This window comes from Neophocaena asiaeorientalis, unplaced genomic scaffold (genome assembly GCF_003031525.2).
Source record: "Neophocaena asiaeorientalis asiaeorientalis breed wild unplaced genomic scaffold, Neophocaena_asiaeorientalis_V1.1 scaffold136, whole genome shotgun sequence".
Taxonomy (NCBI): Eukaryota; Metazoa; Chordata; class Mammalia; order Artiodactyla; family Phocoenidae; genus Neophocaena; species Neophocaena asiaeorientalis.
The window spans coordinates 2,933,800-3,005,888 of record NW_020185333.1 but is presented as its reverse complement, the minus strand read 5'-3'; the positions used below and the strand labels follow the sequence as shown (position 1 = coordinate 3,005,888).

Below are 72,089 nucleotides of genomic sequence, written 5' to 3'. Positions count from 1 at the left end.
GCAGGAGACGCCGGTTCGTGCCCCGGTCCGGGAGGATCCCACATGCCCCAGAGTGGCTGGGCCTGTGAGCCATGGCCGCTGAGCCTGCGCATCCGGAGCCTGTGCTCCGCAACAGGAGAGGCCACAACAGTGAGAGGCCCACGTACCGAAACAAACAAACAAACAAAAAAAACAGGAATTCATCCTCTAGGATCCCTAGTGACCAATTCAATCACTGGTGAATTGTCCATTCCTGAAAAGATGTTATATTAACATGCAGCTGAACTCCTTTCTCAAACTTTACCTTAGATTTGCCATAAAAGCAAGAGAGAGAGGTTGATGGATCCCCACCCAAAATGAAATAAAACTGGGAGGAAGTTCCTGGTGAGAGGTGGAAGGTGGTTAGTTTCCTGTTAGGGATTGGGAGGTGGAGGGCATGGGAAATCACCTCCACCAGCGGTGTGTGGGACTAGGTGTGAGAGAGTGCTTCCAGGCTATGCCTGTGCTATTCCCCGCATGCCCTGGCTCCACCACTGCTGTACCGGAGACACTGAGAGGCGGAAAAGCAGCCCAATCTAGAGTGGTGCAGAGCCCAGCTGAAGGGAGGAGCAGGTAACACAGCAGGTTGCCAGCACACAGGTGTTTTCTTCCAACATGATCCCACTGGCCCTGGCAGGCTCCCCCACCCCTTCAGTCCCATCTGATGCTCACAGCCTGGAGATGAGGGTGTTGAAAACTGTGAGGCCCCAGGACGGAGGTTTACCTGGAGTGCTTGGGATTGAGATAGGAAGTAACAGAGAATGAGAGAGTCCAGTTTGTAATTCCAAAAACAATCTGCCTCAGTATATTTCCAGCTCCAGATATATATTCCCAACAGAATCGATCCAAGCTAGGGACTGAGACGTTCTCCCTCTTCCCCATTTTGCATTTGCAGTCAAGGTAGCAGATAATCTCAGAGCAATGTGAGCTCACGAGCAGCAACTGGAAGACCCCTGAGGAGTGTAAGTACTGTCATCTAAAGACACACTGGAGCACTCTTTCCAGACGAAGTGGAATTTGTGGACCAGAGAGAAGAATCATTTACAATTAGTCTAATAACATACTAAAAATGATAAGGGAAAATATTGGAAACTTGAAGCTATTGCTTCCATTATGAAGAAAAAGCCAATTGGAGATATGAAACATAAAAAAATAAAATAGGGACTTCCCTGGCAGTACAGCAGTTAAGAATCTGCCTGCCAATGCAGGGGATGCGGGTTCGATCCCTGGTCCGAGAAGATCCCACATGCCGCAGAGCAACTAAGCCTGTGCGCCACAGCTACTGAGCCTGCGCTCTAGAGCCCACAAGCCACAGCAAGAGAAGCCACCGCAATGAGAAGCCCGCTTGCCGCAACTAGAGAAGGCCCGTGCGCATCAACAAAGACCCAATGCAGCCAAAAAAATCAAATAAAGTCTCTTAAAAAATAAAAATAAAATAAAACGGAATTCCCAGGCAGTCCAGTAGTTAGGACTCCGTGACTCCACTGCAAAGGGCAAGAGTTCGATCTCTGGTCAGGGAACTAAGATACCACAAGATGCGAGGTGCTGCCAATAAATAAATAAAATAAAATAAAATACAGATTGATAGTAGAATGGATAAAAAGAACAAGTTAATAAATTAGAATATTAAAACAAGACACTCTGTAAAAAGGTACAACAGATGGGAATACAAAAGAAACGTTAAGTGATATGCGCCAAAAATCATATAGCTGAAACCTCAGAAGCAAAGGAAAAAAATCAAGGTAGGGGAGGAAAAATTTGAAGAAATAATTTTGAGAATTTCCCAGAATTAGAAAAGAAAAGACCTAAGAACTCAGTTTTTTTTTTTTTTTTTTTTGCGGTATGGGGGCCTCTCACTGTTGTGGCTTCTCCCGTTGCGGAGCACAGGTTCTGGACGTGCGGGCTCAGCGGCCATGGCTCACGGGCGCAGCCGCATCACGGCATGTGGGATCTTCCTGGACCGGAGCATGAACCCGTGTCCCCTGCATCGGCAGGCGGACTCTCAACCACTGCGCCACCAGGGAAGCCCAAGAACTCAGTTTTAAAAGACTTACAATGTGCCAAAAAATAAATGATAGGAGCCCTCAGTGGGACACATTATGGTGAAATATATGACCACTGAAAATAAATAGGAAACTCTCAAAGGTTTTAAAGAATAAAAGCTCATTACATATAAGAAAAAAGAATCGGGTAGACATTGGACTTCTCGATAGTAACCCCGGATGCATAAAGTAATATTTTCAAGATGCTGAAGGGAAAAAAATACAACAGCATCGAACACCTAATTTTCTATATAGCTAACTAATTTTTTAAGCCCCAAAGTGACACAGAAATATTAACAAAGGCCATATTTGAAAGCACAATTGGATTGAATATTCCACTTAGAAAAATATATTACCAGGAAAATGCTATTTGTTGTGGGAAATAAGGATAAATTAGAAAATCTCATTCTTGTTTAAATAAGAAAGAACTAAAAAACAGAGAGAGAAAAATTATAACAATCCAAAACTAAACTTCTAGACAATACCAGTAGGGCGTGTGTGAAGAAGTGCAGAAAAAGCGATGGGTGAGACTGTGCTAAGGACAATGTTCTGTGTGGAGGAAATACAGAGATATTGATAAGTTTAAGAAATTGTTAGGGAAAGACAAACATATTGAGTCCAACTCACCTCATGAGGCTAATTTAACATTGATTCCAAAGCCCAAGAAGAATAAGAAAAGAAAATTCCCTGGTGGCGCAGTTGTTGAGAGTCCGCCTGCCGATGCAAGGGACACGGGTTCGTGCCCCGCTCTGGGAAGATCCCACGTGCCGCGGAGCGGCTGGGCCCGTGAGTCATGGCCGCTGAGCCTGCACGTCCGGAGCCTGTGCTCCGCAATGGGAGAGACCACAACAGTGAGAGGCCCGCGTACTGCAAAAAAAAAAAAAAAAAAAAAAAAAAAGAATGAAGAAAAGAAAATTAGACTGATTCCACTTGGGACCATAGATGTGAAAAATTCTAAATAAAATAATATCTAACAATGTATTTCAAAAGTGTATTAGAATGGGCCACTTTTGAGCCATTTTCTTCACTGAGAGAATTCTCTCTCTTTTTTTTTTTTAGCTGGATGGGCTCTATGGGGACCCACTCTCTTGTAGAGCTAGCCCTGAGTAAAACTTGAACTCATATTCCATTCCTTGTTTTTTCTCTTCTAAAGTCCTAGAGAAATCACCTATTCCAAGCCCTGTATTTTCTTTAGAATAATACTGGAGACTAAAGGTGAAATAACTTCTCCAACAGCATTTAGCAAATTAAGTTTTGGAGGAGGATTTAAATCTAGCTTCCTAGGGTCCCAGAGCAGCACTCATTTCTTTCTATTACATGACCTTTCTGCTAAATCTCTCTCACTAATTCTTCCTAAGGTATTACTAACTAAGGTCCTAATGTCTCATTCTATTATTTCATTTATTTATTTATTCAAAAACTGCCCTGGTAATCAGCAAAAGCCATCTATGTGCTGAATGTAGGAAAATGACTAGAAAACCATCCCTGTAATCAGTCAGTCAACAAGAGTTTACTGAGTTCCTAATATATTTAAGGAATTGTATTATGAACCAGGAGATACAACAAAATATGGACGTGGCTCTTAATTGAATGAATTTGCAGTCTAGCTGAGCAAACAATATACTGGCTAGCTCCTCGTATCATTAGTTGTTTGTTTAAGTTTAAGGGCCAAATCACAGCAGTGTTCACTCGGACCCTCTGAAGGAAGAGTTCTCTGACCTGGATGGTCAGGGAATGTTTGCTAGGGGACACTGGACACGGGAACTTCTGCTTTGTGCCATTATGAGAATGTATTGGCCTCTTTACCACTTGTCCTAACCTGCCTGGACCCAAAAGAGTTAAAACAATGAGGAAGCAGCTTGGATTTCAAGACGGATCCTTCCTGGGTGGACTTGAGCAAGGGTGATTTGAGAAATCCCTGTGGTATCCATGTCTCGGAGTCTTATTCAGTCTTAGACCTCTAGGAGACAGAGTTAGAGGTTGAGATTTTTTAAGATTATTATTATTTATGTATTTGTTTACTTCTTTGTTTATTTTGGCTGGTCTGGGACTTAGTTGTGGCACTTGGGATCTTTAGTTGCGGCACGTGGGATCTTTTTAGTTGAGGCATGTGGACTTCTTAGTTGCTTCACGCAGACTTCTTAGTTGCAGCATGCATGTGGGATCTAGTTCCCCAACCAGGGATCAAACCCGGGCCCCCTGCATTGGGAGCAGAGTCTTACCCACTGGACTACCAGGGAAGTCCCGAGATCTTAAAGAAATGCATAAGAGTTTGTTTTCAAGTTACTTTTTATTTTAAATTGGAGTATAGTTGATTAACAATGTTGTGTTAGTTTCAGGTATACAGCAAAGTGATTCAGTTATACATACACATGCATCTATTCTTTTTCAATTTCTTTTCCCATTTAGTTTATTACAGAGTAATGAGCTGAGTTCCCTGTGCTATACAGTAGGTCCTTGTTGGCTATCTATTTTAAATATAGCAGTGTGTACATGTCAAGTTACTTTTTAAAAGGCCAAATTTGGTCAGTATAGTTAGAGCTCACCTTGATGTGGAATGTGCAAAACTTTCCGTGGTGATGGTTGCAGGTCCCCGACAGGACCAAGACACCCAGCTCTCCACTTCACACATCTGTTGCCTCAACCCACGAACCTGAATCAAGGCTCCTTGTTATCACAGAAACAAAAAGATTTGCTAAAAGCTAGTGACATCTGTAGACATGCCATCAATAGGGTTGTACCCGGCTGCAGTGTGAATGCAGGTCCCATTTCTGGTTCTCTGATATGTTAAAGAACAGAAAGCTGATTTAAGAAAATGTCTGACTCCAGACAGACAAACTAGGCCACAGTTCTCTACTTTTTATATCATTCCTTCCACCAAGAGCCGTGACTAAAGCTGGGTCTTCTGGTAATGGAAACACAAAGCTCACTTTTCATAAGATCTTGTCTTTTTGTTTCCATGCAGGCTGCCATTTTAGTTAACATTTACAGAAAACTTTAATGACATAGTAGGCAGCAGCACTATTGCTGACAGTAAATTTAATTGCCATGGACACAAATTAGCTTAACTGCTGATTAGATCCTCATTGAAATTGACATAATCCTGTTGACTGTGTGTCTTTCACTGCTATGGTAACTGTAGAGCACAAAGATTAAAATGTAAATGATTGTGCTATTGGCAGAAATGAGCACATCATTCCTGCAGGTTGTTTTGTAAACCTAGTTCCCTTGAACATTTTGAAGGCTAAATTTCTCCATTTAAACAGCCCAGCTTCTTGAATGGATTCAAGGCCATCTTCCTCATGTTGTGCCAATGGTGAATAAGCATAAGGCCGCCACACGCCCTGAGCAAGGTAAGATTCTCTGTCCCCAAGTAATGTTTAAGAAATACTTCAAATGGCAGTTGCCAATCCTTGATAGTTTCTTTACCCATTTCAGCTCCACAAAATAATCTAATGGTTTGATTGGATCCAGAGTATAGTCAAGTCCATTTTTTGAAAAGAGCAACCTTTTGGGAACTTCCCCAGTGGTCCCTCTGCACTTCCACTGCAGGGGCATGGGTCCGATCCCTGGTCAGGGAACTAAGACCCCACATGCCACATGGCCAAAAAGAAAAATAAAGAGCAACTTTCTTCTCTCTCAAATGATAGATCTACTTAGAATGCTATGATTCTTTCTAATTACAAGTAGTGGTGATTTAGGCAGAATAAACTCTAAATAGTCATTATGCAAACACTGTGTCTCCTCAGGGACACCATTATGCCATCCAAACCACCGGTTAGGAGGCCAACTGAGTTGTTTCCTTCTAGGCCTCTGAGGCTTAGTTTTTCTCCATGTGATGTGACATACTGTAAATTGTAGAAATGGGAATTTCCATGTCAAATCAGTTCTTTGCCATCATGTGCACCCAACAAAGAAAAGAAAGATAATTGAATATTTTCTAACACTAATCCTTTCTGAAATATATGATTAAGTCAAAATTACCTTGTATTGCCAGTAGTTATGACATAATCCATAGTAGATGAGCCTCTGAGGCAATACTCCTTGGAAGCGCACAGTGATTCGAGATGTTGGCTTATAGTTATTATATTATCTTGTTGCTGCTTTATTAATAACACTGATCTCAATTAATGTTTAGCATATTTAATTTACTATCACTCTAGCTTCAAAGTATTTGTGCATTGGACCAGCATAATAACTTTTCCATTTTTAAATTTCAACATAAGCATTTTTCCCCTCTTGATAAAACTTTGTAAAATATCTGAACAATTCAGGGAACATGAATGACTCTCCTTAATCCCATCATCCAGGATAACCACTGCCCACAGTTTAGTGCCCATCATCATAGAATATTAAAATACATATGTAATCAGCATCACATTTTTAGAGTGTCTCCATCTTCATTATCCTTTTGCAGGAAACTAGTTCCTCTTGGATACAATCTGTTCATCATTAAAGCTTCATAGAAAGCGAAGGGCAAATATCGTCTCAAGAAACAAGAGGATGTGACTCATGAGGATGTCCCAACAAAATAGGAAGAGGAAGTAATCCCTTCTATGTTGAAAGCTCTTCTATGTGGAAACGACTGGATACTTTCCCATTGAAAATCCATTGAATGGATGTACCACATTTCACTTAATTGATCCTTTATTGTTAAATTTTAGAATGTTTCCAAATTTCACCATTAAAATTAATACTACAAAATTTTTAACAGATGTATCTTTATGATAATTTCCTTAGGATAATTTCCTAGATGCTAAATATCCATTTTTGATTAATATGGCCAAATTTTATCCAGAGTACCAGTTTACACTCACCTGTAAAAGATAAGTGAGGCCATTTCGCTACACTCCATCAGAATTATCACTTTAAAAATCTACTTGTGGGGCTTCCCTGGTGGCGCAGTGGTTGGGAGTCCTCCTGCCGATGCAGGGAACACGGGTTCGTGCCCCGGTCCGGGAAGATCCCACATGCCGCGGAGCGGCTGGGCCCGTGAGCCATGGCCGCTGAGCCTGCGCGTCCGGAGCCTGTGCTCCGCAATGGGAGAGAGGCCACAGCGGTGAGAGGCCCGCGTACCGCAAAAAAAAAACAACAACAACAAAAAACAAATCTATTTGTGAATATTCTGAAAGACAACGTCTATCTACTAGGATGTTGGTGGAACTTGATGTTCTTCCTCAGCAGCTGCAAAGGAGTTTTATGATTGTTGGGTCCTTGCTCGAAATCCCAGCATTTTTCATTTCTGCCAAAGAGCACATTAAATCCATGAGCTATTCATGCTTGTTAATGACTCTGAAGTTGACACAGTTGGTAAAAACAGAAGCATCGGCTGTAAAAAAAAAAATTACAAAATATGGGAGCAGAACAGAAATGATTATTTCCAGAATTCAACTTGAATGTCTTAGGCAAGAGAATTAAAGCAAAATGTGGTTAATTGATTTGTCATTCAGCAAAATTAAAGTTCTGATGTGGCAATGAGCCTATTATATATTCTCAGAATAAATATGTCAACTTTCATAGCCCTGAGCTGAGAATGTAAAGCCATTTTGAAGGGCAAGGATACAACTCATATGGTTCAAATGGGTTTAGGGTGAATATTACCCTACCAACCTTTATTTAATGAAACAGATATTGAAATGGCCTTCTGTCAGATAAAGTTAAAGAGCCATTCTGGTTCCACATTCTTGGAACAATAATTCTTTGGGAGAACATTGCATCGCTCTTGTGATGGGATGAGATTGACTCACATAAACTGCAAAATGAGAAACTCTGCCAAAGAAGGAACCCTGCTTCAGAACAATTGAAGGGAAAAATAATGACCCAGGGGAATTTCACTTGAATGATATTTATTGAGCACCTACTAAATACTGGGCAATCTATATAATTCATGTCCTTTAATGCATATAATGATCCTGCAAGGTGAGTATTGACATAACTTTCCAGATCAGGAAAGTGAGGATTAGACATGTCGAAGGAAGTAGAACAGTTGTAAAAGGGGGAACTAGAATTTGAACTCTGAACATTATGATTCCAAAGTTTTATGAATTCCATCAATACTGCTTTCTCCAACCTAAGCACACTGCTAGGTTCTGGGGGATACACAAGTGAAGACGTTGTCCCTGTACTCAACTAACACTTCATCTTCCCCCAGTGGGAACACACAGCGAAGAGCTCACCTGTTCGTAATTCAGGAAAGCACAGATATGGATGATTTTCTGGATCCTTCTCAATCCTGGAGCACCCTTGTGTATACAAGTAACCAACACTTAAGGTAGCTTGTTTTATGTATGAAAGTTTAACCTATGATTCTTTTTTATTTAACTCATGATTCTTGATCAGAATTATTCCTACAACGCTGTGTAAATATTATGTAAATCTTTCTTTTTCTTTGGAATCTTTCAATTAGGGTAAGGTGAAAGCGGTATTCTCTCTGGGCACAAAAATTAACTCTGAGAAGCAAACCAGTCTATAATATAATACAAAACAGTCTCTAATACTCCTGTGGTAAAAGGAATAAGGATAGAGAAACTAGGTCTTTGGCAATGTTGTATTCATTAATTCATAGTAATTAGTACATGTTGTTAATTAATAATTAATACGTTGGCCAAGATTTGCTGAGCACCAGCTATGTATCAGGCCCCATGCCACCCTCAGTGTGTTTGTAAGGAACAGAGACTTCTTCAGCTGATGTGGGTTTATCATAAGGAGAGTCCAGAAGCAGAGCCCCCTACCTGCGTAGTCCTGCCTCGTGGTTCTGGATGACTGTGGAGAATGATGACTCTCCCAGTCTGATGCCAGCCCAGTGGATAGACTCCATCCTTTGCTGGTTTGCTAAGAGACTAAGGCATTCAGTCAGTGAGGCTGAAGAGCCTGTATCTTGAGAAAGGAGATTTGGCAGCTGTGGGTAACTGTCAGGTGTTGCTCTCAAGGATTTCTAGTGACATTCAACTTGTGAAAGTACAAAAATACCATTTAAGATAAAACCCTTTCCGGCCCATTGCCTCAAATTGATGCACTGAGTGATCACTTAGCAGAGACATCCACTCATCTGCCCTTTATGCTTGATGAGAAAGTGAGAGGATGGCGGCAATCATCTCAATAAGTCAGAAGCGCTTAGCCTGTTGGGAAAGGCAATAAAATCCCACGAGAGGCTCCTGCATCCTGGTGAACACTCCCAACCGTATTGTAGCATTCTCAGATGAGATCAAAAACAACATGACAAGGCAGGAGACTTCCTGGCAAATAAACATTTACCTGATGCCCTGAGGTTTTAGGTAGGTCAGCTTAATCAAATTGAGATTAAAAAATTGAATAAAAAAATAATTTAGGAGCTAATGCTACAGAAGCCACACACTAGGTGCTGGCTGGAACAAGACCTTAACCTACAGTTTGTAATTGAAAAAGAGGAAAAAAAACACCCCAAAACCAAAACCCTTCTGCAACACTATGTAACTTCCCTCAGTCAGGGTAGAAAATCTTGGTGAGCCCAACCATTTTTTTAGGAGAAAGTGTCTAATTCAATTCAGAAATACTTCTCTCTTGAGGGTGGAAGGGTGGGAAGGGTAGGATTTTTGTTTTACCACATCACTGATGTTTTCATCTGGATTTTAGCTGTGCTCCCAATCATCTGATCTTTGACAGAAATGACAAGAACATATAATAAGGGATTTCTCATTTGACATTTGTAAATTACATCAAGGCCGTTGGGGTCTGTAATTGCAAATGATTTAGGATAATGAGCAAATAGTTGAACAATATTTATTTCAGATTTCAAAATATGTACACAGCCTACGGGGAAGTTGGAATGACAAGGGGCTAAACTCCAAAGAAGCTTGGAGCATCGAACAGCATGAGAGAGAGGAAATTGGTGAAGAAGTTAACTCTGCAGAAAGCAGTGTAGGACTTGGCTCTGCTACGAAGGGGGATGCTCTCCAGGCCAAATTATGGCATGGAATATACACTTAAAATGAATTAGTTGCTCCTGTCCCTTTGTTTTCTTCTCCTCTTGTTTTTTTTTTTTTTTTGTGGTACGCGGGCCTCTCACTGTTGTGGCCTCTCCCGTTGCGGAGCACAGGCTCCGGATGCGCAGGCTCAGCGGCCATGGCTCACGGGCCCAGCCGCTCCGCGGCATGTGGGATCTTCCCGGACCGGGGCACGAACCCGTGTCCCCTGCATCGGCAGGCAGACTCTCAACCACTGCGCCACCAGGGAAGCCTCTCCTCTTGTTTTTATTCCTCCTTTTCCTCCATGCTGCCCTATGCCGTGTCCATTTTTGATTCATCTGGTTTATTTCATTCTTTCTATCCTAACTGTTCTCATTTTCCCCATTCTGTCATTTCCCCAATCTTATCCTTTCAATCTGATTCATCTCATTTTTTTTTAAAATAGAAATTTATTTATTTATTATTGGCTGAGTTGGGTCTTCGTTGCTGCGCACCCTTTCTCTAGTTGCAGCAAGCCAGGGCTCCTCTTTGCTGCTGTGCGCAGGCTTCTCATTGCAGGGGCTTCTCTTGTTCCAGAGCACAGGCTCTAGGCGCACAGGCTTCAGTAGTTGTGGCACACGGGCTTAGTTGCTCCACGGTGTGGGGGATCTTCCCGGACCAGGGCTCGAACCCGTGTCTCCTGCATTGGCAGGCAGATTCTTAACCATTGCACCACCAGGGAAGTCCTAATTTACCTGTTTTTTTTTTTTAGATGCCATCTTTTTTTTTTTTAATTTTTTAATTTTATTTTATTTACTTTTTTAAACAGCAGCTTCTTATTAGTTATCTATTTTATACATATTAGTGCATATATGTCAATCCCAATAGCCCAATTCATCCCACCACCACCACCACCCTGCCACTTTCCCCACTTGGTGTCCATACGTTTGTTCTCTACATCTATGTCTCTATTTCTGCCCTGCAAACCGGTTCATCTGCACCAAGTTTTAGGTTCCACATGTATGTGTTAATATACGATATTTGTTTTTCTTTTTGACTTACTTCACTCTGTATGACAGTCTCTAGATCCATCTACGTCTCTACAAATGACCCAATTTTGTTCCTCATTATGGCTGAGTAATATTCCATCGTATATGTGTACCACATATTCTTTATCCATTCGGCTGTCGATGGGCATTTAGGTTTCCTCCATGACCTGGCTATTGTAAATAGTGCTGCAATGAAAATTGGGGTGCAGATGTCTTTTTAAATTATGGTTTTCTCTGGGTATATGCCCAGTAGTGGGATTGATGGATCATATGCTAATTTTATTTTTAGTTTTTTAAGGAACCTCCATAGTGTTCTCCATAGTGGCTGCATCAATTTACATTCCCACCAACAGTGCAAGAGTGTTCCCTTTTCGCCACACCCTCCCCAGCATTTGTTGTTTGTAGATTTTCTGATGATGCCCATTCTAACTGGTGTGAGGTAATACCTCATTGTAGTTTTGATTTGCATTTCTCTAATAATTAGTGATGTTGAGCAGCTTTTCATGTGCTTCTTGGCCATCTGTGTGTCTTCTTTGGAGAAATGTCTGTTTAGGTTTTCTGCCCATTTTTGGATTGGGTTGTTTGTTTTTTTAATATTGAGCTGCCTGAGCTTTTTATATATTTTGGAGATTAATCCTTTGTCCATTGATTCATTTGCAAATATTTTCTCCCATTCTGAGAGTTCTCTTTTTGTCTTGTTTGTGTTGCCTTTGCTGTGCAAAAGCTTTTAAGATTCATTAGGTCCCATTTGTTTATTTTTGTTTTTATTTCCATTTCTCTAGGAGGTGGGTCATAAAAGATCTTGCTGTGATTTATGTCGAAGAGTGTTCTTCCTATGTTTTCCTCTAAGAGTTTTATAGTGTCCAGTCTTACATTTATGTCTCTAATCCATTCTGAGTTTATTTTTGTGTATGGTGTTAGGGAGTGTTCTCATTTCATTCTTTTACTTGTAGCTGTCTAGTTTTCCCAGCACCATTTATTGAAGAGACTGTCTTTTTTCTATTGTATATCCTTCCTCCTTTCTCATAGATTAGTTGACCATAGGTGTGTGGGTTTATCTCTGGGCTTTCTATCCTGTTCCATTGATAGATATTTCTGTTTTCTTTTGGGTTTTTTTGGGGTTTTTTTGCATCTTTATTGGAGCATAATTTCTTTACAATGGTGTGTTAGTTTCTGCTTTATAACAAAGTGAATCAGTTATACATATACATATGTTCCCATATCTCTTCCCTCTTGCGTCTCCCTCCCTCCCACTCTCCCTATCCCACCCCTCCAGGCGGTCACAAAGCACCGAGCTGATCTCCCTGTGCTATGCGGCTGCTTCCCACTAGCTATCTACCTTATGTTTGGTAGTGTATATATGTCCATACCTCTTTCTCGCTTTGTCACAGCTCACCCTTCTGCCTCCCCATATCCTCAAGTCCATTCTCTAGTAGGTCTGTGTCTTTATCCCTGTCTTACCCCTAGGTTCTTCATGACACTTTTTTTCCTTAAATTCCATATGTATGTGTTAGTGTATGGTATTTATCTAGCTTTGTGGTATAGTCTGAAGTCAGGGAGTCTGATTCCTCCAGCTCTGTTTTTTCCCCTCAAGACTGCTTTGGCTATTTGGTGTCTTTTGTGTCTCCATACAAATTTTCAGATTTTTTGCTCTAGTTCTGTAAAAAATGCCACTGGTAATTTGAAAGGGATTGCACTGAATCTGTAGATTGCTTTGTGTAGTATAGCTGTTTTCACGATATTGATTCTTCCAATCCAAGAACATGGTATATCTTTCCATCTGTTTGTGTCATCTTTTATTTCTTTCATCAGTGTCTTATAGCTTTGGTTTTTATAAATATATTTTTATATAATACTTGCAAATTGTTTTTTAAATTTTATTTATTTTATTTTTCTCTGTGTTGTGTCTTCATTGCTGTGCACAGGCTTTTCTCTAGTTGCGGCGAGTGGGGGCTACTCTTTGTTGCAGTGCGCGGGCTTCTCATTGTTGGTGGCTTCTCTTGCTGCAGAGCACGGGCTGTAAGTGTGTGGGTTCAGTAGTTGTGGCTCGCGGGCTCTAGAGCACAGGATCAGTAGTTGTGGTGCACAGGCTTACATGCTCCACAGCATGTGGGATTTTCCCGGACCAGGGCTCTAACCCATGTCCCTTGCACTGGCGGGCGGATTCTTAACTGCTCTGCCACCAGGGAAGCCCCAGTGTCTTATAGTTTTTTGAGTACAGGTCTTTTACCTCCTTAGGTAGGTTTATTCCTAGGTATTTTATTCTTTTTATTGCAATGGTAAATGGGATTGTTTCCTTAATTTCTCTTTCTGATCTTTCATTGTTAGTGTATTGGAATGCAAGAGATTTCTGTGCATTAATTTTGTATCCTGCAACTTTACCAAATTCACTGATTAGCTCTAGTAGTTTTCTGGTGGCATCTTTAGGATTCTGTATGTATAGTATCATGTCATCTGCAAAAGTGACAGTTTTACTTCTTCTTTTCCAATTTGTATTCCTTTTATTTCTTTTTCTTCTCTGATTGCCATGGCTAGTTCTTCCAAAACTATGTTGAATAATAGTGGCGAGAGTGGACATCCTTGTTGCTTTGTATTTCTGCATTGTCCATTGTAACTTCTCCTTTTTCATTTCTAATTTTATGGATATGAGTCCTCTCCTTCTTTTTCTTGATGAGTCTGGCTACAGGTTTATCAATTTAGTTTACTTCTCAAAGAACCTGTTTTAGTTTTATTGATCTTTGCTATTGTTTTCTTTGTTTCTATTCCATTTATTTCTGCTCGGATCTTTATGATTTCTTTCCTTCTACTAACTTTGGGTTTTGTTTGTTCTTCTTTCTCTAGTTCCTTTAGGTGTAAGGTGAGATTGTTTATTTGAGATTTTTCTTGTTTCTTGAGGTAGGCTTGTATAGCTATAAACTTCCCTCTTAGAACTGCTTTTGCTGCAGTCCATAGGTTTTGGATCATCGTGTCTTCATTGTAATTTGTCTCTAGGTATTTTTTGAATTCCTCTTTGATGTCTTCAGTGATCTCTTGGTCCTTTAGTAACATATTGTTTAGCCTCCATATGTTTGTGTCTTTTATGCTCTTTTCCCTGTAATGGATTTCTAATCTCATAGCATTGTGGTTGGAAAAGATGTTTGATATGATTTCAATTTTCTTAAGTTTACCAAGGCTTGACTTGTGACCCAAGATGTGATCTATCCTGGAGCATGTTCCATGTGCACTTGTGAAGAAAGTGTAATCTGCTGTTTTTTGAAGGAATGTGCTATAAATATCAATTAAATCTGTCTGGTCTATTGTGTTATTTAAAGCTTGTGTTTCCTTATTAATTTTCTGTTTGGATGAACTGTCCATTGGTGTAAATGAGGTGTTAAGGTCTCCCAATATTATTGTGTTACTGTCAATTTCCTCTTTTATAGCTGTTAACAGTTGCCTTATGTGTTGATGTGCTCCTATGTTGGATGCATATGTTTATAATTGTTATATCTTCTTCTTGGATTGATCCCTTGATCATTATATAGTACCCTTCCTTGTCTCTTATAACATTCTTTATTTTAAAGTCTCTTTTATCTTATATGAGTATTGCTACTCCAGGTTTATTTTGATTTCCATTTGCATGGAATATCTTTTTCCATCCCCTCACTTTCAATCTGTATGTGTCCCTAGGTCTGAAGTGGGTCTCTTGTAGACAGCATATATATGGGTCTTGTTTTTGTATCCATTCTGCAAGCCTGTGTCTTTTGGTTAGAGCACTTAATCCATTCATATTTAAGGTAATTATTGATATGTATGTCCCTATTACCTTTTTCTTAACTGTTATGGATTTGGTTTTGTAGGTCATTTTCTTCTCTTATGTTTCCCATTTAGAGAAGTTGCTTTAGCATATTTTTGTAGAGTTGGTTTGATGGTGCTGAATTCCCTTAGGTTTTGCTTGTCTGTAAAGCTTTTGACTTCTCCATCGAATCTGAATGAGATCCTTGCCGGGTATAGTAATCTTGGTTGTAGGTTCTTCCCTTTCATTACTTTAAACATACCGTGCCACTCCCTTCTGGTTTGTAGAATTTCTACTGAGAAATCAGCTGTTAACCTTATGGGAGTTCCCTTGTATATTATTTGTTGTTTTTCCCTTGTTGTTTTCAATACTGTTTCTTTGTCTTTCATTTTTGTCAGTTTGATTACTATGTGTCTCGGCATGTTTCTCCTTGGGTTTTCCTGCCTGGGACTCTCTGCACCCCTGGCGTTGGGTGGCTATTTCCTTTCCCATGTTAGGGACGTTTTCAACTGTAGTCTCTTCAAATATTTTCTCAGGTTCTTTTTCTCTCTCTTCTCTTCCTGGGATCCCTATAATGTGAATGTTGTTGCATTTAATGTTGTCCCAGAAGTCTCTTAGGCTGTCTTCATTTCTTTTCATTTTCTTTATTCTGTTCCACGACAATGAATTCCACCATTCTCTCTTCCACGTCACTTACCCATTCTTCTGCCTCCGTTGTTCTGCTATTGATTCCTTCTAGTGTATTTTTCACTTCAGTTATTGTTTTGTTGATCTCTGTTTGTTTGTTCTTTAATTCTTCTAGGTGTTTTTTCTTTAATTCTTCTAGGTCTTTGTTAAACATTTCTTGCATCTTCTGAATCTTTGCCTCCATTCTTTTTCCGAGGTCCTGGATCATCTTCACTATCATTCTTCTGAATTCTTTTTCTGGAAGGTTGCCTATCTCCATTTAGTTGTTTTACTGGGGTTTTATCTTGTTCCTTCATCTGGTACAAAGTCTTCTGTCTTTTCATTTTGTCTATCTTTCTGTCTATCTTTCTATCTTTCTGTGAATTTCCTTCCACAGGCTGCAGAATTGTAGTTCTTTTTGCTTCTGCTTTCTGCCCTCTGGTGGATGAGGCCATCTAAGAGGCTTGTGCAAGCTTCCTGATCAGAGGGACTGGTGGTGGGTAGAGTTGGGTGTTGCTCTGATGGGCAGAGCTCAGTAAAATTTTAATCCACTTGTCTGCTGATGGGTGGGGCTGGGTTCCTTCCCTGTTGGTTTTTTGGCCTGAGGCACCCCAGCACTGGAGCCTACCTGGCTCTTTGGTGGGGCTAATGGCGGACTCTGGGGGGGCTCACCCCAAGGAGTACTTCCCAGAACTTCTGCTCCCTGTGTCCTTGTCCCCATGGTGAGCCACAGCCACCTCTGTCCCACCTCTGCAGGAGACCCTCCAACACTAGCAGATAGGTCTGGCTCAGTCTCCTATGGGGTCACTGCTCCTTCCCCTGGGTCCCAGTGGGCACACTACTCGTTTGTGTCCTCCAAGAGTGGAGTCTCTGTTTCTCCCAGTCCTGTCAAAGCCCTGCAATCAAATCCCACTAGCCTTCAAAGTCTGATTTTCTAGGAATTCCTCCTCCCATTGCCAGACCCCCAGGTTGGGAAGTCCAGTGGGTGAACTTCTGTGGTATAAGTGTTCTCCAGTTTGTGAGTCACCCACCCAGCAGTATGGGATTTGATTTTGCTGTGATTGTGCCCCTCCTACCGTCTCATTGTGGCTTCTCTTTTGTCTTTGGATGTAGGGTATCTTTTTTGGTGAGTTCTAGTGTCTTCCTGTCGATGATTGTTCAGCAGTAAGTTGTGATTCCAGTGCTGTCGCAAGAGGAAGTGAGCACATGTCCTTCTACTGTGCCGTCTTGAACCCTAGATCTCATCTGGTTTCTAAAGTTGACTTTAAAAAAGTATTCCTTTGTATTCTAGTGACCTTTCCATAATTTCCAAAATCAATACATTTTAGTGAAGCAGATTCATTCCTTTATCGAACATTGAGTTAATTCAGCACCTACAGTGAGCCAGAAGTTTTCCAGCTCTCTATATTCAGATCTCTCTGTGACAGTGCTGGTTACCAACTTGGGCCAATCTGACTCTCTAAGGTTTGTCTGGTAAGGGATGTGTTGTAGAATGACTTCTGGATTAGTTTACTCAAGTACTCCTTAGCCCGACCACATGCTTTTACTAAATTAAGTACTCTTTATATTACAAACTTAAAAAGGGGAAAGAGGTCTATTTTTTTTTTAAGTTACAATCTGTGTGACCTGAGAGAAAGGTCACAATTTATTTGTTTATTTATTTAATATAATTTTATTTATTTATTTATTTTTGGTCACATTGTGTCTTTGTTGCTGCATGTGGGCTTTCTCTAGTTGTGGCCAGTGGAGACTACTCTTCGTTGTGGTGTGTGGGCTTCTCATTGCGGTGGCTTCTCTTGTTGCAGAGCACGGGCTCTAGAGCTCAGGCTCAGTAGTTATGGCACACAGGCTTAGTTGCTCCGCAGCATGTGGGGTCTTCCCAGACAAGGGCTCGAACCCGTGTCCCCTGCATTGGCAGGCAGATTCTTAACCACTTCACCACCAGGGAAGTCCAAGAGATCTTTTTAATGTGTCCATTGAACCAGAAAGAGAAGATGCAGTAGCCATCCACCACCTTATTGTCCCGTTACTGGTCTAATGTAAGATAATCTCGTCTGAACATTCATCCCTTGGTATTGATATGGCTGATCATGGATGATGTACTAACAGCTCCTCCTGGACCATGACTCAGTCATACTACACCATCCTTCCCTCTCCTCACCAGGGAGGGAAAAGGAGTCAGAAGAGCATGGTGGGGTTTCAGGATAACATCCAGATAATATGGTTAGAATGCCACCTGCAGCTGCCCCAGACTATGACCACGCTTTAGAATTTTTGCAATACTGTCCATTAAAAGCAAGTTTACTCTGTTGGGAGTGACTACCCTCCAAGAGTCCCTCCCACTCCTACAGAAATTGAGGGTGTTATGGGCTTGTGTCATTTGTTCCAAAGACAAGCTGAAGTTTAAACTCCCACTGTCTTAGAATGTGACCTTATTTGAAAATAAAGTCATTGCAGATATAATTGGTTAATATGAGGTCAAGGAGCTTGGAGATAGAATATTCAGATGACAAGCTAAGTAACTGACAAGACAACATGAGAGATGCTGCAAAGTAATGTTTGATGGATTATTATAACTTTATTTAAGTCTCAAGTACTGATATGTACAATTAAGACTTTGAGTTGAGGGAAGAAGAGAGTGCTGTGGTCTGGGGTTGAAAAGCTGGCAGGAAAGTAGGCTGTTGAAAGTGGTTAGGATTTGAATAAGGTAATGTGGACTGGGGGCACAAGAGTCAAAGGAGAGGGCTGCTAATATCAGCCTCCTCTATGATTCTGTGGCATTTTGTTGACACCTCTTTGATAGCACTTATTACGTAATGTTGTAATCATTGGTTTGCCTGTCTGCCTCCTCTATTGAGAGCTTTTTAAGGGCAGAGATATAGTTTATTCAGTTAAAAAATATTTGGCCTCTGTCTCATAGTAGGCATGCAGTACGTATTGAGTAAACAGAAGGGTAGGTGAACAAATGGATGAATATAGATTGAAACTACATGATTTGACAGAGAAGGTTTAACAGATGTGATGGGAGGACACAGAAAGGTAGCTTGGTACCACACTGAGGAAGACCTTGAATGTCAGGCTAGGGAGCTAAACAAAAGGAGACTGGGCTGCCATTGTCAAGGACGGAGGTGACACTGGAGAGTTATTTTAGGAAGATGTATTTAGTAGTGATGTGTACATGGGAAGGATGAGCCTAGACGAGGAAAAACTGTTAAGGGGATATTACAACAGTCCAGATCTAGGGGCTCTCTAAGACACTCCACGTCATTTCAATTTTAAAAATAATCCATGTGATATGATGTAAATATTAGGATCAAGCTCCCTGTGAGTCAGCAGGAAAAGAGACACTAGGATCACTGTTGTGTCCCTTTATTACAGGACCCCAAGGGTGATAGTGTTAAGTGGCAGGCTGGCTTCCCAGGCTCCTGTGCAACCTTGTGTTTCCTCAGGATTCACTCCCCTCTGCAGAGAGCTTGGTGGTGAGTGGTGATCAGGTGGCAACTTTGCACATGGCTATCTGTCATAACAGAGAGAAGTGGATCCTAAATAGCAGAAAGGAACTTTATCTGTTGCGGGAGAGCCGGTGTCTCCTCTGGTTAGGCAAGGATGGAAGTGTCACTCCCCGCCGCCACTACCCCTTGCTAAGTACCTTCTGTGCCAGAGGCTCAGAACCTTGCTCATGTTAGATGGATGACTTGGCCCTACCCCCAGGCCTTCAGATGTGCTGGGCTCATCTTTGGGCAGAAGGTTGAAACATTTTGAATACTTTCATGCAATGAATTGATGTATTGGCTAGGTTATGTGCTCTCAGAGATCACTGACGAATCCAATGGCGAGATATTTCTCCTCTGACTGCACACTATTTGCTCACCAGCCAGTGGGCAGACACCTGCCTCCCTTCCCTCAGCACAGGGACATTTGTTCCTGGGAAAGGAACAGAAACTTCTTCACTGTCTGTCAAGATCTTTGTGATGGGAAGCACTAGCTTACATCTGGCCATTGTGATTGTCTTTGGCCATATGTTCTGGGAATTGAAGGGATTTTTGCACCAGAACATCCATGCCAGCAAAAGGAGATGAATACAAGCTCATTCACCAAGACTTTCCTGTACCTCAGCTGCCTTTGCTATTGCCTCTCAAAACCAGTGGCTTATCTAGAGTTGACTCCTGGAGATGATAATTTTCTCTCTAACATTTTATCAAGAAAAATTTGAAACATATACCTGAAAAAATTCTGTAGTGTAAATGCATATATCCACACCTAGATTCTACATTAACATTTGCTACACTTACTTTATCATATATCTATCCATCTGGAGGGGATCATTTTTAAACAATCCTTGAGTTGATACAATGAACACATTTTCAGTAATAATCATGGAATAAAGTGAAAAAACAATAACAAAACACAGTAAAAAGTTTTATTCGACTTTGTAAGCATAATTTTGCTAGAAAAAGTAGTTAACAAAATAAGTATTACAGAAAAAATATTATACATAAAATATTATACCTTGCAGTTCACAGTCTGTATACTTGTTTTACATTTTACATATTAATTAATTTCGAATGGTCACATGGAGTAACAGATATGAAATAATTGCGATTCTGTTTCTTCATCTTTACAATCATTGTACTATTATTGCTTATGTTGAATATTCTGTTTAAGTGCAGGAATATGCAGTACCACAGGAGACAAGGATTCTACTCCAAGTAAACTTAAATGATTCCAAACTGTTAGAAACTTACTCTCAAAATGAACATGTGTCATAGAGTCCTCTTGTGCTTGAGACCAACTGTACAAATGGGAGTTTTTCAAATTAACATCTATATAATATTTCTCCTTTATTAAACAATGAGTTATAAAACTGTGCTCATTTTGAAGCTTAGGTATATGTTATTACAACTCAGTTGTAATGGAAGCAATTGTTTAGAACTTATACCAAAGATTTTTTTCAGAGAAAAGTATTTTATCACTGAAATTATTTAGAATTGCTGGCAAATGGAGATTAAAAGAAAATTAGCCTGTAGTTGGTTTTATGATTGTCTTAAAATTCTGTATATGTAGTTCAGCCTCCTATGATTTGCTGCCCCTTTCCCATTCTTGGTGTCAAAGAGAAACAGAGGCACACTAGTGAAAAGCTGTAAGGACAGATCTTGTTCAGTACTAGTGTAATAGGGGAAAGAGTCTTCAGAATAGAACTTAGCTCAATTCCAAATACAGTAAAGACAGCTGGTCATTTATGGCAAATGAGCAGACTGAGGGGGTCAGTGGATGGGAGATGACTAAGAGGAAACACCAAGGGTAGATAGATTCTTGCTAAAGGCAGGGCAAGGATTTATACATCAAGAATGGAGGATGAAGAACTTGATCAGATATCAAAGTAGGGGGGATTCTCACTAAGCTGATAGCAAGATTCTGATTACAACTCGGTAGGCAGTTGCTGTCAGGACCCAAGAATGAGGCCTGATCACAAAGAGGGCTCAGAGGAGCCTGTCTAAAGTTTGACTCTCAAGAAGAAAGTCTTCTCAGTGCCACTTCCCAGGACATATATTTTACTTATATTGGTGAAATGAGTAATTCTAGAAATAATACAAAAAGGATGGGCAATTAAAGACATTTTTAAATTTCCCAATCTTATCATTATAAAGGCTAAAGCATTGTTAGTCATTTCATCACTGTTATTAATAAATAACAAAGCCAGGAGGCGGATTTGTACAGCATGACATAGTTTGTTTGTGAGGCTTTAACTAGTAATTTCCCACCACTTTCAGTAGGCACTTTCTCACTTGCTTCTTTATGACCATCCCCTGAATGAAGCAGAGTTTGTGTCCAAATCAGCAGAGCAGTGCTTCCCCTTTAAAGGGCAATTGATCAGCTTTCCATTGATTCTCAGTGCCTAGAGGGAAGCATGCCTGTGTCACAGGGACAAGGGGTGCAATGTGTCAGCCTTGTTCCACCTGTGTGCTGAGGAAAACCCTGACGGTGCATCTCACGATTACTCTCCGCTTCCTACCCTTGAACCTAATTCAGATCGACATGGGGACGAATGGGAGAGATGGGAAAAGAAGATTTTCATCAGGAAAGGCCTGGGTTTACTGAGGACTGCAAGAGAAGGGGGAGTAAAAAAGGGGAGATCCAACCTCTTGGATAGGGATTTTCAGAGAGTATAGCTGCAAAGCTAAGAGCAGAATTGGACAGTGAGGCTTCTGGAGTTAGCTTGAGATGCCAGCAAGAGAAATGGGTGTGTGTGTGGGGGGATTTCTTTTCTTTTTTTCTTATTGAGGTAAAATTGGAATGAAACGTTATATAATTTCAGGTGTACAACATTATAAACTGATATTTATATACACTACAATGTGATCATCACCTTAAGTCTAATCACCATCCATCACCATACAATTCACCCCCTTCACCCATTTTACCCTCCCCTGGGCAGTATGGGGATTTCTAAGAAGCAGCGCTGAGGGTTATACATTAGATCTCATAATATACTTTAGTAGGTGCAGACAAAAATATAAATGACTTGTAAATATTTGGGGGTTGTTGGACTGTATCCTTGTGAGGCAACCTTGCCTTGAGGCTGGGCTCTGAGAGGCCTGACTCATATTAGGGTAACATTAAAAAACCTTTAGTTTGGGTTTGCAAGGCTCTCTGCTAGGTCCCTTTAACATTCACTATATAGTAATGAGGCAGCTTCAGTTTCTGAACTGGAGCCGGTGGAGGTAAATTGATTCCTTTCCTCTGAAAGCTAGCTTGAATGTGGCAACCAATTCTTCTCAAGCGGGAATGTAAGGGGCTGAAAACTGGCTTGGAGGTACCTCTGGATGTTCACCTGCAGAACAACTAAAAATGGACAAAGAAAACAGTGATGTTGCATCCAAATCTGCTGATGTGAATGTAAGTACATCGAGAGAAGCCTTCTCTGTTACTTGAATGCCATTTATTGCTGACCCTTTTAGTAAAATGAGACTGAGTTACTTTACAAAAATAAAGGAAACAATAATAAAATACTTAGCTTTCCTTTGGAACTGAATGGATTTTACAAATTTGAGCTTGTTTTAAAGTGCTGTACTTGGCAGTTGATTTGCAGCTGTTTTTCTAAAACTCCAGGGAAATGGTACTGATCTCTACACAAATTCCACTTTAAAATTTAATCAGGGCTAACTGAGACTGCCTATAATGTGTTCCCACACTTAAAGACCAAACCTTGACCTTGTCGGTTCTACATGGGCTAGCATTTCTGTGTGTTTTCTTTTTTTACTTCTTGGGGGGACTATTTGAAAGTAGCTTGACACTATAGTCAAGTCATCCAACAATAGAATATTTTTCTCTTTAGAAACACCATCCTCAGTCCTGCAGGACATCACATTAGATGAGATCTGGTCTAGTTCAGTTTCAGCAGGAGGCATATAAGCTACATTTCACTCCAGGGGTTGACAGGAGTGTTTGGCAAAAAGAATGAGGGAGCCATGAATTATTTAGAATGTTCTTGGCCACATATTATCCCATTAATTGGTAGGATTAAAGACTGGAAGACATGTACTTTGTAGGGAACAGTGAGAGAGAGAGTAAGAGAGAATGAGAGCATTCTTAGAGGAGAGCTCGAAAGATTATTTCTTTGGAACTGGTGCTCCATATTCTTGCCTTTAAAAGAATGTGTATTTAAAAGTTATTTTGTCACTGAAGTTTAGTTACCCTGATATGTATAAATCTCTCCGTCAAAGAAGTTAAACTCTCACTTACATTATTAAAGAATTGACAGCATCAAATGACAGAGGATAGAGGAAAAAAAGAGGAGGGGAAAGAGTTAAATAATGTATTTTTTCCTGTTGCACATAACACCTTGCACTAAACCCGGTAATTTTCTAATCTAACATGAGTCCCCTATTTCATTCTTTATTTTTTAATCATTGTTTCATTTGTATTGAAAACCTGAGTCACTGACCAGTTTAGTGGCTGGCTTCGAAGTGCATGCTTGTGAGGCAATGGTGAAACAATCAGTTTGATCCTTGTCCTGCATCCCTACACAAACGAGAGCATCATCCTCACATTTTTCTTCCTACTGAAGCGGAATCCGGCCTCTGTACCCCAATACCGAATTAATTTTTGGAGACAGAGTTTTGGGTGAAGTAGAAAAGAATAGCTTTATTGCTTTGCCAGGCAAAGGGGGCCACAGTGGGCTAATGCCCTCAAAACTGTGTGTTTCAACCTGGACGGGGTAGTGAGGAGTTTTATAGTAATGGTTCAAAGAGGGCATGATCAGCTCGTGGACAATCTTCTGACTGATTGGTGGTGAGGTAACTTCTGGTTCCAACCCATCTGGGGTCTACGTGTTTGTGGGCAGCATGCTGTTAATTTCTCCTACCTAATGGGGGTTTCAGTATCTGAAAAACAGCTCACAGATACTGTTATATATATCCCTTGATGGGGAACCAGGACCCTGCCCCAAGGCTGCACTATTGTTTCTTTTGACTTTTCCTCCCTTGTCTCTGCATCCCCTCCCTTCCCTAATTAGCAACTGTTGGAACCAACTTGTTGGAACTCAGGGAAGGTCAGGGAGGCTGAATGAAGCCTATTTCCTGTAATCAAGAAATGGGGGACACAGAAAGGCTTTTGTGCCCAGGAGTCCCACAGGGTCCTGCTCAATATCATTACCACCAGGTCACGAAACCATAATTAAGAAATCAATTAGTTTCTCTGAGGAACTCACTTCTATTCTTACTTTCAATCTGCCTCAGCCCAGAAGACACTGTGGGAGAAAAGCTATATTGTACAAACACACACATCCCCAGAGTGGTGGACAGATGAATCAACCCCCATAGAGTCCTGTCTGACCTTCAGGTCCTCTAGTCTACACTCCATAAAATTCAGGCCTATCCTCTACAGTGTCAGTTTAGCAGAGTTGGAGAGTTGAGGGGACCAGTTGAGGACCTGGGAACCGTTTCACTAGAGTTCATATACCTCCTGTTTTCTTCTGATTGGTCTTAACTGTGTGATTCAATGCAAGTCAATGCTTATGTAAATAATTTGGCTTATTTAGGCCTTTTAGCACCAAGATTCTCCTGACTAGGTGGTTGCATTTAAGCTCTAGACTACTTCTAACTGTTAACACCTCTTTCATTCTTTTGAAGATATCCAATATCTCAGTTCAGGTGGTCAGTGTCCAAGGGAAGCTGCCAGGGAGACGACCACCGAGAAAACCCATCAACAAACCCAAACCCAAACCCAAGAAGCAACTCAAGAAGAAAGCTCCCTTTTGGAACGTCCAAATCAAAATCATTCTCTTCACAGTATTTTTGTTCATCTTAGCGGTCGTAGCCTGGACACTGCTGTGGCTCTATATCAGTGAGTTGAAATCTGTGTACCTTTGGGGTTAAGGCTTGCCCTGTGAGTTCTGCATCAGCAATGCAGGCCCGATCTGACCTTGGGGGTTTCTGATAGAATTTTCTTATTTCTCAGACTGACAGTCATTTTCAAAACTGTGAGGTTTTAAGGAAGAAGCCAGAATTGTCTTTCCCTTTTCTTCTTTTACCACCGCTGTTTTCTTCCCAGAGGAGCAGAGATGGGGGAATAGGATGAGAAGAGCTGAGGAGAACGCTCAGGAGCTTCTGACTGGTTCGGAAATGTAATGCATTTTTAGCTTTAAAAAATGAATGGAATGCTAAGCTCTTTTATTTCCTCATCCACCCACTGCCTGTTTCTAGGCAACCTTATATTTCTAGCTCCCCGAGCTTCATTTTACTCACACGTCTTTCTCTCCTCTGTTTTGTTTTTTTTTTTTGCGGTACGCCGGCCTCTCACTGCTGTGGGCTCTCCCGGTGCGGAGCACAGGCTCCGGACGCACAGGCTCAGCGGCCATGGTTCACGGGCCCAGCCGCTCTGTGACATGCAGGATCTTCCCAGACCGGGGCACGAACCCGTGTCCCCTGCATCGGCAGGCGGACTCTCAACCACTGCGCCACCAGGAAAGCCCTTCTCCTCTGTTTTTATGTTTTTGTTTATCCAATTGATTGTTTTTGTCAGTCTTATTGATCCTTTTGGATAGGAGTCATAACTAAGTTCTTCCTTAGAGAGTACTTACCTAAGCAGCTCAGTAACTACAGCATTTATTGATTTATGTTGGACTTCCCACCCTACACATATTAATATACTTGATACAAGATATGTGTACTCTCAAAGATATTAAAATTTGGTTGGAAAGCTAGATTTATAGGCAAAGAATGAATGAATATTGTCTTGAACAGTTCAGTTCATTTACATATAGAAATTGACCACCTATAATTTGTGTGGCACAATGTAAGATATCAGGCACACCAAGATATATCTCCTACCTTCAAAAAGCTCATGGATGCATTTTTCTACTTTCAAAAAATCTCATAGTTCAGTACTAGAGAGGGAGTGTGAGTTGATTTTTTTTTTTTTCTCAAGCAATTACTTTGCAATCACAGAAGGGAGACATCCAACAACCTGCCCAGGGATAGAGTCTAGATAAGTCTTCCTGAACTGGTTCTTGAAAATTCATTTGACACATCTTGGGAGTGCCCACTATGAGCTGAGCTCTGTGATAAGCATGGAACAGAGTGGTAGAGAGGAAAGAATCTGTCTTTACAGACTAGTGGGGGCGGTCAAGTCAATGAGCAATTAAGAAAAACACAAAAGACACACAACCCCAATCCAGAGCAAACCCGTTTATTTCCCTTCAGCTCTCTGCCAGCCCTAAACTGCTATATTTGCATTGCCCTTGCATTTTTGTACAAGGTTTCGGGACATCATTGTTAAGAGTTAATTTGTTGGTTGTGTGAAAATCAGTTAAGGGCATTTCAGCAAAACAGACCAGTACAAGCAAAGGAAAACTGGTATAAATAAGTGAGAATTGTTCAACAAACAACAGGGGTTATTTTGATACATGAAATTTGGGCATGGAGGGTGGCCTTGAGAAATGTTAAAAAAAAAAAATTCAACCAAGTAACTCTGATGATCTAATTGGCTTTATTCAATGGCTCATGAATCTGGCAGCATCCCTTCTAGTAAATAAAAGGGCTCTCTGAGGGGGTGTACAAAATGGAAGGTTTTTATAGGCAGAAGGAGGGTGGGGCAAGGAAGCTATTAGCAAAAGAAAAGAAAGGATTGTTTCAGGCCAGGCCATCAAATTTTGGGGGAAGGGAACAGCAGGGGTCTTTATCATGTAGATTATCACACTAGTGTTGATCAGGAAATTTCTGTTTAAAGGTCACATTCCTGAAGAGCATGTGAAACCGTAATTAAGTCTTGGTTTGCGGTCTTGGGAGCAAAGGATTCCATTTGGGGCTTGTGATTTTTTTTTTTTTTTTTAACAGAAATGAGATGGACAGCACATCAGGAAGACCATGTGTTACTGAACATAAGTTTGTGTGCTCAACACACAGTGAGACTAAACGAACCAAAATGGAGCTTGGATCAGAGAAAGGTTTATTGCAGGGCCAAGCAAGGAGAATGGGTAACTCGTGCTCAGAAAAACTGAACTCCCTGATTGTTTTGGAGGAGAAGTTTTTATAGGCAAAATTTGGGGTGAGGACTGCAGGGTGCGTGACTTTCCTCAGATTGGCTGGTGGTGAGGTAACAGGGTGGTATTCCAGGAACCTTGCGCTCATCCTGAAGTTATGATCCTCCACCTGTGTGTGGTCTTAGTTCTTGCAGAAGAACTCAAAGATATTGTTATGTATATTCCTTGAGGAGGAATCAGAATCCTGGACTATAGTTTCTTGATTGTTCCTGCATTCCCTTACTTCCCTGATTAGCAGCTGTCTGAATCTGCTCTTTGTATTCAGGAAGGTCTGAGAGGCAGAAGACTTTTTTCTTTTTTTTTTGCAAATAAGAAAAAGGGAGACACAGAAAGGCTTTTGTGCCCAGGACGGCCCCACAGGGTCTTCCTCAGTTTCACATGGAGGGCTTGTATGTTAGGCTGAGCTCAAGAGTTAGACAAATGTAATCTGGTTGAAGGCTAAATTGATTTCTCTTGCATTGCTTATCCCTTGATTACTTACTGATAGAAGAAGAATGTGTGAGCTTCTAGGTAGAAGTCATAGCTTTCATTCAAATTTTAAAGAATCTGCAACAGAAAAAAAAAAAAATCTAAGGACTTTCTTGGTAAAATCAAAGACAAAAACAACTATTGCTTTATACAAGAGGCCTAGTGAGGCAAGGTGATTTGTCCAAGGTTACATTGATCTTGGGTGGCCTTGGCCTGCAGTGGCTTGAAGTAGAGTTTTGGTTCCCATCCAGGGATTGAGCCAGGAGAGCACCAAATCCTAGCCACTAGACTAGTGGTCAGTGACAAGGCCCTGGCCCTATGGCTTTGCAGAAAAAAGAATTCCCACAAAGACAGAAAGTAATGAAACAAGTAAAGTATTTATTAGGGGAAAAAGAAGTACGGTATGTGTGGATAGACACATGGGCAGGCTCAGAGAGAGAGTCGTGAAGTGGCAGTTTGAATCACTTTTATGGGGCATTTCTTCCATGTCTCCTTTGGCCAATCATTTTGATTTGCCTAGTTCAGAGTCCATATTTGGTATATCTCAGGATCTTTCCATGTGTGCATGTGCATCTCTTAGCCAAGATGGATTCAACCAAAGAGGCGTATGAGTAGATTTGGCCACTTGAAGGTCTATGCATGTGTAGGCGGAGAGGTCTCCTGACTTTGAGAATAAAATATGTGGTCTCTTATCTTCTATCTGGGCAGAGTCCAGTGTCCTCTCTCAATTGTCCTGTTATTCCCATCTGGAGTATGGTCCACAGGGAATGAACTCAAACTGCTTGCCCTGAGGGCCCATCTATCTCCAGCCTCAACATAACTTTTGTTGAACCTAAGTTCATGTGCCTGATGTACAGTGAGGCCAAACAAATCGAAATGTTGGAGTTTGGAGCAGAGAAAGGTTTATTTTAAGGGCCAAACAAGGAGAATGGACAGTTCATGCTCAAAAGACCCTAACTCCGTGATGGTCTTCAAGGAAGAGTTTTTAAAGGCAAATTTTGTTGGGGAGGGCTATGGGGTGTGTGACTTTCTTCTGATGGTTGGTGGTGAGGTAACAGGATGGTATTTCAGGAATCTCAACCATCAGCCTTCTGGTTCCAACCAGTCTGGGGTCTACGTGATTGTGCTCAGCCTGAAGTCACCATCCTCCACTTGGATAGCTCCTTAGTTCCTATAGAAGAACTCAAAGATATGTATCAGATTATTAGGTTTATCCCTTAAGGAGGAACTAGGACTCTGCACTATTGTTTCTTGACTGCTTTTCCTTTGTTTCTGCATTCCCTCACTTCTAATTAGTAACTGTTTGAATCTGCCTTTTGGAACTCAGGGAAGGTCTGGGAGGCTGAAGCCTTTTTCCTACAAACAAGAAATGGGGAAAATGGAAAGGCTTTTGTACCCAGGAGGGCCTTGAATGGTCCTGCTCTGTTTCAATCCCCCCTTTTCTTTGCTACTCCTTAATCTTGTGGTGAACAAGTACAGGACAAGAAAGGGAGTAAAGTTTTGGATAGAGAGCTTAGACATAAACTTGGCAGAGAAACTCAGTTTTAGGGGGCTCAGTTTCATAACTTCAAAGAACAAATCTAGGACAGGAGCTCAGGCCTCTGGCCCCTTCCCCACTCTCCACAGCCTCACTACCCTGCAGGGCTAATGTGAGCCTGGATGGGTCACACAGGGAGGCTGTTCCCTGTCCTTCACAGAGGCTGCACCTTCTTTTTAAGTCAACCATCACTTATTTAGCATTTCCACGCACTGGGCATTGTGCTAAGAGAGATTATTCCCTCCCTCTCTTCCTCTCTCTCTTCCTTCCCAGGAACATTTACTGAGCTTGAAAGCTAAGCCAGGCACTCGCTACCCTGTGCTAGGGGTTGAAGGACAAGAATTTACTGTTCATCTAGAAAGACAGACATGCAGAAAGAAGCTATGATACCGTGGGGCATGTGTCACAGGAAAGAGAGGTACCACAGCCATGAGAGCTTGGGAGTGATGCCTCATACCCGTAAGACCTTGTAACAAAAAGGAACGGCTGAAAGGAGAGTCCCTCATCTCCCTAGGCTATTCTCAGGTGCCTGAAGGCATCTCAGACACAGCAATGTCTTTGTCTGTCTTCACAGCAGTTTCTGGCCCACCTGATACCCAGTCCCATGGTCTTCCCTGGGCAGAGTTTTTGAGCAGGAGTTGATCTCAGGTGGCCTCAGCCTGCATCAGCTTGAAGCAGGATTTCAGTTCCCTGGCCAGAGTTTGAAGTCAGGTCACAGCAGTGAGAGCACCGAACCTTAGCCACTAGACCATGAAGGCCTGTGGCCAGTGATAAGACCCTGGCCCATGGCTTTGTAGAAATGAATTTCCACATAGAGACGGAAAGTAGTGAAACAAGTGAAGTGTTTATTAGGAGAAAAAAGAGTAAGCGTAGATAGACACATGGGTGGACTCAGAGAGAGAGACGCACCCTCGTGGTAGTTTGAATCACTTATATGGGGCATTTCTTCTGGGTTTCCTTTGGCCTATCATCTTGCTTTGCCTGGCTCTTCCCACCAGGGAAGTCCAGAAGAGATGTTATTAACTACATTTAGAGCTTTACAGTCTGTAAAATATGAAGCTGTCTAGGACTTCCCTAGTGGCACAGTGGTTAAGGATCTGCCTGCCAACTTCTGCCAATGCAGGGGACACGGGTTCAAGCCCTGGTCCGGGAAGATCCCACATGCTGCGTAGCAACTAAGCCCGTGCACCACAACTACTGAGCCTGCACTCTAGACCCCATGAGCCACAACTACTGAAGCCCGGACACCTAGAACCTGTGCTCCACAACAAGAGAAGCCACCGGATTGAGAAACACGTGCACCGCAACGAAGAGTATCTCCCGCTCACAGCAACTAGAGAAAGCCTGCATGCAGCAACAAAGACCCAGTGCAGCCACAAATAAATAAATTAAATACAAATAAATTATTTTAAAAAACTGCTTAAAGAAGCTGTCTAAAATAAAATCATTTCAGGAGCCCGATAGTGACATATATCAGACAATGCCTCACTGTCACACAGATGGACAGACTCCTAACCACCTTCTCTCCTCTCTTACAGGTAAGACAGAAAGCAGAGATGCTTTTTACTTTGCTGGGATGTTTCGCATCACCAACATTGAGTTTCTTCCTGAATACCGACAGAAGGAGTCCAGGGAATTTCTATCAGTGGCCCGGACTGTGCAACAAGTGGTGAGGTGATGGGGGGATCTTGAAAGGCTGGGGAAGGTGAGGTCAGGGGGTAAGGGATGAGGGGTTGGAGTTACAGTGTCACAGGTGAGCAGGGTGGATGAAGGAAGAACTCAGGGAAACATGGGATTTAGCTCATCTTGGTTGTAAGATAAAATTGTTTATTTGATAGAATTGCTTTTTTTTTTTTCTCCTGAAAGTAAAAAGAAATGGCTCTCTGAGCTTCAGTTTTTCTTATCTCTAAAATAAAAGAATCGGATCAGGTGATATTTAAAATGCCTTCCAGTACAGAAATTACATGCATACTGATTAAATCTGTGATCCATACAGATTTATTTCAACCTTGATGAACTGGCATCTCTTCACTTAAAAAAAAAAAACAAAAACTTCCCTATTGTAGAACTGATAAGTATTTATTGTAAAAATTTATAAAATTTACAAAAGTACTTTAAAAATATAATCTCCTTTAACATCGTCTCCAGAGATAGAGCCCCTTTTGATTCAGGACCACGTAGACACAGGACATAGGGCAATATTGGAGTATTAGTAGATATTCAGTTTTATAATCTGACTTTTTCCTCTTAACATAAGATTGCATGTCTCTATGCAAGTTCATATTCTTTAAAAAGCATAAGCTTTGATAACTTCAAGTTGGCAAGTCCCTTTTTATTGGATATTTAAGTTGTTTCCAATTTTTGCTATTAACAGATAACACTATAACAAAACTGCCATGTAAATTGTTTGTATCTCTGATTACTTCCTTAGCTGATTTCCTAAAAGTATAATTGGTCACACAGAAGAATATTTATCACGGCTCTTGGTACCTATTACCAATAGAAAGCTTCTGCCAGTTTGCATCTGCGCAGTAATGGAGAGGGTGGCCTAGCAGTGGCGACTCTCCTGCAGTGACAGGCGCTCTGCAGTGTAAAATGAAGAAGGGCTGAGAGAGAGAGAGCAAGCAAAGACGGTAGCAGGCATAGTGGCTTTTGTTGATTGAAGGCCTCCTATATACTGGGTAAAGTGTAAAACCCTTTACCATTTCAATATATCAATTATCCCTCAAATTAGCCCAAGGAGATGGACATTCTTTTAAAATCTCTTTACCATTTTTTCCAATCCCAGGCAGTATTCTTCCTTCAACACCCAAAGCCATTCCTCTCTGCTGCTGAAGTTATCCTTCAAAAATAACATTTCTCCTTTGGCTTAAGGACACAATACTGATTCTTAAGAATAGCCAGATAAAATACTGATTCTTAAGAAGAGCAGGCAAGCACTTTTCTAAATCTGTCCCCTGATTGTCCCAGTCTCATTCCTTACCACTTTCTCCCAACAGAAACCTTGTGATCTAAGGCAGTCATTACTTGTGTTATGAATAATCATTGCATTTACATGTCTGGCAGCCCTGGTTTCTGCTGCTATTCACTCAGGACATAAAGCCATCTGTCCAATTTCTATGGAGTGAAATTCCACCTGTCATTCATGACCCATCAAAAAGCCTCCTTCTCTGTGAAATCCTCCCCGGCCTCCTGCAGACTCAATGCTGGCTTTGTGTAGACCCCATTTGTATAGTTAGTATTGCACTCAATGCATTTTATTATAGTTATTTAACGTCCCACCCAAAGAGGTAGGCATTTTGATCACCACTTTACAGATTAAAAAAGAGAGAGACAGAAAGAGAAAAACAAATACCATACGCTAACACATACATATGGAATCTAAGGAAAAAAGAAAAAAAATGTCATGAATAACCTAGGGGTAAGACAGGCATAAAGACACAGACCTACTAGAGAATGGACTTGAGGATATGGGGAGGGGGAAGGGTAAGCTGTGACAAAGTGAGAGAATGGCATGAACATATATACACTACCAAACGTAAAATAGATAGCCAGTGGGAAGCAGCCGCATAGCACAGGGAGATCAGCTTGGTGCTTTGTGACCGCCTGGAGGGGTGGGATAGGGAGGGTGGGAGGGAGGGAGACGCATGAGGGAAGAGATATGGGAACATATGTATATGTATAGCTGATACACTTTGTTATAAAGCAGAAACTAACACACCATTGTAAAGCAATTATACTCCAATAAAGATGTTAAAAATAAAAGAGAGAGAGAGAGAGAGAAAGAAAAAAAGAAGCTCAGCAGGCCTTGGTAATGTGTTCTGTGTTGCACAGTGAATTTAAACTCCATGGCCCATTTTTTTCCACAATACTATATTATTTCTAAGGTTTTTCGTTTTTTGTTTTTTTTTCCTGGGCAATTAATTAGGTGATTTTGCTATTATGTAAAAAGGGGACTACAGGAGAAGATTTGGCAGAAGAAATTGGTTTTAGAAATGCTAAGTAAGGGCAAACAGTCAATTGACTGAAATAGCTCTCTTTTGAAATCCATTTATGGTGTTTTAAAAGATCTGGGTGTGTCCCTGGAAACGAGAGTTCTGCAGTGGGATGTGGAAGTTGGACTGTGGGCACCACGCGCCCTCTAGCGGCTAATATACATTTTCCGTGGCGTGCATTGGTAGAAAAGAGATTGGGCAGAATACCTTGTAAATACGCTTAAAGGAGTTTCGCTTATTCATTGTGGAGAAAATTAACTTTTGGAGTAGGCAGAATGCAGCAGTTAAGCTTGGTTAGGGTGTCTAAAGACAGCAATAAATGAATAAAGGTAGCTGGTTAATCTTCACAGAAAGCAGAATGACAGTAAGTAACCCTGATACAGGAAGTAAGAATTTATTTGAATTCAAGGAATAATGTCTGGGTTTGGCCTTAGAGGCCTTTAGTTTGAGCCTTGCTTTTCACCTTGCTAACTGTCAGAGCTTGGACCTACGGGACACTGGGTATCATGAGAGGAAGCCAATTTGAAAGACTTCAGACATCTTGGTTCTTCTTTTGCAGGTAAACCTGGTTTATACAACATCTGCCTTCTCCAAATTTTACCAGCAGTCAGTAGTTGCAGATGTCAGGTAATGAATGTCCCTTGCTTTGGCACTTTCTATGTTCACTGCTGTAATACCTCAAAAGGCTGTGGAAGGGCTGAAAGAGCGCCATTCTCAAGTAACCACTTGGGGGCAGTTGTGGGTTAATACCCTTCTAGCACAATAGCACCCCAACTCTTTTTTTACCCCTTTTATTTGTGTATTTTAAAGACTTTATGTATGTATGTATGTATGCATTTATTTTTGGCTGCGTTGGGTCTTTGTTGCTGCGCGCGGGCTTTCTCTAGTTGCGGTGAGCAGGGGCTACTCTTCATTGTGGTGCACAGGCTTCTCTTGTTGCGGAGCACCAGCTCTAGGTGCGTGGGCTTCAGTAGTTGTGGCACACGAGACTCAGAAGTTGTGGCTCGGGGGCTCTAGAGCTCCGGCTCATTAGTTGTGGAGCATCGGCTTAGTTGCTCTGTGGCATGTGGGATCTTCCTGGACCAGGACTCGAACCCGTGTGCCCTGCATTGGCAGGCGGATTCTTAACCACTGCGCCACCAGGGAAACCTGCAGCTGAACTCTTTGTCATGCTATCATGCTGCGTTTTTTTCTTCATTTACCAAAGCCTGCCCTCTTTCCAGAACTGGGATCCTAGGCCTTTGTATTAATGCCACTGGGCAAAATGACCATAAACACGTCCACTATATTGGGTGAGGGCAAACAGAAAACACAGACCAGTCAGTGTCTCGCAAAATATGTTCAGTAAAAAACTGGTCACTAGAGATCTTCTGAGCAAAGAAGGATCCCATGGTCAAATAATTTTTAGGAAACTTTGTGTGCCTTGTACTGTATCCCATCTCCCCCCACCCCTGATATATCTGCAGAGATTCACAATCCGTTTGGGCAGATTAAAGGCACTGAGAAGTCTTGGAGTAAAGCAATTTGTTTCCTCTCCTTCACCTTCCAGTTCCCAAATTATGTGCTATAGAACACTATCTTATGTTTTTTTCATAAAATATGACAATATTTGTGCAGGTAGGAGCTCCTACTCCAGGGTCAGATTGAAAACCAAATTAGGCTTGATTCCTGACTTGCTACTCAGTAGCTGTGTGATTTTGAGTTGTAGATGCCCTTAATTTCCTCATCTGTAAAACTGGAAGCATAACAGGACCTTCCTCAAAAGATTAAACGGGATAAAGCAGATTTAGCACTGTGTCTGGACATGGTGAGGTATCAAACATTCTAACTGTTGTTATTTGTAATAGCAGTGAATACTGATTGACATCCATAGAAATAGTATATTCTCCATGGAGATGCAAAATATACTAACAGTTCCAGATTTGAACACAGCACAAGAATACACATACCATGATGCTTTCCTTTCCAAATTCCCATGATAGGAGTCAATGGCTTCCTAAAGAAGGAAGTTAGTTGAAAGATGAACTTGAAAGATGTTGAAAGATGTGTCAGTTGAAAGATGTGTCCATTGGCCTCACCTTGAATTTATCACTTGGGTCACTGGCTCCTTATGAAAGTCTACTTCCTAAGAGGTATCCCTGGACTTCTTTCTCTTTTCACTACAGCAGTAACAACAAAGGTGGCCTCCTTGTTCACTTTTGGCTTGTGTTTGTCATGCCACATGCCAAGGGCCATATCTTCTGTGAGGACTGTGTGGCTGCCATCTTGAAGGACTCCATCCAGACAAGCATCATAAACCGGACCTCCGTGGGGAGCCTGCAGGGTCTGGCTGTGGACATGGACTCTGTGGTACTAAATGGTGATTGTTGGGTAATTCTCCTTCAAGCACTCCTTCCTGCAGCACTCTTGATACTGTCATTGTCGTAGTCAGTGTTGCCGTGAAGTACAGTCTTCCCTCTATATCCACGGACTTCGCATTCGTGGATTCAGCCAACCATGGATAGAAAACATTTGGAAAAAAAATTCTAGAAAGTTCCAAAAAGCAAAACTTGAATTTGCCACAGGCTGGCAACTATTTACACAGCATTGACACTGTATTAGGTATTAGAAGTAATCTAGAGATGATTTAAAGTATACAGGAGGATGTGCATAGGTTTTATGCAAACACTATGCCATTTTACATAAGGGATTTGAGCATTCATGAATTTTGGTATCCTTGGGTGTCTTGGATCCAATCCCCTGTGGATACTGAGGAATGACTGTATTCTTCTCCACAATCCCAGTGGAACAGGATTAGCTGAAGACATTGGAGCTACATTGATAAAAGAAGTTGCTAAATGTTATATACAGTGATTAGACAATAGAATTGGGGTCAGAATACACATGAAAATGGATTTCTTAAAGGGTACCCTTTTCTATATTTAATTTGGCTTCATGCATCTTCAAAGTAAGGCTCCAAGGGATAAGGTCCTGGAGAAGGACAATTTTGCTGAGGTTTACCTTCCTTGTTTCTTCCCTTGTTCAGACAGAACTGCATCTGTGTTCTATAGTGTGCCCCAATGCTCCAAAATGGCCTGCCCAAAACACAGAATGCAAATTCCATCATTTGTCTTGACAGTAAAGTGGTTTAATTATTGTCTAACCCAAAATTTATGCAGTTTTCTATTTTGATTTAAATTATATATATATATGTTAGGCATATAGTAGGTTGATAAGTATTTGTAATAAGTAATGAATCAATAAAAAAATCTCTAGTGGAAAATTCTGTACCACATATACTACTTCAGATATAGAACCAATTATTACCATGTTTAGTTGCTTTTTTATCTTCAAAAAATGTTTAAAAGTTGTTACAACAGATGATTTCAAGCACAAAAGTAAAGAGAATTGTTTAATGAACTCTTACACACTTTACTCAGCTTCAACAACTATCAACTCATAGCTGTCCTATTTGATGTCTAAATACCTAAACAACCTCTCTTTTACCCTCTCAGGATTATTTTAAAGCAAATCCCAGATATGTTGGATTGCTTTTAAAGGACAAGATATTTTTACTAAGCAAAATTCTAACAAAATGAAATGCTGGGACTGATAGTGTTTTTTCTATGTGCTTTTTCAATGCAGCTGGGCTTCGGTCAGATTACTCTTCAACCATAGGATCTGGTAAATTATGTCTGTGGTTTCTCCCCTGCCCTCCAACCTCCCCATCCCCAACTGCCTCCAAATCAGTATCCTTTTTGGCTGTAGTTTTCCTGTTCACATGATGGTGTTTGTTAGTGTTCTTTCCGTTGCAAGCGACAGATATAGTATATTCAAACTAGCTTAAGCACAAAAGAAACGTGATTGCCTCATATAACTGGGACATACGTGGAATATGCTGGCTGCAGGCATGGTTGGGTCCAGGTTCTAAGATAAAATATTGTCAGGACTCTGCATTTTTGTTTTCTTCTGCTGAGACTTCATCAAGTGGGTTCTTCCAATGTGGTGGCATAAATGGCCACCAGCAGATCCAAGCTTATGATTTATCAGTTTAGCTACCATGGTGGAAAAAAATCTCGCCTGTATTTTGAGAAGTCCTTGGGCTGAGTTTCATTGTCTCAAATTGACTGACGTGCCCACTCCTGAAACAGCTGCTTTGGCTCTGATTGGTCAGTCTGGGTCGTGTGCTCACTTCTGGACCTAGGGTGAGTTTAACCCCAACCAAGCCACATGGACAGGGTAGGTGTAGTTTCTCAAAGTAAAATCTAGGTGCTGTTATCAGAAGAGATGAGAGTGATTCCAGGCTGGCAAAGACAGCAGATATTCTCCATGTGAGCTCTTTTGCTCTTTACTCTTCTATAAAGATTTCTAGAAAAATCATTCGTAAAACAAAACAAAGCAAAATAAAGTGCTGTCTCCACAGACAAAGGCTGCTCTCAGTACTTCTACGCAGATCACCTGTCTCTCCGCTACCCTCTGGAGATTTCGGCAACCTCAGGGAGGCTGATGTGCCACTTCAAGCTGGTGGCCATAGTGGGCCACCTGATCCGTCTCTCAATAGAGTCCGTCCAGATTGAAGCCGACAACTGTGTCACCGACTCCCTGACCATTTACGACTCCCTCATGCCAATCCGGAGCACCATCTTGTATAGGTATTATGCAGGCACTCTGGTTGGCAAGTGAAAAGGATTTTTACAATGTCTTATGCAGGCACTCTGGTTGGCAAGTGAAAAGAATTTTTACAATGTCTCTCTTTTGCAGTATCTGGCTTGCCCTTGGATTTTTTTAAACCATTTTTGTATATACTCATGAGGTCAAAGATTGACCCGTGCCCTGTTTAGTGCCCCCTGTATTAGCCAGAGCCTGTCAGACACAGTGTTTGCTTTTCACTTGTAGCATACAACAGTCAAAATCATTGGGAACTTCAGTCAATAGTTTTGATACATATTTCACATTTTTTGGGGTTTAATTTTACTTTCATTGCAATCACAGTGAAGGCTACTGTTTCAATAGAATGTGAGAATGAATATTCTATTATAATTGCATAGCATTAGTAAAACAATTTATTTTCCTTATAAAGATAACACAATGTTTATTGTGAAAATGAGGTCAATCAGAGAAAACAATGTCAATTATCTTACATTCCCATTACCCAGAATAAATGTCTGTTATATTTTTGCATACATTCTTTCATTCATACATGTACATAATTACACACACGTATACATATACATATCCTAGTACTTCTTACTCACTAGTAGACATCTTTTTATGAGTGCTTAATATTTTGGTAACCTAGTAATGTCAGTTAGGCTTTATTAAGAATTTGCTACTTTTACTCGTTGTGCTGAAGGGCATATGAATTATCTTATCATTTTAAATGGTGTTTATGTATGTATATAATAGTATTTTATGTAAGTATTATTTATTTATATTTTGATGGTGAGTGAACATGTTAAAAATTCAAACAGTGTCTAAAGATTTGTAGTGAAAAGTAAGTTTGTCACTGACGCTCACCCCTCAATCACTGTTTTTGGTTTCTTTTCACTATTCCCAGACATATTTAGTTATTATCTCATTTAATCCTCACCACAACGCTATGAGGAGTATACTGTTATTATTACTACCGTTTCAGAGTTGGGAAACCGGCATTTATGAAGAACTAGTTACTTCATTGCCCAGTTAAGTGATAGAGCTGAGTTTTGAACCCAGTTTTCCCTGGTGAAGAGCTCATGACTTTAGCTATTAAATACCCTGCCTGTATACCTTGTTTGCTCTCAAGGAGTGTCCAGTGACAGCCATCCAAGAGAATTCTTCATTAGTCACTGGACAAAAATTTCTGCAGCTATATCAGCTCCGCTCCATCTGTAGTGCCTTCTGACCACTAACTGATGAAGACCTGGCTGGTAGGGTCTGATTCACAGGAACTGTGTGGATGGCCCAAGAAATGTGTGAAATTAGTGGTGGATGCAGGTCCGATCCTCAATATATTATTTATGTGCTTTTGTTTTCTTATCTGGTTTCAGAATTTGTGAACCCACAAGAACACTAATGTCATTTGTTTCGACAAATAATCTCATGTTGGTGATATTTAAGTCTCCTCAGATACCAAGGCTATCAGGAATCCGGGCATATTTCGAGGTCATTCCAGAACAAGGTAAGCTTCCCCAATTGAAAAAAAGTCATGAGAAATACTTATTATGATAGATACTCCAGTCTTATCTCTCCCAAGGCTGTGTTGTAATACTAGTTGCATTAGTCAGGACCCTGAGTCAGGTTCAAAGAGGGAGATGGTATTAGTTATTCTAACAGAGAACTTAATGTAAAGAACTGTTAACTCAGTACAGAGGTGTTAACTGGGTAACTCAAAAGGCAAAAAAACAGAAACAAAAAAACAAAACACAAAAAAACTGTAAGGTATCATGGATGTAACACATGTAGGAAGCAACTAGCACTGTAGATCTAGAGGAAGAAAGGAAAGGAATTGGAACGATTACAATTTAGGGCTTGGAGGAGGGGGAGGTGGTCTGTGTAATGGAACTCAGACCTATGCCCAGCTGGTGTTGGTGTCTAAAAATTCAGAGGCAGGTGTTCATGAACCTGGGACCCAGACCTTTGAGGAGAGGATGCCAGACAGCTGAGCTGGCATCTTTTAGGGAGACACAATAAAGCGGAAGTTGGAAAAACTGCTAACAGATTCAACTCTGTTACAGGAAGGAAGAGTAGCTGCAAGGGTGAAGCAGCATTGCTGGGGTGACACTCCCAGGAATAAGAAACAGAGTGAAGTCTTATTCTTCCCTCTCCAGCCTTCTAGTCTCCCTTTAGCACCCCGTACTGGCAGAGCATATCAGGTAGTGAAGGACAGAAGTGGTTTGTATAGTCCAGCCCAGCCTTGCAGAACAGAGTAGAGAGGGGTGGGTTTGGAGCTGAGGGACAATAGCTCAGTAACTAGCACATTCTTTCATGAATTCTCATTTATAGTAATGCACATAAGTGCCATCCTAGAAAGTGCTCACGATGCAAAACCCAGAGGTATTTTTTTTTTTTTTTCCGGTACGCAGGCCTCTCACTGCTGTAGATTCTCCCGTTGCGGAGCACAGGCTGCGGACACGCAGGCTCAGCAGCCATGGCTCACGGGCCCAGCCGCTCCGCGGCATGTGGGATCTTCCCGGACCGGGGCACGAACCCGTGTCCCCTGCATCAGCAGGAGGACTCTCAACCACTGCGCCACCAGGGAAGCCCAAAACCCAGAGGTTTTAATGGGTTTTTCTAGTGAGCAAAAAGTGACCTCCTCTTTTTGACTTGGGTTGACAAAGTCAAACAAAACAAAATGAAAAGAGCCTTCACTGAAACTCTAATGTTTTTGTAATATTTGTTGCCTTGGAAACTGGTCAGATCTTACAGGTCATGTCTTGGTAACTTCTTTATGAGCATCAACAAAGCTAAAGGGGTCAGAATGGGAGATGGGGGTGAGGAGGGAAGAGAATTGGGCTTAAGTAAATAGTGAGGGCTACAGGTTCATCACTATTTTAGGGCAGTGGCTCATTTTGATAGGTTTTTCTGGGTCAAATTATTACAAAACAAAATGTAAAATGGATTTATTGAACTAGATATTTGAGATAGTGTTAGGTTGAAAATTACCTGTAACTCCAAAGGTTAAAAATAGAATTATAACAGAAATATTATAGTGGAATTTGTCTGTCCACCCAACAAATATTTACTGAGCATCTGTTGTATGCCAGCAATGACTGTAGGTGTTAGGGAAGTAGTAAACAAAATAGAAAGAAAATCAGTGCTCTTGGGCTGAAGGATGACCATAACAGTAAGAATAGACATGTAGATTGTCTTATCTAAATAGTATAACACATTATGAAAACTGGATATCTCTTGAACAACAAATACACACTAATTTGAACAAAATTAACTCAGAAGCTTTAAAAATATATATTTACAGTGCTGCATGTCAAAATATACATACAGTGTTAATATGTTAATTATATCTCAATAAAACTAGAAGAAAAAATATATTTAAACCATGTTTTTTAAAGAAAGGAATAGCCTCCTATAGATCTGTAACCAAAATAAATGATTTGAAATAGCCCGGAGATGGAAGCAACCTAAGTGTCCATCATCGGATGAATGGATAAAGAAGATGTGGCACATATATACAATGGAATATTACTCAGCCATAAAAAGAAACGAAATTGAGCTATTTGTAATGAGGGGGATAAATCTAGAGTCTGTCAGAGTGAAGTAAGTCAGAAAGAGAAAGACAAATACCATATGCTAACACGTATATATGGAATCTAAGAAAAAAATGTCATGTAGAACCTAGGGGTAAGACAGGAATAAAGACACAGACCTACTAGAGAATGGACTTCGGATATGGAGAGGGGGAAGGGTGAGCTGTGACAAAGCGAGAGAGAGGCATGGACATATATACACTACCAAACATAAAATAGATAGCTAGTGGGAAGCAGCCGCATAGCACAGGGAGATAAGCTCCGTGCTTTGTGACCACCGAGGGGGGTGGGGTAGGGAGGGTGGGAGGGAGAGAGATGCAAGAGGGAAGAGATATGGGAACATATGTATATGTATAACTGATTCACTTTGTTATAAAGCAGAAACTAACACCTCATTGTAAAGCAATTATACTCCAATAAAGATGTAAAAAAAAAAAAGATTTGAAAACAAGTATAGACTTTGAACAGTATATTAGCTATACATCCATAGGGTACTATTTTTTTTAAATAGTTTAATTTCAAAAATATATAAGCTTATTGACCAAGAAAATGTGCATTTGTAGTTAAAGAAATGTATGCTGTCTATTTCCCATAATCTCACAACTGCAAATCATTGTGTGTTACTGGATATTTTTTTCAGAATGTGAAAACACAGTGTTGGTCAAAGAAATCACTGGCTTTGAAGGGAAAATTTCAAGTCCATATTACCCAAGCTACTACCCTCCAAAATGCAAGTGTACCTGGAAATTTCAGGTAGCCTAGTTTTAACAGTATCTTAGAAAACTATTGGTATCCTATTTTTAGTAGCTATTTATTTTTGAATTTAATTATACTTATTTTTTAAATTACAAAAAGAATGTCAGTTAATTTTATAATATTTAAACCTTATTAAAATATATTATCTAGAACATGAAGGTTTGTTGTAATTTCAAGCCGCTGCTCACAATTAACTGCTTTTTGCAGACTGGGGCTTATTTGTCCAGTTTCTTACTTTGTATTAAAAAGATTAAAGACATTGTTATAGGATCAAACAGTTTATTTTATTATGGTAGAGCTCATTTATTAATTTTTAATTACTTCATCAGCATTATAATGAGAATAATAAAGAAATAATAAATTGAATTAGGCAATATATATTTCAGCTTTATAAGCAAATCGGAGTGTAAATTTATATGAAGTACATATGTCTCCCTCGGCGCTAGACAGGTAGTCCCTGGTTTGTTTTTCAAAATCTCAGTGTCTAACCTATTTTTCTTTCTCCAGCTGTTATATTAATGTGGAGGGAGGTCGCCTTTGCTCTTTCAGCATATACATATGAAATCATTTTTGTGGGGCATAGCAGTTAGATGTAAGTGACAAGCAGTATCTAGTTTGTATTCATTCAACATATTATTATTAAATGCCTGCTCCGTGTCAGGCAGTATTCTGAACACTGGGATGCATGAGATCTCTCTCTCTCTCACACACACACACACACACACACACACACACACACACACACACACACACACAAGCTCTGCTGTCATGGAGTCCTCTATAAAGTAGGGGGAGACAAGTGACAAAGAAATAAACAAGTAAAATACATACAGTGTGTTCCATGATAGTACAGTGCTATGGAGAATACAGCAGGGGAGGGGCTCTGTAGCTGAGTTGGGTGGGGGGTGGTGTGAAAGGTAGGAAGTCTGGGATTTGTTGTCTCAAGTAGGATGGTCAGGGAAAGCCTCACTGACAAGGGGACATTTGCATAGAAACTTGAGACACGATGGAACTAACCAGGTGCGTGCTGAGGGTAAGAGTGTCCCGGGCAAAGGGAAGAGCTGAGGCAAAGGTCCCGAGGAGGCAGGAGTGCTTGCTGCATGTAGGGTTCGTGCACAGTCCTAACAGTTAAATATTGAAATGTTTTTATTACACCCAAATCTCTACCTACTAGTAGGCATCCTTAAATTATTTTTTTATCATTATCCCGAATATTTAAAATATAATTAAGACATAAAGGTTCTAGATTCTTGCTCACTGCCCAATTCTTGGTGCCTTAGAGCAGCAAAAGCTCAGAGCCTCAGGTGACTAGCAAGTCTGAAGGTGGGGAGAGGGGTAGATGGAAAGAGAAGGAAAGAAGCGCTGGGGAAAGAGGAGGGAAAGACATCAAACCTCTGCCTCTTCAACTCTCCAATAAGCAGAGTTATCTTCTTTATAATATCTAGAACAGGAAAGAGCCCATTCCCAGAAGCTCCATCAAGTGTTTGAAAGTCCTTTGAGATAAAACAAATGTTGATCCCATGGTAACTCACAAGATTTAAAAGGAAAATCCCTAAACGTTGCTGTGATTAATTTTAGTCAGAGTACAAACAAAAATATCAGATCACTTTCTGTTTCACTGGGTCAAGGGTTAGAAATGCTGAACAATAGGAAATCTTTATAAGGAAAAGAGCATGGGGGTGGGGGATGGGAAAGGGGATACAGGAAACATTGCCGACAGACTTGTGCGATGCCACCATTCCCCAGAGGTCAAGGTTGGTTGTTCTCAGTGAGGAGGTTAAATAAAGCTGTTGCTTTCTTGGAAGACTTTGAGCAGCCACTGATAGCTGTGTGACAGCACGTTTCTTTTTATTTTTTTTGAATTTTTGAATGTTATTTAATTTATTTTTTTATAGAGCAGGTTCTTATTAGTCATCCATTTTATACACATCAGTGTATACATGTCCATCCCAATTGCCCAATTCATCACACCACCACCCACACCCCCCGCTGCTTTCCCCGCTTGGTGTCCATACAATTGTTCTCTATATCTGTGTCTCTATTTCTGCCCTGCAAACTGGTTCACCTGTACCATTTTTCTAGGTTCCCCATATATGCATTAATATACAATATTTGTTTTTCTCTTTCTGACTTACTTCACTCTGTATGATTGTCTCTAGATTCATCCACACCTCTACAAATGACCCAATTTCATTCCTTTTTGTAGCTGAATAATATTCCATTGTATATGTACCACATCTTCTTTATCCATTCGTCTGTCATTGGGCATTTAAGTTGCTTCCATGACCTGGCTATTATAAGTAGTGCTGCTATGAACATTGGGGTGCATGTGTCTTTCTGAATTATGGTTTTCTCTGTGTATATGCCCTGTAGTGGGATTGCTGGGTCATATGGTAATTCTATTTTTAGTTTTTTAAGAAACCTCCATACTTTTTCTCCACACCCTCTCCAGGATTTGTTGTTTGTAGATTTTCTGATGATGCCCATTCTAACTGGTGTAAGGTGATACCTCATTGTAGTTTTCATTTGCGTTTCTCAAATAATTAGTGATGTTGAGCAGCTTTTCATGTGCTTTTTGGCCATCTATATGTCTTCTTTGCAGAAATGTCTGTTTAGGTTTTCTGCCTATTTTTGGATAGGGTTGTTTGTTTCTTTAATATTGAGCTGCATGAGCTGTTTATATATTTTGGTGATTGTTTCTGCATACAGGCCTTTTGTCTCCCTAGGTAGGTTTATTCCTAGGTATTTTATTCTTTTTGTTGCAGTGGTAAATGGGAGTGTTTCCTTAATTTCTCTTTCATCATTAGTGTATAGGAATGCAAGAGATTTCTGTACATTAATTTTGTGCGTTGATCTCTGTGCATTAATTTTGCAACTTTACCAAATTAATTGATTAGCTCTAGTAGTTCTCTGGTGGCATTTTTAGGATTCTCTACGTATAGTATCATGTCATCTGCAAAGAGTGACAGTTTTACTTCTTCTTTTCCAATTTGTATCCCTTTCATTTCTTTTTCTTCTCTGATTGTCATGGCTAGGACTTCCAGAACTATGTTGAATAATAGTGGTGAGAGTGGACATCCTTGTCTTGTTCCTGATCTTAGAGGAAATGCTTTCCGTTTTTCACCATTGAGAATGATGTTTGCTGTGGCTTTGTCATATATGGCCTCTATTATGTTGAGGTAGTTTCCCTCTATGCCCACTTTCTGGAGAGTTTCTATCATAAATGGGTGTTGAATTTTGTCAAAAGCTTTTTCTGCATCTATTGAGATGATCATATCATTTTTATTCCTTAATTTGTTAATGTGGTGTGTCACATCGATTGATTTGCGTATATTGAAGAATCCTTGCATCCCTGGGATAAATCCCACTTGATCATGGTGTATGATCCTTTTAATGTGTTGTTGGATTCTGTTTGGTAGTATTTTGTTGAGGATTTTTGCATCCATATTCATCAGTGATATTCGTCTGTAATTTTTTTTTTTTTTGTAGTATCTTTGTTTTTGGTATCAGGGTGATGGTGGCCTCATAGAATGAGTTTGGGAGTGTTCCTTCCTCTGCAATTTTTGGGAAGAGTTTGAGAAGGATGGGTGTTAGCTCTTCTCTAAATCTCTGATAGAATTCACCTATGAAGGCATCTGGTCCTGGACTTTTGTTTGATGGAAGATTTTTAATCACAGTTTCAATTTCATTACTTGTGATTGGTCTGTTCATATTTTCTATTTCTTCCTGCTTCAGTCTTGGAAGGTTATACCTCTCTAAGAATTTGTCCATTTCTTCCAGGTTGTCCATTTTACTGGCATAGAGTTGCTTGCCATAGTCTCTTAGAGTGCTCTGTATTTCTGCAATGTCTGTTGTAACTTCTCCTTTTTCATTTCTAATTTTATTGATTTCAGTCCTCTCCCTCTTTTTCTTGATGAGTCTGGCTAACGATTTACAAATATTTTTTATCTTCTCAAAGAACCAGCTTTTAGTTTTATTGATCTTTGCTATTGGTTTCTTTGTTTCTATTTCATTTATTTCTGCTCTGATCTTTATGATTTCTCTCCTTCTGCTAACTTTGGGTTTTGTTTGTTCTTCTTTCTGTAGTTCCTTTACGTGTAAGGTGAGATTGTTTATTTGAGATTTTTCTTGTTTCTTGAGGTAGGCTTGTATAGCTATAAACTTCCCTCTTAGAACTGAGTTTTCTGCATCCCATAGGTTTTGGACCATCGTGTTTTCATTGTAATTTGTCTCTATGTATTTTTTTAATTTAATCTGTGATTTCTTCTGTGATCTCTTGGTTATTTAGTAATGTATTGTTTAGCATCCGTGTGTTTGTGTTTTTTACTTTTATTTCCCGTAATTCATTTCTAATCTCATAGCATTGTGGTCAGAAAAGGTGCTTGATATGATTTCAATTTTCATAAATTTACTGAGGCTTTATTTGTGGCCCAAGATGTGATCTATCCTGGAGAGTCTTCCATGCGCACTTGAGAAGAAAGTGTAATCTGCTGTTTTTGGATGGAATGTCCTATAAATATCAATTAAATCTATCTGGTCTATTGTGTTATTTAAAGCTTGTGTTTCCTTATTTATTTTCATTTTGAATGATCTGTCCATTGGTCTAAGTGAGGTGTTAAAGTTCCCCCAATATAATTGTGTTCCTGTCGATTTCCTCTTTTATAGCTGTTTACAGTTGCCTGTGTGTTGATGTGCTCCTATGTTGTGTGCATATATATTTATAATTGTTATATCTTCTTCTTGGATTGATCCATTTGCCTATCTCCACTTCATTTAGTTGTTTTTCTGGGGTTTTATCTTGTTCCTTCATCTCTTACATAACCCTCTGCCTTTTCATCTTGTCTGTCTTTCTATGAATGTGGTTTTTGTTCCACAGGCTGCAGGATTGTAGTTCTTCTTGCTTCTGCTATCTGCCCTCTGGTGGATGAGGCTGTCTAAGAGGCTTGTGCAAGCTTCCTGATCAGAGGGCCTAGTGGTGGGTAGAGCTGGCTGTTGCTCTGGTGGGCAGAGCTCAGTAAAACTTTAATCCACTTGTCTGCTGATGGGTTGGGCTGGGTTCCCTCCCTGTTGGTTCTTTGGCCTGAGGTGACCCAACACTGGAGCCTACCTGGGCTCTTTGGTTGGGCTAATGGTGGACTCTGGGAGGTCTCACCCCAAGGAGTCCTTCCCAGAACTTCTGCTGCCAGTGTCCTTTTCCCCGCAGTGTGCCACAGCCACCCCTCTCTTCTGCAGGAGACTCTCCAACACTAGCAGGTAGGTCTGGTTCTGTCTCCTATGGGGTCACTGCTCCTTCCCCTAGCTCCCAGTGTGCAGACTACTTTGTGTGTGCCCTCCACGAGTAGAGTCTCTGTTTCTCCCAGTCTCCTGTCAAAGTCCTGCAATGAAATCCCGCTAACCTTCAAAGTCTGATTCTCTAGGAATTCCTCCTCCCCCAGGTTGGGAAGCCTGACATGACACTCAGAACCTTCACTCCAATGGGTGGACTTCTGTGGTTCTCCATTTTGTGAGTCACCCACCCAGCAGTTATGGGATATGATTTTACTGTGATTGCGCCCCTCCTACTGTCTCATTGTGGCTTCTGCTTTGTCTTTAAAGATCATGTTTCTCAATGGAAATCATGTAAAAAATAGTTTGTGACCTGTAAAATATCTTTGCATTTAATAAAAATGACAAAGAACTGCATGACCTAAGTAACAAAAATATTGACTCAAGTCATGATAAAACCTTTTCTGCACAAGAGTTAATTTTATCATCCTCAATCCTTCTTAGTGACTGGTTTGATTTCCAAATCTACTGAAGAACAATCAATTCCCTTCTCAAACTCACTTCTAGCTGAGTTTTTAAGGTCTTATTTATCTGAGAAGGATTAACTCTTGCTCCAACTTAAAGCTCATCTGATTCTTCTCCCAAGCTCTCCTGTCTGTTCAACAAATGTTTGTTGAATGTCTGCTGCATGTCAGTCACTGTACAGGGATGCCTAGTAGCAAGGTTACCAAAGTCCTTCTCTCACAGAGCTAACAGACTACAGGGCAGGAAGGAGATATTAAATCAATAAAACCAAAAAAGGACTTTGTGGTTATAATATGTTGTCTACATTTGTTTAGTACTTCAGTGTTTTCAGCACACATAATTTTATTTGCTCTTCAAAGCATACCTCTGATGTAGGAGCAATATTCTTGTCGTTTTATAGATAAGGAAACAGAAATGGGGACAAAGCATTTGCCAAAGGCCACTCCAATAGTAAGTGACCCATGTAGGATTAAAAGGGATCATGCCCCCTCCATAAATAAATTCAACAGCCTCTCCTTTTCTGGGCTCCTAAAGATGTTCAGCTTCCCTATCTGTCATAACATTCACTTATCTGAACATTCATCTCCCTCTCTCTTCCTTCTTTTTGTTTTCCAAATAATCAGTTTTGTTTTAGAGTCTTAGAAGAAAAAGTAAAGCAGTCCCTTGAGTTGTTTTATCACAGATGTCATCAGCCCAGCACCACCCAGTTAGGTCCACCAGACATAAGCAGGGATCACTGTGGGCCATGCAAGTTCACCTTCTCATATCACACAGGAAATAGATGGGATTCCCCAGAAGGGAGCCTCTCTTCCATGCTTCTGTGGCAAGTATATTTGCCAAAGAATTTTCCAGTGCTCATCTGAGGTGGGTTCTTGTGTTGTGTGTACACAACCACTGGCAAGTTAGGGGTGACCAAAAGTAAGGTATGTCCTGCATTTTGTTACCACCACTGACTAGAGAGATATTTAAATACAGCAGGTCCAGATCAGAAGAATTCCTCTCCTTACTTGGTTAAAGCTCCCAAAACAAAGGTACAGCATTGGGCAGTGGGAACAGAGAGTACAGAACATAGAGGGAAATAGCGTACTTAGTAGTTTCACGTTTCTCGTTCATTTGTTGAAATAGCTTGCAATACTTTGTGAAACTGCACCTCATCCATCCATTTATCAAGGATGGTAATATCAGTAGAGTCTCTTGGCCAATCTGAGCACAAAAGTAGAATAGTGTATGATTCTGTGTCAGCGGAATCAGTGTGCAAGGGGACATATTTCCTTTCACTGTGGAGAGGCTTTTTGCGTGGGGCGCATATAAATCCATTTTGTTTCAGCGCTCTGGAACTCAGTGAAAATGCCCAAGCAAGCTTCTTGGTGGAGGATTGCATTGGAATATATTCTCATGCTATAAAATTTAATTGATTCCTTAAATATACTTACTATCTTTCCGTTCACACCTTTTTTTCTTTTTTTTAATGTGAAGAAATAACCAAATGACAAGAGTGAAAAAAGTGTGATATGTGTTCTCATGAGCCTGTGAGTCTTATGGTGAATGAAAGACAATCCTGTTCCTCTGGGGTTCCCGACATGGGTTTCCAGGCAGTGCTGAGAAAAGGGAGGCCTTCAGAGAAATGCAGGACTGGTTTGAGTTTCTGGTCTGTGTTGGGAAATTTGCTTGTCTTTGGTTAGTCTAGGTTTCTTCTTCTATAAGATGGGAATCATACTACCTGCCTAAACCATGTTGTTATGTTTAAATCGGTCATAAAGTGCCCAATCCATTTCCTCTCAAAGGTAGACTAAGGCGGGAGAGGAGCTATATTTAAACACAAGTTAGAAGGAAGCACACCATACAGCAAAGAAACTATAACATATAATATGATGACATAACTGAAAAACCGAATGTCTGTCAGAGCAATAAAAGTCAATGGACAAAACTCATCTGTTAAAGGGATAAGACAGTAGGATTGAATTGCAGAGTATTACCTAAAACTTAACTGTATGTTGTTTTTAAAAGACAAAATGAATTTAAAAAGTGATTTAGTAAAGTTGAAAATAAAAGGATAGGCAATATCATACTAGGCGGATGTAAGCAATCAGAAAGCAACGGTCACAACCTTAATGCCAGACAGTGCTGGAATTACGGCGTTCAGTGGGAAAAGGAAGGCAACCTGCAGTGATAAAGAGGGCGATCCACATGACCATCTAATTACTACAATTATTTATGCACCAAAGGATACAGCCTTAATACTCGCAAAACCTACATGAAGTGCAAAGAGAAATGGAGAGTGCTTCAGTAAGAGATTTTCCTTTCTCTTGGTTCATGACAGAGACAGTGGGGGACAATAAATAAGGCTAGGAAGAGTATTAAATCATACAAATCATGAGTTTGGTAGTATATATAAACAGAAATTACCCTTTTAAAAAAATGACCTTGGGGCCTGCATAAATTTGATCCCAACAAAATTGTTTGTAAATTAAAAAATTAAAAACTATACTGCAATAAATAATCTGTTATCTAACTCAGATAGAATTTAAAACCTTGAAAATAGGGAAGCCAAAATTCTGCTCCCTGGAAATGTAAGCACTCTCTCTTAAATAATTCCTGGGCTAAAGTGAAAATTAAAACAAAAATTATGGCATATCAGATGTGATGTATGTGCATGTCATACAATGCCACAACAAGGCCAGTTGCATTGCGTGTGTGTACGTGTGTGTGTGTGTGTGTGTGTGTGCGCTCACTTGTGCACGTACCACATAAGTAGCTGCTTCCCTTGTTTGATCTCTTCAGAGAAGATGTAGGGATGACTCAGAAACTTCTGAAATACCAAGGTTTAATATGAAGAGGATGTTGATTCATTCCTCCTTTATCTAAAGAATCAGAATAGTGCCTTAAATAAACTGTCATTATTGTCATCTAAGGAGGAAAGTGTGTAAACTTGCTAACAAGTGGGTGTTTTCAAAGTTAAGCTCACTTACTTGGAGGAAACTGAAACCTAGAGGTGATCTAATGTATCTATCTCAGCTCATCACACTGGGGCATCACAGCTGCTCCTTGAGCACAGGGTGGGCTGGGGAGGCAGCTCACTTCCCTCTCTGTTGTGCTCTCCTCTTCAGGTCAGATTGTTCAGGGGAGCTGGTCTACCCCACCAAGGGCCACAGGGCACAGAGAAGAAAATGCCCTTAAAATAGCAAGCCCAAGAAATGAGTTCTGAGTAACAAAATCTTAGTCTGAAGCATATTCTTCAATTGAGTCATTTTTCTGACTTACGTTTGTTTTTCATAGACTCCCCTATCAACTCTTGGCATAGCACTGAAATTCCATAACTATTCAATAACCAAGAAGAGTATGAAAGGCTGTGACCATGGATGGTGGGAAATTAATGAGCACATGTAAGTGGTTTCCATATGTGAAGAATCTAATGAAAAGCCTCACCCAGTAGTTCAAAGCCTTGGATTCCTTTCCCCCAGAGAGTCTGCACTTTACTATTTACAGACAGGGGAACTGAGGACTACAGGAGTTAAATAACTTGCTCAAAGTCACTCAGCTCATAAGAGATTAACCCAGGATTCAAGTCCTTATGGCTCCCAAGTCCCTGTTTCCATCACTGCTCTGTACTGCTGGGCTATGGATGTACACGCTCCATACTTTACAAAAGTAATTGGCAGAAAAACCATTGCAGCCATGGAGGAAAATAGTAAATAGAAGTCCTGATGATTACAAAAGCTAGAAACCATTAGCCAATTCTGTTTAGTAGGAGAAAGAAGCTGAGAGAAATTTAGGCACCTGGGCTTCCTGAACTGATCTAGAAGGTCCTTACTCTCTCCCTTAATTCATCCTTTAGCTGTTATTACTGTTTACTTGCTTCTAAAGTTATAATAGGTCTTGTATTAAAAAAAAAATACAGGATGCCCTGTCTTTGCCAAATAGCTTCTCAGTTTACTTTAAGGAAACTTGTGAAGTTAGCCTGAGGGACTTGTCTGCTAATTCTTTGCTCACAGCTATTCCATGAATGAAACCTTCCCTTTCTAAATGATTTTCCTGAACAATCTTCTTTGATTTCATTTAGACTCTTAGATGACTTGCTAAATAGTCATTGATCTTAGAATCAATGACTTGGAATAGAATCTCCCTGATTTAATGGTTTTCTTGGATCCATTATTAACATGTGGCTTGTACTCCTTTTGGGAGTATTTTTGAATCAAGCGTCTATTAAGTAGGAGGCAGAAGACCTAGGTTCAAATTGCAGCCTTGCTGTTTAGTAGCTACATTAACTAGGACAAATTATTTAATCATTTTGTCAGTCTGTAAAATGAGGTAATGAGGTGGGGTTTTTCGGTAAGAATTCAATGAAATGATGCTTACCACACACCAGAACGTCTTAGCTATGATTAATAGGATTGCTAAGGAAATGACATTGGATGCATAAATACTATGGAATGTGCCCCAAAGCTTTAAAGATACTGCATTTTGGTATTTAATTAGAGGTCCAGAAAACAAATCTTTACAAATCTATTGTAAGCTTGTATGCTTAAAATAAAGCAGTGCTTTGAAAATGAGATGCTTTTCCCCCCTAAGTAGCAGCCCCTGCCACCCATGATGTATTGCTGCCAAAATATGAATAGTTTCCTCCTGCAAATACCAGGAAAGCTCTCTGCCCTAAATACTTTCCCTGAAGGACCAGCTCTTCATTTTGTCTTGTGGGTTGGCTGAAATTCTATCAGATTCTTTTGATACTAGTTGTACCCATGGGATTTAAAATGCCAGCCCTTCCCATTATCCGTCCTTTTCATTAGAAAGGCTCTGACGGAACTAATTCCTGGCACCTTGCTGCTAAGGTTAGCCTAAAGGCTTTGGGTCTGTCATGGAGAAGGGAGAAAAAGTAATGCTGAGACCAGGAAGCCTAGTGATCCTGAATTCAGAGAACATAGGGGTGGGGCATGAGTGCTCAGGGCAACTAGAATGCAGTAGACAAACCTGAAGATATGGACAGCCTTCCTAAGCTTTTGTCCAGCAAAGTTCCGGAGGGCAAGGCTATTGGTGCGTTAGAAAGTGCTAGGGTTTCGTATCCGGTGAACTCGGTCCTAATGCTACTTCTGCTTACTAGCTATTTGAACTTTAACAAATTACTTCACCTCTTTATGTCTCAGTTTTCTTACCTGTCACGTGTCTGCCCATGTAAACTAACACTTGCTGGGTTTCTCCAATCTCTCGCTTTATTTTACTTTCATTTCATAAACCACCACTATGCCCCATTACATACTGTCCCCCTGTAAACTCCAGCCCAGGCATGGTTTCATGCTTGACCCCTTTCCTCTTAACTCCTCTTTAATGTTGAAGTGAGGCTAATCTTTGCAAGAAAACTCTAGTAAATATTAACGGAGAATTCCAATAAAAACTATAAGATAGAGATAAAAATCATCATGATTTTAGAATGCAGGCTTCTGATCCCAAGATGACCAACTAGAGTAGACTCTGGCCCCAAGAGCTTGACTAGGCTTTCAGGCACCTCTCAGATGCTGGCTTCCGCTTAGCCAGGTGGCCACCTGCAGCTGCTGTCTCTTCTTCGTATCCCAGGAGCTGGTCTATCCGCAGATCAGCTCCTGAACTTCAGCCAATTGCAAAAGATTCATCCTGAAATATACGTGAATGCTTTGAACTGTAAAATGATAGGTTATCCCCATGCTCTTCACACTGAATGCCAACATCTGATCCATGAAATGTGTGGTTCCCAAATGCTTTGGGGACCTGGAGTGATGGGCGTTCACAGATTCCAGTGGAGGACGTCCCCCTTCAAGCCTAGTGTCTACTGTTTCCCTTTGAGAAACAATAGACACCTGGGAAAGTCTTGCTCACACAAGGCAGAAGCCTAACTCACCGTGGGCCCCAGTGTAATACCGTGGGCCCCAGTGTAATTGTACTTCGTGTTCCACTAACGGCAGTGCTCATGCAAGGATTACTAATAGGAGGGACATTTTCTCCTAGGTGATGCAAAGCAAAACCAAGGTAGGGGAATATTGCAGATAGACATCACTATTTTGAAATTTTGCCAAGGACAAGCCCTGAAGTGCATATCAGAGTTCAATTTAGATTGAAAGATTGTTGTCTTTTGCTTTAAGTGTCGCTGGAATTCTCTGCGTGTTTTCAACCTGAGTTCATGGGTTCCACTCTGCCCCACAGAGAGGTTTGTGGCCAGAGTAGGCAATTCTTTTTTTTGTTAGGCAGTTATTTATGTTCAAAGAAGAGAGAGGCCTAGGAGAATTAAACCTGTATTTCTTCTAACTATAAGTATTGGTGAGGAAAGCAACAGGTGACAGTTGGTAGTAACGCTATTGTTTTATTTAGCAGAGGAGAAAATCAAGGGGACAGAAGTGACTCAATGACAATCACTTAGCATAGGATGGATAACTACCATCAGCTCTACCATAAGCATCTCCCTTTATGAAGCTCAAATGACCAAAGTATCAGTGAATTCGCTGTTGACAGAAGACAGGAATGCAGTTGACAGGCCCTCATGCTGTGTGTCCCCCTACCCTTACTCCTCAGGTACTGCGGCTCCTACATGGATCACCAGACGATTTTCCGAGTGCCCAACTCCTTGGTTCACGTTCAGCTTCAGTGCAGTTCAAGGCTTTCGGACAAGCCACTTTTGGTGGAATATGGCAGTTACAACATCAGTCAACGTAAGCCAGGGATCAGCCCCTTAGAAAACCATAATGAAGGGTTAAACAGAGGCTAACACTTTATGACTCTAAGAGTTGAGAATTTAAGGAATGAAAACTGCTTCTTTATTTCTGCTATTGACTAGTATACTTTTATAATAATATTTAAATAACTACATAGTAGGAACAAAATATATGATAAATGTTACATACAATTATGTATTTATTATGCTGGAGTTTAAATTATAGAAGAAATAATATCGTTGCTTGTTACAACTGAAAAATAGTTTCTTACGTGATTCCTGAAATATAGGACAATTTCTTGATTCATTGTTCTTCTTGCTAGCCATAATGTTTTGTAAATATGAGGTTTACGCCAACATTTGATGGATCGGAGGGCAGCAGCTGCAACTCACTGTGGCTTCTGATGCATAGAAGGACTGGTCTTTCAAGGAGAGTCCAAAGAGCAGCCTGCAGAGTGTTGAACTTCACACTGAGAACTGCTGGAACAGTGGCCAGGAAGTGGTCAGCAGAAAAGGCAATGTCTGAGGGAAGTCATTAGTGCTGGAGAGAGTAGATACTGACTCAGGAAATTCTCAACCCGTTTTTTTTTTTTTTTTTTTTTGTCTTAAAAGGTAGCCTCTGAGTTTTAATAATCTAATTGTATTTTTTGTAGTAGAAATTAAAATATATGACAATTCAAATAGGAGACTTTCATCTGTATTCCACCTACAGTCACTTCTCCTGCCACTGGGATGCCACTCTGTGCTTGGAGAAAGAGTGATTGTGTCTCAACCCATTTTTAAAAGGGGAAAGTAAGAGTTGACCACTTAGGAATCCATGAGGTTAAGTCCTGAGAGAAAGCTCAGTTAGACCCTTCCTTCTTTGCCAATGCTAACATACCTGCTTCTGGATTCAGAATTATTATACTTCTGAATATCAGAATATTATAATTCCCATCAATGATACAGGTAACTAGTAAGCCATCTTATTTTTAACTCTTATTTCAAACCGTGAGTATTTCCTAGGAGCTCATGCTCTCCATCGTGTGCCGTTGAGTTAGTGGTTGACCTGACCATGCACCCTCCCCATTCTTTTGCACGAAGCACAGGCTAGGTAGCTAATAAAGAACAGAAATTTATTTCTCACAGTTCTAGAGTCTGGAAGTCCAAGATCAGGGTGCCGGCATGGTTGAGTGAGGGCCGTCTTCCGGTCTCAGACTTCTCGTTGTGCCCTCGCATGGCAGAAGGGGTGAGAGTGCTCTGTGCGGCCTCTTTTTTTTTTTTTTTTTTACATCTTTATTGGAGTATAATTGCTTTACAATGAGGTGTTAGTTTCTGCTTTATAACAAAGTGAATCAGTTATACATATACATATGTTCCCATATCTCTTCCCTCTTGCGTCTCCCTCCCTCCCACCCTCCCTATCCCACCCCTCTAGGTGGTCACAAGGCACCGAGCTGATCTTCCTGTGCTATGCGGCTGCTTCCCACTAGCTATCTATTTTACGTTTGGTAGTGTATATATATCCATGTCACTGTCTTGCTTTGTCACAGCTTACCCTTCCCCCTCCCCATATCCTAAAGTCCATTCTCTAGTAGGTCTGTCTCTTTATTCCTGTCTTACCCCTAGGTTCTTCATGACATTTTTTTTTCTTAAATTCCTTATATATGTGTTAGCATGCGGCCTCTTTTATAAGGCAGGCACTCATTCCATTCACGAGGGCTCTGCCTCCATCACTTATCACCTCCTGAAGGCCCCACTTCCTCCTACCATCACCCTGGGCATTAAGATTTCAACGTATGAATCTGGGGGCTAGGGAACACAAATATTCAGGCCACGGCAGAGAGAAAGGATTTATTACTACTATCATGTTTAGCTATAAGCCCAGGATTAAAGACTCCATTCCAGGGAATGGATCTTTGATGAGTAGCCTGGTTGAAGTGCCCTAGGAGTCCTGAGTTTTGAAACCAGTCATTAATCTCTCTAGGTTCAACTTCTAAGATTAGTGGTTATTAATACATTTTGCCATAGAGATCCCTTGAAAATGTAATTAAAGGCACAAACCCTCAGAATAATGCATCTGGTCATAGGGGATTCAGAAACACCAGAAGGCCATTTAAATTCCCCGGGGATTCTAAAGACTGCACACTGAGCATATTGGACTCAAAGGCATCTTCCAGCTTTATCTTTCTTCAAGTCTGTGATAAAGCCAGGTTGCTGAGTCAAGGATGGAGGTGTAGGAGTTTGTACGTGTGACCTGGCTGCAATGTCGACTCAGAGCTTCTGGTGGATTAGTTTGATTTCTTTGTTCTTGAATACTCCTTTTTGGTCTTTCAATTACCAGCTATAGCTTCGCTTTGATGGAGAAATTGTATAATTACTACCGCTATGTTGCCACTCAGACACTTAACAATTCACATTTCTTTGTTAATGTGGTCTGGTGACTTTTAGGGACCCACACAGATTTCCTATGTCTTATTGTCTCTAGCCTGTCCTGTTGGATCTTTTAGATGCTCCTCCGGTTTATGTGTCCCTCAGGCCCAGCGCTGTGATGGAGTAAATGACTGCTTTGATGAAAGTGATGAACTCTTCTGTGGTGGGTATTTAAGCTTTTACTATGACTTTCTTAGGAATAAATAGCTTATCAGGACCACTGTTGCTGCTAATGCATACCCTGGGTCTTTATAGCTGTTATCTACTGCCACGTAATAAACTATCCCCCAAACTCAGTGGCTTACGGCAATCATTTGTCCTGGATCATTCATCTGTGTGTTGTCTCAGGTGTGACCAATCTAGGCTGGGCTCAGCTGGGTGGCACTGCTTTAAGCTGTGGAGCCTCCTGAGCTTGGTTCTTCTCAGGTTGGGGTTGGTTCTACTCTTCATGGTTCTTTTCCTTGTCGAACCAATGGCCTGGCCCTGGCAGTGGTAGAAGAAAAGGAGGGGTGACCAAAAATACAAGGTTCCTCTTAAGTCCTGGGCTTGGAGCTGGCACACCATCACTTGTGTCATATTCCATCGGTCAAATAGCTGAGGCCATAGTCAAGGGGCAGGGAAGTTTATTCTGCACGCTTTGGGGCCATGGCAAGGGTGGGGGATGCATAATACTATCATAGAGAATGAGGATCTATGGTTAGTAAATCAATCAGCCACAATCTTAAACATAATCCTATTTTAAAGCATGGATCTTCCCTCTAGAAAGAAGTTCAGAATCTTCAGAGAAGTAAACACTTCCAGCATGCTCATTTATGGAGCACAGGTGTTGAGAATAAAAGAATTGATTTTTTTTTTTAACCTGTATAGTTTTCATCAACATCACATTGGTAATAACTAAGTGGTGGGATATTGGATAATCTTATTTTGGGCAGAGAGTCTCTGTATTGGTTTTTCATTACTATTGGCACCAAATTCCTGAATCGATCTCCAGTTTCAGGGAGCAAAATGGGGAGAACAGTTCACTGGACCATATGACACCACTGGCAACACTTTCTCCTAAAGATCCAGAGTTTAATTCCAATGCAATTGCAATGATGAAGCTATCTAATCTTTTTCATATTTTGGAGAAATATTAAAGTTAATATAACTAGCTGAAAAATTATGTTCATAAAAAATAACCTGTAACTCTACACCTTTTTTTTTTATTGACAAAACGAATTAAAACCCTCTTAACTTAGGCTTCATTAACAATTTAAATCTATAGGGTCTTCTATTTCTTAAGAAAATAAATACCATTGTATAGTGATTGAGGTTGCTTTTGTTTCTTATGTTATTTTTATTCCCTACTATTATGCTCCAAATGAAAGTGATTACTGTTACTTTGTAACAAGGACTGTTTTTTAGTAATTATCATTTCTCATCATGCCATGTTGGGAGCTATTCTCTAGGAGTTGACTAGGTACTAGATACTCTCAGAGTAAATAAATGAACTATTTCAGGGCAGCAACGTCCTCCCCCCTGCTCCTCACAAGACATACCTCTGAAAAAACAGGAGCAGATAACGAAAATGATAACTTTTCAAACAACCAGAAATGTCTAAGGAATTATACCTTCTAAGAGCTCTTGCTACCATATTGTGTCTGTCACTGGTCTAAAGGCAATTCCCGAAAATATTCCAAAGAAGAAAAATTGTAACAGATTTACACTGGTATTTCCTAGTTCAGGGAATGAGTGTCTCAGGGTAAAATAATTTTAAAGAGAGTTTTCCTTACCAATAGACTACAAGTCCGTTGTTCTTTAAGATCTCACATTCGTTAATCTAGTCAACAAACTTTTAGCGAGCACCTAATATTTGATCAGGCGCCTGAAGAACAGAGATGAGTAAAACAAAATCCCCAATCTCAGGACACTCCGTTTTGTTTAGGAAGGTAGACAAGTCCAATTTAGATAACAGTTTATGATTTTTATTTTCCTTAAAATCTTATGATGCATTTAATTGTAATTAAAGAAACAAACCACCAGAGTTTAATGTATTTCTCCACAAGCAAAAGTCATATCTGACAAACTCAAAGTGCTAAGAATTACATCAAAATTTAAACATCTGCTTTCCCTCACGGAGGTGTCCGTTTTGAGAAAACACATGTTTTGTTTTGTTTAAGTCATCTTAACCATTTGCACGTTTTGAAGGGCACTGCTGGTCATCAGGGAGTCCCACTGATATCTCAGGCTCACGAGCTTTCTGCCTGTTCTCCTTCCAGTGACTCTTAGACCTGCCTGCAACTCCAGCTCCTTCAGGCAGCACGGCCCTCTGGTCTGCGACGGCTTCAGGGACTGTGAGGATGGCCGGGATGAGCAGAATTGCACTCAGAGTGAGGAGGAGCCCTCTGCAGTTTGCTGTTCTTCTAATCAGACTCTTCTAAGCCCAAATCAAAATATCTCTCTTGGGTTAGGGCAATCGACTTGTCCCAGTTTCCCCATGGGAAATCCCAGGCCCCGGAATCCTCCTGGGCCCAGACAAAGTGGAAGAGTTGGTCACTCTAACTGGGGTGGAGTGTGTGTGTGTGTGTGTGTGTGTGTGTGTGTGTGTGAATTCTGGAAGATTTCCCTTGCTGACTTGCTTTTAATGCTGTTCACGACTCAAGGAAACTGAGGATCGGATATAGAGGGATTTGCCAAATACTGTGATCGGGTATGGTCTATTCTAGCCCCTGCAAAAACACACACTGCCAGAGTTGTGAACAAATGTGCAGTAATTCACAAAATCTGTCCATTCCCTCCCACCCCCAATGGTATAAAAGGACTGAGTATGGTGTTGATTTTTGCTCAAAAATTTTCTTGGAGAACGAGGTAAAGTAATGGCAAAGAAGCCATGGCTTAAGCCATGGATATGGCCAACTGCTTGGCATCTCCCCTACAGTGGAAGAAAGGAGAGACTATTGGGTTGATTCTCAACTATGCGCCTTCCTTTCAGTGGCTCTGCTGAGATGCAGGGACAGGACAGTGTGGGGTTGCTCCATTTCCCTCTGTCATGTTTCCCAGAGCATCAAACACCGATCCTGTGGCTAAGCGAGCCTTTGTGGACGGAATTCAGTGTCATTCATTCAAATCTGTCTCTGAATAGGAAAAATTCTTTCTTTTTTGCTCACTTTTAGGTATTCCGTGCAACGACAGAACTTTTAAGTGTGGCAATGATATTTGCATTAGGAAACAAAATGCAAAATGTGATGGCGCTGCGGACTGTCCAGATGGAAGTGATGAGGAAGGCTGCAGTGAGTAGAAACATGTTCCTTCTGATCCTTTGTATTTGTTCCTCAGTTGATCTGTTTTTCATTTTTATTCCCTTCTTGGTGTAATGCCCCAGGCAGAAGTTGCCACAGGCCAGGGAAGAATAGTAAACATTGGTGAACTGAATCTGAAATGGTTTCTCAGAATTAAAAATTCTAGAGTGGATTCTATCTTCTTTCTTGATAATAAGCATTCATGCACTAGATGTTTATACTGAGAACTTTCACTTTCTAATAACTCTAATCAAGGGATAAGCTCTTAAATAAAAAAAAAAACCTATGAGAAAGGAAATAGGTACTGGAATGCCATGGATGACTTTGTTAATTATGCCTTATGTTGTGATCAATGTCAAGTGCTGGTTCGTTCCTTAGCTATGACCTGAGAACAGTAATCCACCCTATGTTATCATTAGTTGCGTGGTTTCTAATTGGTCATGTGCCAACTTGTTAATTATGTATCCTTGTCAGTACTATTTATACTGGAAAATAATTGCTCTGATAACTAGTTTTTCTTACCTAGGTTTTTTTAAAAAAATTAATTATTTTACTTTTGGCTGCATTGGGTCTTCATTGCTGTGCGCGGGCTTCCTCTGGTTGCGGCGAACGGGGGCTACTCTTTGTTGTGGTGCGCAGGCTTCTCATTGCGGTGGCTTCTCTTGTTGCAGAGCATGGGCTCTAGGTGCGTGGGCTTCAGTAGTTGCAGCACTCAGGCTCAGTAGTTGTGGCTCGTGGGCTCTAGAGCACAGGCTCAGTATTTGTGGTGCACGGGTTTAGTTGCTCCGCGGCATGTGGGATCTTCCCGGACCAGGGCTCGAACCCGTGTCCCCTGCATTGGCAGGCAGATTCTTAATCACTGTGCTACCAGGTAAGTCCAACTAGGTTTTCATTTGTTTGGGACTTACAAATTCTCTCCCAAATCAGCACAACTTCAAGGACACTCTCAATTCTGTTGCATTTGGAAGTAATCTTTTTTCTCTACCTAACAACCTGAACTCCAGGGCTCCTGTTCTTATCAGTACAGCTGTTACTAATAGGTCCCCTCCTCCCCTCATGTGTGTTATTGTACAGAGACTCTGTGTCAAGGCCTATTTTCAGGAGGGAGGTAGTGATTTGTTGGTGCTGGTTTCAGACAGACTCCCATCTCGACTCTCTGGATAAGCAGGGGATTTCAAATTGCTTATCTGGTTAGTCAGTTCCCAACCCAGCTCAAAACTTGACTGGATTTCCAGTGTTTCTTCCAAGTCTGCCTTTAATTCGTGTGACCCTTCCTCTCCTAAAGGCTGCAGCAGGAGTCCCTCCACCCTCCACCGCATCATCGGGGGCACCGACACCCAGGAAGGGGGTTGGCCATGGCAAGTCAGCCTCCACTTTGTTGGATCTGCCTACTGTGGAGCCTCAGTCATCTCCAGGGAGTGGCTTCTCTCGGCTGCCCACTGTTTCCATGGAAACAGGTAGGGCATCTCAATTCTTACCCTGAAGTGACCACAGACCACAGACCATACACCTGCCCCCATGTTGTGGGAAGAAGCTCCCTGTTGGACACATTCAATCAATTCAATTGGTGGTTTTTTATTTTGTTTTGTTTTTGTGACATCAATTGTATGCCGAACATTCTTTTTAGGAATTATTGATATAAATAGAAGAACATAAAGGAATATCAAGAGCGAACAGGCTTTTACCAGACTGAGAAAACAGGATAGGGCTTTCAAGTCAGAAGGAATTCTGTGGGAACGTGTGAAGACTATGGAGTATGGGAATGTGTGGAGAACGGGTATTAAGGGATTACTGGGGTACAGGAATCACTATTTAGAGCGTGAGGGTAGTGATTCTGCATCCAATTTCCAGTGTAGAGGTGGGGAGGATTCCTACAGTCCCAAGCAATTCTCTGACATTAGCTGGGTGTCCTATAATTCAACTCAATTCTGACTTTGTCTACCCAGATAGACAGACTAAACAGTTTAGGGGGGTTTCCCTGGTGGCGCAGTGGTTGAGAGTCCGCCTGCCGATGCAGGGTACACGGGTTCGTGACCCGGTCCGGGAAGATCCCACATGCTGTGGAGCGGCTGGGCCCGTGAGCCATGGCCGCTGAGCCTGCGCGTCTGGAGCCTGTGCTCCGCAACAGGAGAGGCCACAACAGTGAGAGGCCCGCGTACTGCAAAAAACAAAACAAAACAAAAAGTTTAGGGGCTCAGTCCTACAAAACTACCCCTCTCCCCCTAATTCAGATGCCAATCCAAAGCCTAGGTTGTCACCTGAGCTTCTGACTGACTGGTTATAGAGTGGAGGTTCTAATGACCCCTTCCTTGGATTTTATTAATTTGCTAGAGCAGCTCACAGAAGTCAGAGAAACATTTTACTTGCTGGCTTACTAGTTTATTATAATAAGATATAACTCAGGAACAGTCTGATGGAAGGCATGCATAGGGCGAGGTATGAGGAAGGGTACAGAATTTTCCATGTCTTCCTGGCATGCATCATTCTCTCCGAATCTCCATGCGTTCACCAGCTTGGAAGCTCTCCAAACCCCGTCCTTTTGGAATTTTATGGAAGCTTCCTTACACATCCATGATTAACTAAATCATTGGTCATTGGCCATGGATTCAACCTCTAGCCCCTCATTCCTCGCTAGAAGTCAGGAGTGTAACTGAAAGTTCTAGCCCTCCAATCACATAGTTAGTTCTCCTGGTGACCAGCCCCCAGCCTTAGCTGCAGTCCCAAAGTAACCTCATTAGCATAACAAAAGACACATTTGCCCCTCTCATCACTTAGGAAATTCCAAGGGTTTTAGGAGCTCTATGCCAGAAATGGAAGGAAAACCAAGTATATATTTCTTATTATAAATCACAATATCATGGGGGGGATCATGAAAGAGTCCATTAGGGTTGTCGTCCGAAGGGCTCTGTCTGCCTTTACTAATGGGGTTATTATGGGGCAGACACTCTACCAGCTAAGGGTGAAAGGGAAGCTCAGAAAACAACTTCACTAAAAAGTAACCTTATTTGGAATCTATTGGAGCTTAGGTACAAAAATATGCCATTCATTTCTCATTCAGAATTTTTTAAAGTGGAGTATTTCAATGAATTTATATAATTAGAGTATTTGTTTCTCCTGGAAGTTACAGGATTCATGTTAATGACTAAAACGGCTACACTTCTGTTCCACCATTAGTCTTTTATGCTAAGAAACTGCTCCAAGTAATACGTGGCCCTCAATACTCCCCTGGGTCCCCAGTGCTGCCCGTGAGATGTCAGCTAAGCAGATAAGGGGCCACACTCTTTGGGATCTGTCCTTATTTTTCTTCCAAAGCTTCCACATTTTTTTCACCCCACCAGAGCAAAGCTGCTGCACCCACGGAGACAGAAACCTCAGGTGGAGGTTACAAGACCCTCGGTGACTTCATGCCAGGCTAGCAGGGTCAGGATTAGAATTCTGGAAGGGCTCATAGGGAGTGAGACCCTGTGAATAGTCAAGTATGAACAGTTAGAGCAGTGATCTTTTTTTGCGGGCCTCTCACTGTTGTGGCCTCTCCCGTTGCAGAGCACAGGCTCTGGACACACAGGTTCAGCGGCCATGGCTCACGGGCCCAGCCGCTCCACGGCACGTGGGATCTTCCCTGACCGGGGCACGAACCCGTGTCCCCTGCATCGGCAGGCGGATTCCCAACCACTGCGCCACCAGGGAAGCCCTAGAGCAGTGACCTTTAAGGCTTCTGGTAGTTCTCAAGAAGGAGTTTCCTTACATTCCTGCTTGGAATACTTTGATTTCTCATCTATTTTGGTATTCATATCATTTGAATTTGGCAAAAGGATCCCCAGACCACTGTCTTACTGGCCCTGTCTGTCTCCATCGAATACCACTGTCAGCATGAATAGGGAGAAGGTAACAAATGAATTCCAGTCACTAACCATCTTGACCTGTGTGTGATTCCTGAAATACTGGTGGCAAGAAAATCGCCAGCATGTCCTTAGAGTTGAGGAAGTTTTCTGGACCTTAGCTGTCATTCTCCAGCCCTGCTCTACCTTACTTCATCTTTGGTTTTACTGAGGAGACAAGGGAGGCTCAGAGAAGTTGTGCTTCTTGCCATGCCCATGGACAGAGGCAACGACTAAGATAGGGACTGAAAGTCAGACCTCCCTTCCTGCAGCCCTCCTCCCTCTGTGATGTGCTCTTTTCCAAACCATGTCTGGTTCTTCAGGCCTCTGACTCCGTGCTTCATTCCTTTTGTACCAGACTCTCCGACCCCACACCATGGACTGCTCACCTTGGCATGTACGTGCAGGGGAATGCCAAGTTCGTCTCCCCAGTGAGAAGAATTGTGGTCCACGAGTACTATAACAGCCAGACCTTTGATTATGATATTGCCTTGCTACAGCTCAGTGTCGCCTGGCCTGAGACCCTGAAACAGCTCATTCAGCCAATATGCATTCCTCCTGCTGGCCAGAAAGTGCGCAGTGGAGAGAAGTGCTGGGTGACCGGCTGGGGGCGAAGGCACGAAGCAGGTGTGTGTGTCAGTGAACGCCATGCCCTCCTCTCCAGATCATAGTAACTCGTGTTGATGTGGTGCTTTAGGGTTCATGGAGAGGGTTTTTGTATATGATCTCATTGAGCCTTCTAAAAGCTCTGAGAGGTGGGATGGAGGGGAGTATTATAGTTCTTGTTTTATGATGCTTTCCCCTTGCCCCAGAAAGAAGCAGGACCCACTTCTTAAGGGAAGGTCTCTGGGCAAGGGACTGGGTAGATAGTATGGGCTCTTTGCAAACTCAGAGGGGTTTGCTAGTTCCCTTTCATCCAAAAAAACTGACTCATTTTCATAAAAAAGAGAAGGATACTCTGTCATACACACACACACACACACACACACACACACACACACACCTTACTGTGTCAACTCATAGACAGTTGTCTGGAGGATGATGCGACTATGTCTTTCACAAGGGCAACTAACTGGCCAAGTGAATGAGAGTGAGGGCAGAAATCCAGCCTACCCTTAGCTTCCCAGACTGCAGATTCAGGCATAGGGGTTTAAATCAGCCTAGAATGGAGCCACCCAGAGGGGATGCCTTTTTACAATTCTTCCACCCAGAGGGGGCATCTTTTTTCATATGCACAAAGGTCAGACTTTATAGTAGGGAAGTCCCTACGTCTGTCCTGCCAAGGATTTTATGGTCTAGGATTCTAAATACGCAGTAAGGAGAAGAATCCAAAGTTTTAATCCAAAGGTTAGAGCTAATGCTTTCCCTTGATTTCCCAGTCATCTTGGATTCCCTTGCAGTCATTTCCAAGGGCTTAGGACAGATACATTTTCTGTAAGTCTTGAACCTTATCTTGGCCTTTCTTTGACACTCTCTAAAGATTCACTATGGGCAGCTTCTCCAGTGCTAACTGCCTACATTTAGTTATTGAAATCATGAAATTCACCACCTGTTTGGCCCTGCTGAGGGAAGGCAGATCACTGCTCGAACACCTATAACCTATCAGGACTGTGCTCAGGGCTTTAATTACATCATCATATATCACAAGAGGAAAGAGTCCATTCAAACACCATATCATGGGACATTTTCTTTACAAGCATGAGTGTGTGAGTATTTATTTTTCTGAATCATCTTAGCCACAGAGGTTAGAAAAGGAAGTGAAAGAGCTATATCCACAGTGTTATGTTTTCATGGTTCCGAGGATACTCCCATATGTCAGTTAACATGCTCCACTTAAGGGACCTTCCTGACCAGTGAGCACTGGTAATAACTGTTGCTGATTCACAGTCCTAAAGGCAGGCGGCACTTGGTGAAGGAGTACGGCACAGTAGCTCAGATGGTCGAGTGAGACCTTGGGTCTGAATCCTGCTCTGTTACTAGCTATTCTTGTGCTACTGGTTAAGTCCTTTATCCTCTTAAAGTCTCCATTTCTTCATCAGAAGAATGGTTATCATAATAGAATTTACCTAAAAAAAATTGTTATGAGGGTAAAAGGAGAAAATGAATGAATTGTTTAATAAAGTAAATGTAATCATTACTGTGATTTCTACTTCTATGTGTTTTCCAGACAATAAAGGCTCCCCTGTTTTGCAGCAAGCAGAGGTAGAGCTCATTGACCAAACCCTCTGTGTTTCCACCTATGGGATCATCACTTCGAGGATGCTCTGTGCGGGCGTCATGTCAGGCAAGAGAGATGCTTGCAGGGTAAGTCATCTTACGTTTCCCTTGCCTAACATGTTGTACTTTCCATAAATGCCTTCACGTTTAATCTATACAACACTGGGCAATAACTCGGGCAGGGGCCTACCTTCATTCATATATTAATTATAATCCAATAGTCTGAGATCAGGAAAAAGTGATTAAATAGGAATTGGATCTGTAAAACTCATTTTCTAGTCGCCATGTATTTTCCTCCAACAATTAGGGAATGAAGTCAGCATGTATCATTCTGCCATGATTTTCTTATAACCCAAAACTGAAAAACAAAGCAGAACGCACACATGCAGTGTTTTAGGATCACTAGCTATTTCTTAGCAGTGGCCATGTACCTTCTAAAGAAACAGTGTTTTATTTACTTACTCCTTTAACGCATAGGCTGGGGGAAAGGAAAGAGGAGTGGGAGAGGTGACAGGGACACTCATTTTTATGCCTCTGGATAGGCCTCCTGACAGTGGTGAAGTTGAAGGTCACCTTTGGGGGGACATTTCTATGAGCCTCAGATTCCAATGTATGCAGATATCTATTTGATTGCCAGAAAGTGAACAGATGATTTAGAGAATGAGGAGGGCAGGGGAGCTGTTCCCGCATCTTTACATAACCTTAAAAATCATCTTATTATAATACTGTAGTGACTTCTATCTTCTAAGCTCCTATTTTGTGGCAAGAGCTGTACTAGGTCCTTTACATAAATTCATTCAAATTATTCTTTCATCCCCATTTTATAGAAGAGGAAACTGGGGCACAGAGAGCCTAAGTAAATTACCCAAGGTCACACAGCTAGTTGAGCTGGGATTTGAACATTTACCTCTGTAATGCTAAAGCTACTACATTTTGGGTGCTTCCTGCAGCTAGTCGGTTATATAGTCCTGTTCCCCATAGCCACCAGGGTTTAGAGGTTAAATTAGACTTTGTAGAGTTGGTGTGGCAACGGTTAAAATAAAAAGATCCCAGTCTCCTACTAGTTAGAATTCACCTAATCGGGTTTAGAATTGTAAGGGTGACATCCAGGGACACATTCAGAATGCTTTTTTTATCTTTGCCTCTGAGTAAGGTGTAGCTTCAGGTATGCTCCAAAATAAGGAAATAAAAATCCAGATATTATACTTTAAATACTGAGCACAGTAGGAATTCTGTTTAAACATTGAATTATTTCAGCCTTTGCTTTTGGAGTTAAGATGTCAGAAAGGACTCTCAAGTGAGGGTGATTTCTCTGTGATAATTATCAGCCAGTGATCCTTGGGGTTTCATAATTGGACCTGGCCAGCTAAACAGGGTCTCCTTTTCTTTCTTCCTCAGGGCCATGAGCCAACACTAAAGTTGCATGACCTAGAGGTAGAAGTCAACCTACCTTCCAAGATAACCATGCCTCAAAAGGTTCTTGTGAGGATTAAATGACCCAAAACAGTGCTTAGCACATAGCAGCACTAAATAAATGTTAGCTATTATTATTATTACTATTGAGGTTTGTTATTTTTTTGGAGGTATGTGAGAATTGTTTCCTCTACAAGAATCTTCTAATGTCACTCTTGGCCTAAAGAATCTAGTTTCTTATGATGAATGCACCTTTTGATTATAGGAAAAATAATTCTAAAATGACATTAGAAGTTTCACGTTATTTCTTGTTACTTCCCCAAACTGTATAGTAGTTAGCCAAGCAAGAACCTGTCAGAGTAGGCGTTTGCTCACAATTCATTAGACACCTTAATGCAAAATTGATGATCACGGGACAAATGTGCTTTTTACTTACATTATCTTCTTGTGTAGGGAGATTCGGGTGGACCTTTGTCCTGTCGAAGAAAAAGTGATGGAAAATGGATTTTGACTGGCATTGTTAGCTGGGGACATGGATGTGGAAGACCAAACTTTCCTGGTGTTTATACAAGGGTGTCAAACTTTGTTCCCTGGATTCATAAATATGTCCCTTCTCTTTTGTAATTGTGCAAGTTTGATTTTTGACTGTGTTTTATGTGATAGATTCTTTTAAAAAGAATGCAATAATTATCAGTAAAATGAGATAATTTTTTTCTTCTGGAACTCTCAGATTGCATACATTTGGTATTGAAAGCCAGAAAGATTAATATGTATTTTATTCCCTGAAAAATTGCCTCAAGGATAGAGCTGTATTCATTCTTAAGTGTCAAAGGGCCATTGATTCAGGAATGGAAGAAAACTAATGTCATGAACCAAATCTCTAAAATAAGATAAAAAGTGGGTGAGACGCTCAAGAATCCATACCTTACTTTATGTTCCTATTCAAGGGCAGATATTTATAAGGATCCAGGCAAAACTGATTTATTGAAATAAGTTCCATTAAAATACCATGCCAGATCTTCAGTGTTCTAATGAAATTAAATGCATAAAAATGACTCCTTCACGAAAGCAAACAAAGCTAAACTCAGTTATTGACAGAGGAAGTACCTATATTTTCCTTATTTTCCAATCCAATTTGTCTAACCATATCACAGGACTTTTCTTCAGCTGTAACATGGTAACATTGTGTACAGAGAAACCATCAAACAACTAACAAAACTTATTTGTCAATTGCTAATTAGTAATCTTCACTAAAATGATAGAATGAAACATTGTGGTAGTTGGATTGAAAGCACTTACAGGGGATTTAAGAAAATTGTGGCAATGCTGGTCAGCAGTTGAAAGACAAAGGAATTTTTGGATGACTGTTTTTTTGTTTTGTTTTGTTTTGCGGTACCCGGGTCTCTCACTGTTGTGGCCTCTCCCGTTGCGGAGCACAGGCTCCAGACACGCAGGCTCAGCGACCATGGCTCACGGGCCCAGCCGCTCCGCGGCATGTGGGATCTTCCCGGACCGGGGCATGAACCCGTGTCCCCTGCATCAGCAGGCAGACTCTCAACCACTGTGCCACCAGGGAAGCCCTGGATGACTGTTTTGCAAGTGAAAATTTTCAGAATATTATCATCTGACTTCTGATCCCTTTATAAAACTCCAATAGCCAAAACTTTCTTTTATTATCAGAGCCATGCAATACCTAGCATAGTTGTAAACCTATAGTACATGCTCAATACATCATAGTTATTGATTTATTTTGTTTTGATTTGGAGTGTTTCACACATAATCTCAGAATAAACTTTTCATTAATAGAGGCTGTACTTAACAATATCACCAAGTAGGTAAAAACAGCAGAAAGGAGAAGAATGATATTATTTTTTTCCCTGGGACAAAGTTAAAGAAAGTAATAGCAATGTTATTTTTAAGTAGGATCCAAAATAATGAAACTGGATTTTATAGGACCTCGGAAAATCTTAATGTAACAGCAAAAGAAGAGAGGGTAAAAGGTGTCATAACCCAGATCAGATAGTAAGACTGAAACCTGGATATGATTTCCCTGAGATAGTGAATGTTTTCCATTTCACAAAACATATTTTGATTTGCTAAAAGACTGTTTCCTTCAGATAAAGGAAGAATGTTTTAATGATACACCTCTGAATAGGTCCCTGAGGATTCAGTAAACTGGCTGTGGCATAGTACAATTCAGCGGGCCAAGTGTTCTCCTTAATCCACAAAGGGAGCTTTAGCTACTGAACCCATGGCATAGAAGAACAAATTAGGCTGACAGTTCTTAAAACCCAGGTTTATTTTGCCTGGTTTTGCTGTGACTTAGGTACACGGTGAATTGTACTTTTTACTTATGGTGATTTCTAAGGAGATTTGCTATTCAACAAAATACCTCACAACTTTGCATAAGTTTGTGATCTCAGTTAGGAGATGGAGGATGGCTAGCATGATCTGTCAGATTCATCAGAGGGAGTTTTCAAACCACGCATACATGCTACCATTCTAAGCACTTGCTGGTGCTAATGTGAGTGTACCGTGTTCCTCATCAGTGCAGACATGGGGAAAAGGTTGAGAAACACCAGTTTAACTTACTTGGCTACTTCACGCCAAGATGCCTTTAGAACCTGAATGATGTAGGGATATCGACTTTATTTTTGCAAAGGTGTGAGTAGAGGCAAATTCCAAGACTGGTTTAGTTAACAGAGTGGAATGGTCAAAGACAAAGACAGGAGCATTTTCATGTGCTAGACTATTGGGGAGAATTTGTAGGGACTCACCCTTCACAGTGCCTGGAAAACTGCAAAATGAAATACCACAAGCCAACCAACTATTTCTCATTTGTTTTCTGCTTGATTATCCTGAGTGGCTGATCCAATTGCTCTAACTGCTGATGTTCAGCATAGTACTGCTTGCCATCTGTCAACATATGGGTACAAAATGTGGTGTTTTTGTTTGTTTGTTTTTGTGGTACGCCGGCCTCTCACTGTTGTGGCCTCTCCCGTTGCGGAGCACAGGCTCCGGACGCACAGGCTCAGCGGCCATGGCTCACGTGCCCAGCCGCTCCGCGGCACATGGGATCTTCCCGGACTAGGGCACGAACCCGTGTTCCCTGCATTGGCAGGCGGACTCTCAACCACTGCGCCACCAGGGAAGCCCCCAAAATGTGGTGTTTTGAAGAGGCATAGATCTATTTGAAGCTAATGAGATGCTTTGGTGACCTCACTTTAATGATGTTACTTTATTTTTTGTTTTATATGATAACCATTTAGGAAATTATTTGCTCTTAAAGGAGATGAAGAAAGAAGAGCAAGTACTATGACAAGAAAAGCAAAATTGAAAATCTTATACTGGTCAGCAAGTCTTGGCAAGAAATACGTTCGAATTTTTTAATGTTATTTACATCTGACCCCCTTGAACGAACTAAAGTACTTGACTCAATAATAATTTTTAGATTATATTAAAAAGAACTATTTGTGCAAGAACAGTATACTTTTAAAAGCACATTTAAAGAACTATTTATGAAAGAACAATATCCTTTAAAAAGCTACCCCTATAGCAGACAGTTTTGAAGAAAATGCAAGAAGAAATCTAGATAGAATTTGATTCCTCATTCACAAATCCTAAACTTCAACAAGAATTATTTAATCTAAACCTGGTTCTACCTCCGGGGAGAAACACTTCTTTCTAACTCATCTGAATCTTCAGTTTAGAGTCAGACTGGCAGGATAAAAAAAGCCCTCAAGTAGAAGTTGGTACATTCACCTACATTCTAGGTCAGCTGTCTGGAGATGAAGAAATCTGTGGTTATCAGAAATCAGGAACAGGTTGCAAATAAGAATTTAAGTAGTTCAGGCAATATGGGGAGGTGTGAGCAAGTGTCAGCAATCCAGAAAATGTGACAAGACAGGAACACAAATCAATATCAAAAGAAAGTATATTGGGGCTTCCCTGGTGGCGCAGTGGTTGAGAGTCCGCCTGCCAATGCAGGGAACACGGGTTCGTGCCCCGGTCCGGGAAGGTCCCACATGTCACGGAGCGGCTGTGCCTGTGAGCCATGGCCGCTGAGCCTGTGCGTCCGGAGCCTGTGCTCCGCAACGAGAGAGGCCACAACAGTGAGGGGCCCGCGTACCACAAAAAAAAAAAAAAAAAAAAAAAGAAAGTATATTGAATCAAACGTTATTGCTGGGTGCAAAGAGTTTGGGGTAGGTGGGTATTAGTTACAGAGATACTCATAGTTATGGAAAGGAAAGGAATATTTACTGCGATTCTGCTTTTGCCAGGCACAGGAATAAATGCTTTTCTTTAATTACCTCATTTAATCCTCCTAACTCTACTGGGTAGGAATCATTTTATAAGGAGGAAAGAAGCTCATAGACTTTAAACAACTTGCCTAAGAACACACAGTTAGTGAGGGTTTAAATTTGATTTTAATTCTT

At 41.0% G+C, this 72,089-nt stretch overlaps 1 protein-coding gene across 1 annotated transcript; it reads left to right on the top strand.

Moving 5' to 3' along the window:
• Positions 1-30,592: 30,592 nt before the first annotated feature.
• On the top strand, positions 30,593-68,376 carry TMPRSS7 (transmembrane serine protease 7). The gene is made up of 15 exons (XM_024735381.1): positions 30,593-30,685; positions 33,571-33,638; positions 35,180-35,370; positions 37,414-37,642; positions 39,017-39,147; positions 41,874-41,986; positions 51,056-51,162; positions 54,317-54,453; positions 56,923-57,030; positions 59,126-59,236; positions 60,020-60,136; positions 61,431-61,602; positions 64,382-64,650; positions 66,191-66,327; positions 68,107-68,376. The coding sequence occupies exons 1-15, from the start codon at positions 30,593-30,595 to the stop codon at positions 68,275-68,277; spliced, it is 2,154 nt and encodes a 717-aa protein (XP_024591149.1). The 3' UTR covers positions 68,278-68,376.
• Positions 68,377-72,089: the final 3,713 nt, after the last annotated feature.

Excerpts from the sequence above, each read along its gene's own strand:
- TMPRSS7 (XM_024735381.1), top strand. The coding sequence starts at position 30,593 with ATGTTTCGCATCACCAACATTGAGTTTCTTCCTGAATACCGACAGAAG. Across the intron at positions 30,686-33,570 it reads CCCGGACTGTGCAACAAGTG|GTAAACCTGGTTTATACAAC; the intron begins GTGAGGTGATGG and ends CTTCTTTTGCAG. Across the intron at positions 61,603-64,381 it reads CACTGTTTCCATGGAAACAG|ACTCTCCGACCCCACACCAT; the intron begins GTAGGGCATCTC and ends CTTTTGTACCAG.